Source organism: Cololabis saira, chromosome 4 (genome assembly GCF_033807715.1).
Source record: "Cololabis saira isolate AMF1-May2022 chromosome 4, fColSai1.1, whole genome shotgun sequence".
Lineage (NCBI taxonomy): Eukaryota > Metazoa > Chordata > Actinopteri > Beloniformes > Belonidae > Cololabis > Cololabis saira.
Genome location: NC_084590.1, coordinates 29,300,473 through 29,372,561, shown reverse-complemented (window position 1 = coordinate 29,372,561; position 72,089 = coordinate 29,300,473). Strand labels below are relative to the sequence as shown.

The 72,089-nt window shown below is 40.4% G+C and overlaps 2 protein-coding genes and 1 pseudogene across 2 annotated transcripts in view; 2 read left to right on the top strand and 1 right to left on the bottom strand.

Moving 5' to 3' along the window:
- Positions 1-3,809, top strand: part of ttc12 (tetratricopeptide repeat domain 12) — a 22,353-nt gene extending 18,544 nt beyond the window's left edge. Inside the window, exons 19-20 of the mRNA XM_061720323.1 lie at positions 1,005-1,233; positions 3,132-3,809. Coding sequence (XP_061576307.1) covers positions 1,005-1,233; positions 3,132-3,201 — 299 coding nt within the window. The 3' untranslated portion in view covers positions 3,202-3,809. The remainder of the gene's footprint in view (positions 1-1,004; positions 1,234-3,131) is intronic.
- Positions 3,810-26,264: 22,455 nt separating this feature from the next.
- Positions 26,265-44,136, top strand: ankk1 (ankyrin repeat and kinase domain containing 1). The gene is made up of 9 exons (XM_061720322.1): positions 26,265-26,552; positions 26,727-27,009; positions 27,096-27,247; positions 27,565-27,614; positions 35,592-35,747; positions 36,078-36,202; positions 41,910-41,943; positions 42,405-42,645; positions 42,979-44,136. The coding sequence occupies exons 1-9, from the start codon at positions 26,368-26,370 to the stop codon at positions 44,018-44,020; spliced, it is 2,268 nt and encodes a 755-aa protein (XP_061576306.1). The 5' UTR covers positions 26,265-26,367; the 3' UTR covers positions 44,021-44,136.
- Positions 44,137-64,878: 20,742 nt separating this feature from the next.
- Positions 64,879-71,811, bottom strand: LOC133442522 (uncharacterized; annotated as a pseudogene).
- Positions 71,812-72,089: the final 278 nt, after the last annotated feature.

Here is a 72,089-nt window from a genome sequence, read left to right as displayed (position 1 = left end):
ACTTGGTGTATATAAACAGTGTACGGTGTATATAAGTAGTGTATATGGTGTATATAATGTGTACAAATGTTATTTTATTTTTTTTAACAATAAAGTTGCCATTTGTGAACATTCAGTGTTGTGATTTCTTTACAGTTAACATGATTCATTTGTCTTGTAACATAAGAAATTAAATGATGAGGAATCGGAGTAAATGACTGTGGTGTACCTGTTTAGAATTCAATTAAAGTTTCCTGTGTGAATTAGTGTGAAGACAAGGTGACCCGTTCCCCTCTTCAGGGAACTAAAGGCTGATTTATGGTTCCACGTTTACACCAACGCAGAGCCTACGGCGTAGGGTACGCATCGATTTACCGCAGAACCGTAATTCAGGCTTTAAGATCCGTTTACACCGTGTCATAACTGCATGCAAGCGTCCGACTATCGCGTCGAGCTGCGTGACATCGGACGCTCTCTGTCCACACTGAAACCATTAAACTCACGGCCAGTTAGGACAGTCCAATAGAAAATAAAGCAATGGAATTGATTTTGTCGCTGACGCTCGCTCGCATCACATGGGACACGCTTTAATAGTGTTCGGAGCCGGCTCTTCTGCCCGGAGCAAGGCTTTGTGTCCTCCCCTGCTACACGTCATTCAGGCAGCAAATCAGCACAGAGCCTCATTATCATAGCCTCCCCGCCCACTCAGAATCCCTCATAGAGAAGGAGGTTGGAAACGGTAAAGATAAAGACATGGCCCAGAGGCTGAATTTCTAATTTATGTCTTGAAAACAATCAAATTTGTTTTTAAGACATTCCAGGCCTGTTTAAAATAGACCTGAAATGCCATAATAGGTCCCCTTTAACAGTGAAAGAAATGTTCCTTTCTTTTTCACGAATGTATGTTTGCACACACAGCATTGATTACATTATATATATAATAATTTAGATATTTTTACAGTTTTTTTCTGTTTACAAAATACGTTTAATGTGTTCTCATCCACTTTCATCTATTTTTTTCGCAGAACTGTCCACTTTACGTCATTTGCTGAGTTCCAGCTGTGACGAGATGATTTCAGGAAATGCAGCTCTGTGCCTGGCCCATTGTTTTGAGTTGGAGGGAGTTGCCACCCGCCTGCTGGGTACTGATATTGTGCTGCTGCTGCTGCGACATGCTGCAGGGGACACTGAGAGGACAGCTGTGCAGAAAAATTCAGCAATTGCTCTTGGGAAACTGTGTCGTTCTGATCCCAGGTACTCTTTCCCTCTACTCGAATCAACCAAGTTTTAAATTATTATTTTAGAAACAAGCCCTGAGCATTATTAAACCTGACAGAATATCAGTTATCAGTATGAGTGGTTAAAGTGGCTGAATAAAACATTGGACAAAGGTTTTATCTGCCTCTCATCTACATACAGCTCTTTCAACTAATTAAGTTTCATTTTTATAACTGATACGAGTAAAAAGTTTGGACACATTTATCTCAAATAAATGTGCTCCAGCCGTGATGAGATTCTAAATGAATGGGTCAGTGTGTCCTGCATCACAATTATTGTGCATATCATTAATTTATTAATAATTGAATTTAACTCTTTACAGGGCAAGTAACTATATTTGGTAACTTCAGTAGAACCATATACTAAGATTATTACAAAATAAAGTTACAAAGTTATTAAAAGGTTCTTTAATATCCTCCAATAATCCTCTACAGTTGAAATGTTACAATTTCAAATATTTTATTGATTGGCCAATATGGGGTTAAGCACAATTTATAACATATAAACTATGTCGGAGGTCCAAGTTGATGGCATTTTTTCATTTCAAGGATGACAAAGCTGTGATTCTGGATGCGGGAGATGTTGGAAGATGTGGGAGATGTTGGGAGATATACCACACGGAGTCTTTCAGACTCCGTGTGGTATATCTGTTTCATGACACAGCACAAAATGATTTATTCTTATTTACCTTTTACAACATTTCACAGGAGCATCATCATAACATTTCTCCTGCAATTCAATGCAAGAGAAGCGCATAATGTAAGGCACCCTGTTATTTTTACAGGAGTTTAATGTTAACAGTGCAATTTTAGTACTCCATCAGGACAAATAAAGTCCTAATGTAATGATTGATGGAGAGTATTTTGTGTTTGCTCTATATTTTTAGTCAACTTCTGTCACTCAATAACTGTTTAGTGCTTCTGGTTCGCATCATGATTCAAATTACATTAAGGAAATTTCCACATTTTGTTTCCTGTCCTTGCTTATGTCATGAATAGTATAAAGTATCATTCATTTTATACTGTATTCTGTATGTATCAGTTCACTATGACAGTTGCTATTCAGATGTTTGAATACTTTCATTAAGCATCCCGTCATACAAAAGAGAAGGTCATGCATTGCTTGTATGAATTGAGAGAAAATGCATCTTGCTTGTTGCTATACCCGAAATCCATTTTCTTTCATTCTTACACACTTTCTTTTCACAGGTAACTCATATTGTGGACTCTTTGGATGGATTCTTAGTTTTATTGGTTTTAATCTCAGGGTCAGTCTCTTTTATGTTCCCAATGGTTCCTGAGCATCAGTCAATTAGAGACAAAATGTCAGTCTGTAAAAAAGATTGAAAATAAGAAAGTTTCAATCTGACATGGGCTGTAGTGGATATAAAAGTCTCTGTCCAGTTGAACTCCAAATCAAATTGTCTTTCATCCTACAATTTCCCACTTTATAAGTGAGGCAGTAATGCTGCCTGGTCTGTGTTCACCACATTACTCCTACACTGGACTGCAATTACCTCTACCAGTCTTCTCATTCTTCTGCTGGACACATTTTTTTTCCCGTTCATAATCTGTTAATGCATTGAAATGTTGCGTCTGTGTAATGCTTGCCAAGTCAGTTCCACAGCTTCACTTTGGTATAATCACCACAGGAGAAAAATATGCATAATTTTGTAATAAATACTTAAATCTGATATTAGTGTTTTGCCTAGGAGCCTGAATATGGCTCCAGGCTGAAAACCTCTGATGTGACTTTGTTATGAACATGTTGAAGTGATTGTTCCTAAAGTCACACAGGCAATGTTTGATTGAATGCACAATGAATACAATGAAACAGACTTTTCATGATTTTTTTTTAATGATCTCCCTTTTCAGACATGTTCAAAAACTTCGAGAACTCCACGGACTGGAGATCCTGCACTCCTGTGCCAAGTTCATCTCATAGACCGGTACCTATGTGTTAAATGACATGTTTGCATGTTTGCAATCAATATCTTTGTTCTTTTCAGGCTTATTTGTTTTAGACCCCTGCTAGAAACAGATACTGCATTAAATCTACAGTATGTTTCTGTTGCTTGTTTTAATGTATTACATTACATTTTTGTAGCAATAAGGATTTGTTGTTGTTGAATAAAACCAGATCTGACATGGGAGAAATTAGTTATTTCATTTGAATTGATTCCTGCTCCTACAGTAATTGCTTAATTTACATGAAGAAAGTTAAATCCATGAGCATTGTTTTCACGTCTGCTTTACATGCACATGCAGTTATTTAAAACTAATGGTCATAAACACTTTCAGTTTTAGGTAAAAATGCTCCCATGTTACCATGTTCTGCCATCTTACTCCTACCTGTATGAAAATTGAAATATAACAAACATTTTACAAAGTCCAAACCCGAATAAATATTTGCTCTTAATATGGTTTTATGAACCAAACATAGCAGAATACATACTGTTTAGAAAGGCTCCCAATTTAAATAATTCATGCACATTATTTGAAGTGAGAAAAAAAAAAAACTGAAAGGTTTATCATCAGTCTGTTTAATTTGTGTTGAAAGGCTTCTTATGGACTGTTCTTTGAAATGTGGCAAATCCAAGTTGTGAAGTATGCAATGTGCACTGCCTAGTTGTGACAGCCATACAAAACTACATAATGACATTTGAAGGGCAATGGAGTTGTAGCAGTGTTATTTTACATTTTTTCTGAAGTGGGAACATAAAGGCAATGTTTTCAAATTGTGTTCTCTTCTTTGTCAAAAGAATAAAAGATTACAAAGAACTCGGGGGTTTGTCAGAAAGTTGAAGGCTATTATATTGATATATGTGATTTCCAATGCAATGTGTGGTATTATTTGAAATATAAATATTTTATATGCAATTTTTACTTTATATTGTTGTGTCTGTAGAGAACACAGGCCTCTGAGAAAGCTAATCTGTGATATAATGAAGTTCAGAGGACAATCTTTCTGCGAGTCATGACACCATCTGAGTACACCTGCAGACAGCGAACACCTTGTGCTCCGTGCCATGAAACACAAATAAGAGGAGAAACTCACTGGGTTTCATCTAATTGCAATCTAGACTAAGCAGAGATGAGGAGGCTTTGCTGTTTCGTGCTTGGATTTTTCCTCTTTACTGGTATGTTCAAACTTGTTCATTTGTACTATAGTTTGTAAAAAACAAAACAAACTTTGTTTGTTGAATATTTGCTGATTACGTATCTTATCCAGCAGTCCTTAACTTATCAAGTTGTGTAGTGATGTAGTAGTGATGAGATATCCAAATTACTGTAGAAAAATATTGGACACTGAAAGTCTTATTGTCATGTCAACGTTTTAATGACATCTGTATTTATTGTCCAGTCTCTTTAAGTTACAAACAGTACTCAAAGAAAATTTCAACCAGTATGGCTATTTTTCAGTTGATGCTGATGGCCAGCAGATGGTCTTTAAGTTTTATCATATAATTTCTTTGTATCTGGAAAATAAACACAGATGGTCACTGATAAATAAGACTAGGGGTACTCAAACTGCATCTTTCAGTCGTTAAAAGTTATCTGGAGTGCATATCTTAAAAATTCTAGGTGATATGATAAATATATAATCAACTTTCTTACAAATATTCTTGTGATAACTCTCATGGGTCTGATTCTTATTTCTTACCATTATGTTATATATGCCTCAGCAAAGAAAATATAATTGTATTATTGCCTGAAAATATATATTATACAATATATTTTGGTGTTATCCCTTTAAATTCATGGTTAAAGTATCAGCTATTCAAATTATTGCTTTAAATTGATTACATTGTGATAGTTAAAATATTTAAGGTTTTTAATAGTAATACTATTAAATTATTATTATTATTATTAATAGTAATACTCTGGTATTTCATATTTTCACATGCTAGAATCTAGAATCTAATCTAGATGTAGGAGAAATTGCTTTAGGGGAAGAACTGTGAGTGACGGTTTTGTTTTTTCTGCATAGTCTGGGCAGAAAAAGAAGATTTCCAAGCTAACGTCACAGAACAAATAAAAGCCACAACTGTCTTAAAAGATGGGCTTTGGAAAAAGGAAAACACAATTGGTAACGGCACAGAAGCAATACCTACAGGGAATATGCGCCAACACGCCGCAGCGGTGCTGACCGCCAGTTTCCCGAGAGCTGTCTTCCTTGACACCAGACCAACACAAGCTTATGAGAGAATACAAATAACAAAAGCATCAGCTACTGCTGTACAGAGCACAGAGCATTTGGTCTCAAGAAATGCACAAGCCCCTCTCACATCTACTGATGATAACCCGTCATCTACAATGACTGGCGCTGAATCAGAAGGGCCATTCAGAGCTAATTTTGAAAAGATCGTTTTGTTCTCGCCACAAGCATTGCACTCAGTGATGAATGACACCCCTGAGCCACAGGTCCATTTGTCTGCAGGTGCAGTGAAAGCCCATCATTTGCTTCTTGATCAGCGTGATAAAAAGGATCAGGGAAATGCTACTTCTATGTATGCTGATGAAGGGTTTGGAGCTCCAATCCTATCTGCATCTCCTGCTCAAGTTAGTGCTAACCAGCCTGCGCTAAGTAATGACACTGCTGAAAAACAATCTCAAGACGAGGATATTACAACTTTGTATCTCTCCAGTGCTAAGCAATCCATCTTCCAAAGGGGCCCAGGAGAAGATTCTGTGAGAGGAAACACTATGACAGAGTTGTGCGTCAATTGCCTGAAAGATGGACGAGCAGTATCCACTGAGAAATCTGCAGTACTGCCTTCCCTGTCAACTCATAGCTCTTCAGAATCTCTTGGCAGAAAAGGGCTCACTTTAGATCTGAATCCGTTTACCACCTCATTACACAGTAGCAACTTACATTACAAGTCAGGTGGAGAACACAAAGAAGTACCGAGCAAAGCGATAAGTAATAGAAACACTGCCAACATATCCGGTGTCACTGAGAGAGATACACTAATTTACAATCAGACATTTTTTCCTTTAACCTTCGAAAAAGCTCTCAATCATAGCATTTTGAATAGTTCCTATATCAAATATTTTTATTCAGATACAGGAACAGTTTCATTTGGCACACAGCAACCTGCAGAGATGTCATCAGTAACACAAACGAATACAAGGAAACAATCAAGATTCACCTATTCTATTGAAACTCCCGACAGAAAAACCCAGAGTTCAGAAATCACAGCCCTTTATCTCTCATCAAAATCACTTATACATTCTGTCGGGAAATCTATGAAAAATGAGAAACAAGAAGTGTTTACAAAAAAGGTGACCCATGGGGACCTCTTCTCAAAACTGTTGAATTTCACAGAGAGCAATGGAAATACTTTCCAAAGTCTCTCAACACACTTGAAAAATCAGGATATGAGCAGAAATTCAGTGAGCACTAAGCCTTTCACAGCTGAAACCCCCCACATTGGTCAGAAAAGTGCCCTCTCAGAAGGTAATGATCCCAGCACTGCATCAAATCCACCTGAAAAAATGAGCTTGACTGACACTCCTGGTGCAATAAAAGCCTTCATTATTTATGGACCAACTGCTTCTGCTGTCAACAATCCAGAGTCTCACATTCTGACAACCAGAGTTGATTTGTTCAACTCTGTATTGATGACCCAAATGAAACCCAAACTAAGCTCTAAGAACAAAGTACCAATATCAACTTTTCTCCCAAAGTCTGCGTTTGTAACAACGATGAGGCACTTGACAAGAGGGCAGAATCCTCAGACGTTAACTGTTGACCACAGCGTTGTTAAACAGCCAGTAAGTAAACCACTTGTCAGAAGACAACAAACTGCAACCTTTACCACCAGAAACACTTTGTATACGAGACAGGACTCTGGTGATGATGTATCCATGTTGACTCATGCGACACCGCTAGGCCTTCAGTTCTCCGAGAAACCGACAGGAGCCCATTCAAAAACGATTCAGGCTAGGGATGCTGACGTTAACACTGTCAGGCATTTGACAAAAACACACCAGTCATTCACTGAAGATAATAGAAAGTTAATCACAGCGTCACAAAACACCCACAATTTGAAGCTGGGAGATAAAGATGAACAAGTCTTGAGCGCATTTACAGAAAATGGAGACAAAGACACTCGTAAGATTGGGGGTGAGCAAAGTCAGAATATTCAAAGAACAGAAGCGATGCTAAAGCTCCGGGGCGAAGAGGGGAACATTGAAGATCAAACACTGGAAAACAAAACAGGGGGATTATTCAGACCAACCCAGATAGAAAGTGAAAAGCTGGAAAAAATGATTACTCCTGTGGCAGAGCTTTATCAAAATACTGCCAGAAAGGCAGAAAAAATTGACAAACTATCTACCAAGATAAGCAGAGACGAGGATGTAACTTTGAGACAAGACAAAGATCCAACAAAGGGGATGGTCAGTGATGAGAAGGATACTGAAAGAGAAGGAGTGACTGAAAAAAATAGGGAGACCTTCACCCAAAATGTCACTGAAAGGCAGAGACAGTCTTTGGAAGAGGCTGATAGCAAAGAAGCGCCTAGCAGGGAAGACATAAAACGTAACAATAATATCAAGAAGGAGGACATGACAAATGTTTCTCTCGAAACTCCAGCTAATTCAAAAGAACTTAACAGTGACAAAGGGCACACTGTTTCAAGCCTGTCTTCTTGCCACAGTTTGATTAAAGAGTTGGTGGCCACCGAGCAGAAAGGAATTCATCAAGATGAAAATGCTCAACAAACACGGGAAATCCAAAGCAAGTCATTTTCCGATAAAGTGACAAGTAATCAGCAAACACCACATTCAACTCTGAGATCTCAGCGACCAAAACAATCAGAAATGGCATCTACTCCCAGAGAGCCATACACGCAGATTAAACTCCATCTGTCTACTCACAGGGGTTTGCTTCAGAAGCACGGGGCACCAACAGAACTCAGTGCAGCAGATTCTCAGAACAAGCTGGACACATTTTATGTGTCTGCCATACCAAAGCTTGCTCACATTTCTGGAGCCAGGACTACAAAAGTTAAATTCATACCAAAGTCAACTACTTCCCCCAACAGTAGTACAACTAAATTGGCGCACCTTGTTTTGATGAGTAATAAGCTGCAATTCACCACCCCTCCACTGGCAGTCACAGCGGGGGTCCACAGAGCTCAGGCTCACTTTACAGTAAATAGTTCTCTCAATCTATCAATTATTTACAGCAGTGCAGATCACAGGCACAGATTTAACACTTCAGTTTTAAGGGCCAACTCAATTTTACATACAGTGCATGACAGAGAGCAAGCAGAATACATTACAGCATCAGTGACTCCTGCTCTGCGGCAGCAGATGTATAATGACTCATCTACAAAGCCACCCACAGTTGCGGCCTTGTCATCTGAGGCCTACATCTCCATAGGCAAGCCTCACCAAGGGCAGTCTGCCTCTCAGTTCTCCTCCTGTTCTGACATGACTTCAGGCCAGCCGTGTTCATTTAAGCTGTCAGACCAGACATCTAATGCACACTCTCTGCATGACCCTGTTGATGATAACGAGCAGAGATTTGTACAGACACTGATGCCTTTAATGAGCCCCAAAGAAAATGATCAATTTCCTCTCAGAAGCGTGTCACCAGGGCCAAATCTAAGGACATTTGGACAAGACGGTTTAACTGTAACCTATAGATTTCCAGGACTGACTGGATTAGGTTCAGAGAGAAAAACACTGCAGGTCAAAACTACCACTGAATATGCAAATAGTAGAGGCGACCATGCTGAACCGTTGTTAGTGGCCTCTGAGGAGACAAATCAAAGTGAAGAGAATGACAGTGTGCACATGACGGTGACGTCAAAAGTGCAGCATTCTGAGACAGTCACAAAGTTGATGTCAGAGAAGAAGAATGAAAAGCTAAGCTCCCCTTTAATATCAACAGTCACTGGCAGGGGGGATTTCCCTGCAAACATAACTGATGAATCCACGTCTGCATCTATAATCCAGACAAAAAATGAGAGTCACCTGAATGAACTCTTTGGTAAGGTCGGTAAACATGACCCACAGCATACATTTACGAACAGGACGGAGAAGGCTACAGATGAGGAATCTCTGCATGTTATGAATGCTGTGGGAGTGCCTTTGTCTGGCACAAATAATCAAACTAGAACCATGGCATTTGTTCAGCCAGATAATAAACCTCAATTACAGAAAAATGATGCAACCAACATCAGAATTGCTGATAGGGAACCTCATGCAGCAAAGACAAATGGCAGGCAAAACAAACCCACACCATTACAACACACTGTGAGTGACAACACTCTCCCAGTGTCGCATATCAATTTCAGCAGTGCCCCAAGGAAGTCCACACGGCAGATTTCTTATAAGATAATGAATGTTACCCTTCAGTTTCAGATAATCATGGCTAAAACTGAAGACTCTGTTTCTCTAGAACCAACTGCTAACATAACTAATGCTTCCAAAGAAGATTATAGATCACTGCTGACCACCACTGAGAGTGTGCCAGTCACTGAAAATACATCTAAGGCTTCTGTTGAGCATAGAGTACAGTCCATCAGTCCTACTCAGCCTTTGTCACAGAGACAGCTTCCCATAACTCCCACTTCTGAAAGACTCTCCCCTGCTGTGAGAAGAAAAAACAGAACAGACACAGAGATTTTTGTGAAGACTGCTGAACTAAGTAAGGATGCCCTGCTCGATATTACTGCAAAATCACATACTAAAAATGAAACAGAGGTGGGCATCATAGCAGGTTTTTTCAAGACCATCCTCAGCGGTGGAGAGGCACATGGTCAAACATCTGCAGAGGCTGTAACAGTGAACCACTCGTCAATGCAAGATATCAAATCGACTCCAGAAATAAAGACCACTGTAAAAGCAAACCATCCTCTACCTCAGAACATTTCTGGAGCACAGGCAGAGGACAGACAAGAGCAAAACACATTACCTTTGAAAATCTCAATGGATCACAAAATCTTCACAATCTCACCTACGGAGTTTATCAATGAATCCATCAATAACACAGTTGGCTCGGCAAAGTCAAGTGAGATCATTAAAACGACAGGAGCAAATGTGACTGATCAAACAAAAAACATGTATAAAACCCCCTCTGGAATAACAGGGAGAGATCCTTTCAAAAACACTCCTGACCTGAAATTACAGAGTGATGACTGTAGCTCAGAATGTGCGGTAGCTGGAAACGTTACACCACTAGCTACACGAGGCGAAGTGGAACTTTCACCAGTCACTAGTGGATCTGTGCATGACCTAACCAGCGTTGTTGACACAATGTCAGATACAACTGCTCATTTGGCAAGACAAAGGACACCTCAATGGGCTCTGTTTGAGAAGAAAACAACACAAAGGCACTTTCAGAGAGAAACGTCTACAGTTCACAAGTCTGTCATAACAGCTGCCACACTACCTACAATCGAAGCATCCACTGTTCAGATCCCAATAAATTCCACTGAAGAGACAATAGTCACTGAAGAAAACCCCCCTGCACAACCGAGCCGAGTCAAAAGAGCATCCAAAACCAAGATATCAAAAGAAGTACAAAATATCAGCAGGTCACGACGTACCCAGAGTCAAGAGGAGCCAGCAGGTCCAGAGTCTGGGAGCAGACTGTTACTGTCAGAGCCAGACTCTGAATCATTTCTGCCCAGAATCAACCAAAGAGGACAGCCGTCACGTCATCTCTATCTCTCTGGGTAATTTCATTATTTACTCTATCATATTTACTGGTAGTCTTCTATTGAAGAAATGTTTAGGTTATTTTGTGTGGATTATGATATTATATATTGAATAGGTTTTCAATCCCAGTCAACTGCTCTTTTTCTTTTCTTTTTCTAAATGTTTATATTCACATGATCATACTGTACATCTGCAAGAAGGCACAGTAATGCAAATGCTTCCTGTTGGTGACTATTAAGCTGTTCCCTAATATGATATCTGAGAATCTGCTGCCAATACAAAACACTGCAGTCCTCTGTTAAGTAAGTTCCCGTGTGATTTCCACCCAGCCCTGTGTTGCAAATTCTAGTGAGCCAGAAGATTTTTCATTCCTCTTGCAACCCCAGAGATGTGTGCGTAACTATGCCTTCCCTGTTTTTGGCAGACTCACTAGACAGTCCTTCGTATGGGTCGAAAAAGGTCAGATTTTGCAACTGATTTTAGAGGGACATCAGTGTGGACGAGGAAGCTGGAAAACAAAATTGGCTATGGGCTAACCAATTACTATACAGAGATCCTGAAGTCTTGGCTGGCGGTAGATATATAGATTTTTATCGTATACACACAAGATCATTTTTTCGTCTGGGCAACATAATAACTTCAGCGTGCCATTTATTATGTTGTTGCACTCAGTTTCCTTGGCTCACAGCATTAAAACCAGTGTGCACAAGATGATTTTCCTGTCTTGTGTGCACAAGATAAACAGCATCACCAAATGAGACTTTGAAGGTTCAGTATCCCTTAGTTGGTTTAAAGGTTAAGCTCATTAAAGTCTTTCTGATGCATGTAAAAAGCAAAATTAATAAACTGATATTGAATTGCTGTGTAACATGCTTAATGCAAGCATAGTGTTCCCTAGAGCGGTTAAAAAAAAAAAAGTTGGCAAGCTGGTTACACTCCTTGCATTTCAGCTTCCTAATTTTTCTCTCAAAGCCCTATATAGAAAGTTTCTATTCACCGGTAGATCTGAATATTTAATTGATTATCAGAAATCAAACAGTAGTCATGTGGAGACATGCTCTCAAGCCTAAATTAGATAAGGTCAGTCAGCTACAGGTGTGGGGGAAATGGTTGGGTTTCAGCCACATTAGAGCTGTGATATTGGTTTCTTTGACAGGTTATCATGGTCTATCCATTTGGCCAATATTTGTCCCGTTTATGACATAACACCTGCACAAGAAATGCCAGGCTCCTAAACTTCAAATGTGCACTGTGACTTGAGTGGAAATGGTCAATTTTATGAACTGTCCAAAAGATTCCTTGGCTCTCCCTTGAGATGCATTCTCTCTCCTCTATTGTATATGTTGTACTGCTGCAGCCGGAAAGAGATTCATCACATCCTTAAGTTTTCTGATGTAACAAAATCAGTGAGCTTGGTAAACCCCAGGTATTACCCAGTGGTCTTGTTGTAGACTATTTATTTAAAATGGCATGGATCATGTTTTGAACTGAATGTGTCAAAGGCAAAAGATATGTGCATTTATTTTAGATATTCTTGCCATGTCCCTGACCACACAGTGGTTAATAGCCAGAATACTGAAACATGGGAGTTTGGAAGTCATTACAGGCAATACATTTTGTACATGTGTCAGTTTCACAGAGCAAAACAGACATGTACACAAGAAAAGCTGGCAGCATATATTTTTCTCAAGTAATGCTCTAAACTGTAGTTGACAAGAACCTGATCACAATGCTTTATCAATCTTTTATTGAGCCTGTGTATATGCTTTCTTTCATCTGCTGGCATCTATCTCTATCTCCAAGGGCAAACACAAACATGTGTTCAGTGGTGCAAAGATCTCTTCTGGCTAAAACTATTGAATTTAAATATGACTTTATACTCTAACATTTATCACCTACAACATGCAGGTAAATATTTGTTATTTGTATGTCTACAAAATTGTTTCAATCTGTTTCTCAACCCAGTCTTATAACAAAAATTATAATAGTTACACTGGCCCATGGTGGATATTACTGTATACAGATGGGTGTTTTGTCATCACAGAGGTGCATGCGAACAGGTTTAGTTGATTATAGATGTGTTTGGCATAGCCAAGGTCCTGAGCAGATGTAAGAGGAGGACTCTGCTTTCCTAACCACCAAATGGAAGGATGGGAATTGTTTAAATAATCCGAGGAGAACAATGGAAAAATACTGTTGATCCAGGCCAGTAAATGGGACACATGGAGTCCAGCGACTATCAATGGCAGCAAAGTCTCTGCAGTACTCACTTTAAAATGATATCATGTCATAAGAATTTTTCTCTTGCACTGACACAAAGATCAAAATTATCAGACAATAACGATTTATTTGCACTCTCTCTATCTTTGTTAAGATACTATACTAATGGGCGTACAGAGCCCACGCAGTTACTCACTTGAAAATATCTAATTATTATTGGAGAATAGATAAGTACAGTACGTCAAGGAGAAATGACCCTGCCTGATTTTTATTAATAATCTTATGTATTGAATACTCATAGTTTGGAGTATTAAAACTGAAAAAAAAAGAAAAAAATATTTTATGATAGTTATCACTGAAAGCATTTACAAAAGATACAAACATTTCTCATTTCTGCAACCTGAATGCATGTGCATCTGGTAAAAGTTAAGCAAGAAAGCCATTGTTTAAATGGCTAAAGAACATTCCCACTTTACCATTTTTCCAGCATTTTAAATAAACGTATTTTTGTTTTGAGCTGTTGCAGAGCGTCACTTTCATACATTTTGATTTGAAACAGAGATGCACCTGTATGAAAACAATTGCCCTCGATCAGGATAAAAAAAGGCACTTAGAGTGCGAAGGCCCTATTGTATCTGTAGGAATTTTTTTTTTCTTGTTTTCTTTTTCCTCGTTTTTCTTCTGATGAAATGAGGGCCTTTTTGCCCCCCTAAACGTGCCCCAAAAGTCACCAAATTTTGCATGCAAGCCAGGCCTGGCGAAAAATTTGATATTTAATGGTTTGCATTAATGGGCGTGGCAAAATGGCTCAACAGCGCCCCCTAGAAAACTTTGTGCCTCAAGCCCCACAATACGCTTTGACATACATGCACGAAAATCGGTACACATCTGTATCATGTCGCAACTTAAAGAATAGTCTCTTGGCGCCATGGCCAAAACTGAACAGGAAGTCGGCCATTTTGAATTAATCGTGTAATTTTGGCGAAATTTATGCCATTCCTTCGGCTGTTAATACGGCCCGAACCGTAACGTGCACCCAGGTGTGTTATACATCAAAATGTGCTTCTCCATCCTGCGACGATTACTTTTACCCAGTCAAAAGCGTTACCGTGGCGAAGATAGACGCCAAAAAGCGCACTCCCCCTTCATCTGATTGGTCCGTATTTGATAGTTCCTACTTTCTGCCATAACTTTTGAAAGGGGTTATGATAAAGACATGTGGGTGGTGTCATCGGACTCGGTATTGAGTACTTGACCTTCATTGGCCTGAATTAGCCCCGCCCCTTCTTCTGATTGGTCAATATTTGATAGTCCCTATTTTCTGGCATAACTTTTGAATGGTTTGACATAAAGAGTCGTGGGTGGTGTCATCCGCTAAATGTCCAGGCCTGAAGAATCTACATGCAAGTCATTGCGCTTCCATTGCAGCACGCCTGAACGTCCACAAGGGTGCGAGGGCCTGTTCATCGCTGCTTGCAGCTTTATTTATTTTTGAATCCTAATTATTTGACTTAAACCCCACAGCTTTAATATACTAGTCGTTAAAGTAAATGCCTTGTTGCTCACTGTGATACTACTACAAGCCAGTATCGCAGCGCACAAGTCCATGCCCATCGGATTGTTTACTCCAGAGAACAGCTGATTGATAAGTGCAAAGGTGGGTGGCTCGCCATTCCAGTGAACAACCATTGGTGCAAACCCGCTCACATCACCATCAAGGAGTGTATCTGTGACCTCAACGTCGAACTTTGTGCTGTTTTCCGTGTGCATACTTTATTAATCCCCGAAGGGAAATTGATTGATTGATTTAATTGATGTATGTGAGCTGCCCCAACCAGAGAGCAGAGAACCATTGACTTGCTGTATGCTAATGCCAAGGAAGCATACAACTCCTAATCAAATCATATCAAATCATATCAAATCATATCAAATCATATCAAATCAATCTTTATTTGTTTAGGGTTTTTCATACAAATAAAAAATGCAACGCAAAGCGCTTTACATAAAATTTAATAATGCCCCCCCCCCCCCCCCCCCCCCGCACACACAGACAAGCGCAAGCACACTGCGGTTCCTCTCCTCTCCCCCCACTTGGCAGGTCAGATTTCAACCTGCCTCTACCCTTGCTATGTACCTGTGGTGAAGAGCCAGCCTGTAACCACAAAGACCTTAAGGAGATGGTCTGAAGTGACCTATGAGACACTGCAGGGATGCTTGGAGGTGACAGACTGGCAGACGCTCTGTGAACCATAGGTGGAGAAGACACTGATAGGCTCTATATCCACTTTGTGTTGACACCATTGTCCCACCAGAGACTGTCCTTTGTTACCAAAATACAAGCCGTGGGTGACAAAGGAAATCAAAGTCATTCTCAACAATAAAGAGAAGGCTTTCACAGCTGGCAACAGGGAAGAGGTGTAAACAATCCAGAGGGAGGTGAAGGTGAAGATCAAGGAGGCCAAACAAAAAGTACAGGAGGAAGCTGGAGTGGAAATTCCAGCAGTACAACACGAGGAAGCTCTGGAGTGGAATGAGGACCATTACTGGCTTCAGACCAGCCAGCAACAGAGGAGTTGCAGGCAGCGTGGACTGGGCAAATGAGATAAATCTGTTTTTTAACAGATTTGACATGGTGACCCCGGTTCGCCCCCTCCCATGGACTATTCTACTGCATGCCCGCAGTTAGCGCCGGCTCCACTCTCTCTCCCTCCCCCTTCCTACAGCCACTCATCCTCCAGTAATGCCCCCCTCGCACACATCCTCCCCTGGCTCCCAGGCTGATGACACTCTCCAACACAACACCTCCATTCCTACCCCACCGGTCATCTCCACACTCCACACATCACTGCTGATCAGGTCAGGGGGCAGCTAACACAAAATACTCTGCAGCCCCTGATGGTGTGAGCCCCAAGGTTCTCAAAGTCTGTGCCACCCAGCTATGTGGAGTGTTACACCACATATTCAACGTCAGTCTGAGTCTTCAAAGGGTCCCTGTGCTGTGGAAGATGTCATGCATCGTTCCGGTGCTGAAGATGCCGCGCCTCAGCGGATCCAAGGACTACAGAGCTGTGGCACTGTCGTCACACATTATGGAGACCCTGGAGAGACTCATCCTGGAGAGGCTCATCCTGGAGAGGCTCATCCTGGAGAGACTCATCCTGGAGAGACTCATCCTGCATGTGCTCCGACCCTTGGTTCAACCACTACGAGACCCCCTCTAGTTTGCCTCCCAGCCCCGTCTAGGAGTTGAAGATACTATCATCTACCTGCTCAATCGTGTCTATGTCATGGGTCTGGGTCATTTTTCCATTTTAGTTTGTGACTTTTGTTATTTTTTACGTTTAATCTTTGTAATGTGTGCACTGGAGCGCTGTGACAAAAGAATTTCCCGGAAGGGATAAATAAAGTATATCCAATTCAATTCAATTTGCACACAACATTGACATTTTTTTTTACCACTGTCCCTACCTGATGTCTTATGGAGCTGCATGCAGGAAGTTGTGTCTTTTTCAATTGCTAGAAAATAATCTTTGATAGCTAGAATGCAACTCTTTGGTTATAATGCTGAATGGAAAAACAAAAGAAAAGAAAAAGAAAAGAAACCCTTACTTGAAAGTGACTTTTTTAAAACAGTAGCTTACATGAAGATATTGGAACTTTGGGGACATTTTAGCTCTGCAGGTTTGTGGGTGTGGAGATGAAGTCGATTTTATGACACTGTTTAAGGTTTATTCTTGTTTGGTCTCTCGGGGTTGCTCAGTAATTCCCTTGTTTTTTCTTCCTTCATTATGTTCTTACGTGTCTTTGTTGCCTCTGCTATGATGTCCACTCTAGCTCAATGAGCTTTGTTTGTGACATAGTACAATTAAGTGATACATGGTCGTCGCAGGAGACCAAAGTACATTTGGCTGTTTTTTGAAGATAGCAGGGTATGCAGACTATGACAGCTAGACGATGCTTCCTAAAACTAATCTAATATTCCTTCAAATTAAATTGAGGTAATATTTTTTTGCTGCTTAAAATAAGAGCTGGTTGGGATTTCATTTGGATGGCTTACATACAGTAGTGCAGTGTGGATAGCCAAGATGTACATTTTGTAAATGGTCAATGATTTACATATAACAAAGACATTGATCTGTTGCCAGGGTAACTGAGGTTTCAGATGTCCTATGTGGAAGCGGAAACTACACAGCAGAAATGAGTCTGAGCCTGGAAAAGGGTGTTGAGCCTGGTGATGCTGTTCCAGCCCTGGGAAGCCTCAAAGTGGTTATCAACCTGAAGACAAACAACAGTCAGATAAACCTCGGTGTGACTTCTTGTTGCCTGTCTCCAACCATTCAGCTTGATCTCACCAACTCTACCTGCTGCCTTTTCTCCAGGTATGCAGGGCAGTCTGAAATGAGGCAGAATATGTATACCTTAGAGTTGTGGGGTGTACTGTATTTTCATCTTAAGGTGCAAGGCTTTGAGAAAACAAACCTAAAAGTTTTCTGTCAATGTAGTCTTAAAAAAAAAAAAAAAAAACGTCTTAAGAAGTCTGCAATGAACAAAAAAAACATTGGTGGGAATAAGGTTGTCATAAGAAGGTAGAAATTCTATCCTCTAACCTCTGTTGTAAATCAGACAATACTTTAAGTATTTTATGGCTTAGAAGCATATTTACAAAAGAAACACTTTTGAGTGCTGACTATTTTCAGTTATCATGGGATTGCTTTACGTTTTTGTGTGCCAGTACCACCAAGATAGATGGAAATTCAATGCACTCCTGCCAACTTAGACAGGTAACTGTTTAAATACCCATTATCAAAAAATGTCTCACAGTGTTGGAATAATGGCTGTTTAATTTCAATCTATACCAGAAGACAAATTTTCTGCAGTCAAATCAACATTTCCTTTTAGATGCTCTGTAAACTGATGAAGCAACTGTTATAGTATCATAAGACTTAGGGCCCGATTTACTAAGATCCTAAATAAAGAGTACTAAATTGCGTGTGCACTGAAAAAGTTTGCGCGTGCTGTTGTTGCGTGTTTTGCGGGTGATCAACTAAGATTGCGTGCGCAATTGATAACAGGTGCAAACCTCAGTATTTAAATGAGGTGTTGCGCGTCTTACGGTTTGCGGCTCAAACTTTGCGCCATGGAGAGTGGATGGAAAGCAGGATATAGTTGCAAGCGCAAAATGAAATTTGACGAGTTGGAGTTATAGAGATATTAGTGGAAGAGGCAAATTGTTGTGCCGTATTCAGCACCCCTGCCGTGAAAAGCACCCCCTCGTATATTCAATGATAAGTAGACCAAGAAAAAAAACAACACACTGACACTTCAATATATTTATATATACACACTCACACAAACACATACTTAGGAGTTTATATTATATATATTTACAAATATTATGGAAGACAACACAGTAAGCAGGCTATTAATTAATGACATCAATAACCATTCACCCGATTTTTTTTTTTTTACCCGAATCCATGAGCGCATTTAAACATGAATCATTAACACAAAACTGGACGCTAAACAAAACATGGACAACAGAACATGAACAGAACACGGAATGAGAATATCCTTTTTGTCAGACGAGGGGGTGCTTTTCACGGCAGGGGTGCTGAATACGGCACAACACCGGGGTATGACTGCAGAACAAGTATAGGCGCACAATGAGAAACACTTTTTTCTCCATGAAAACACGTGATTTATTTATTATCACAAATAAAAAAATGAATGTGCCTCCTGTGGCAACCTTTTGCTGAATAATACTCGATTTAACATTCAAATAAAATATTTCTCCTTTTGCATGTGGAGATTAGCACCTTCCTTTCGAACGTATTAAATACAGACGCAATCACAATCCACGCAAAAACTTTCAGGCTTGGTAAATCTCATTGCGCGTGGTAAATGGACCAATTTGCATCTTTCCCTCCCAGTATTTAGCGATTTCTGGTGGGTACGCCCCATATTGATTATTCATCAGGGCAAAAGTACTAAATGGATTGCGTGTGCTATTTTGCGCATTTGAGAGGCGCAGTCCTCTTTGCACGCTGTTAGTAGATCAGCTGGCACTTTGGTTTGCGGGTGATGTCAAGTTTGCACACGTTTTTACACACGCAAACCTTTAGTAAATCGGGCCCTTAGAGTATCATCAGATGAAAGCTGGCTTTTGTCTGTCTATTATTTGCCTGCTCTTAAGGTTTTACCTCATAATTATATTAAATATTGACTGTTTTTAAATAAATTGTTGTCTGCATGTTTAGGATGGATATAGGATTGGTTTAAATATATATATATATATTTACATATATATATATATATTTTTTAGCATGTTTGAAATAAAATTTTCATTCATTCATTCATTCATTCATTCATTCATTCATTCAGGATCAATCTAGAGTTGTTTATTTCTGAACTCAACTGTCTACAGCAGGAAATCCTCTTTTTAACCATTCTGCCTCAAGACAAAAGTCTTAATGGAGGCTCTACATTTGTGCTTGTGTCTTAGGTTAGCAGCTGAGCCAACGGGTATCACACTGCTCCCCAGTGCACTGTCAACCAGCGCCAGTTTCACCATCAGTCTCTTCCGGATGATTAATTACTCAGTAGCGTACTTACACTGTGATCTCAGTGTCTGCCTGAGGAACCACTCTGAGTGTGAAAAGGTACGATTGCACAGGGTTTGCAGTTCAGTGTAGTGTAATAAAGCCTGAGAATGAAAGCAGCTGAGCAGTTGAGGGTGATTTAAGTGCAGTGGCTCAGGTGTGACACCGTGAAAACATGGAGACAGACGAGGGGTGAAAAGACTCTTTTGAAATAAATGAAGGAGGGAGATTAAGGTGGGGGATGTATTGAAGAGGAGAATAGATAAATTACTGGCATAAATCAGGTTTTGGAATTAAAAAAAAGAACATGTTGAAAATACCCTGCCATAAAAGTGAAATGTAGCCTTTATGATGACAGGCTGTGTCTGGCAGACAAAAAATATACCTGTCATTGCATAAAGAAAACAGAGGGTCAAATTTTATATTTGCAAAGCAACTGAGAAAAAAAACAAACATTTATGAGGAGCAAAGGAAGCAGATGCTGTGTTACAAATCTCTGAATCCTAATGGATTTTGATTTAAAGGAAGAAAGTAAATCACTTGGCAACTGAGTGTAAGAAAGGGAATGTGGACAGAGGATGACAGACTCTGGAGCTTCATTCACAGGTCTATCCTTGAAGCGCAGAGTTCTTGAAGCTCCAGTGTCTCTGACTGCAATGCTCTTAAAAAGATTTATTTATTCATCACTATAGCCATCCACTGTAGCCATGTTCTCTTGCCCAGCTTGTCAAATGCTTGGTCCAGACCTATTAGTGCCATTGTTTTAATGTACTGTACAGGGTAATTCTGCTTCATATGTTTTCAACTAGCAAGACTGATCAATAGATTTTAATAAAAGCCCATCACCTTCTAGATTAGATGACATGAAACCATAAACTTGTTTTGTTCAATATAAGAGTCATAGGACTTCTCACTGATATTCCAAAAAATAAGTAAAGTTTGATGTTGGCAATGTTAAAGCATATATATCAACCCAAACATTGATTTCTTTCTGAAACTGAAGACCTAAAATGGAGATTGTGAAAAAAATAAATGAAAAAAGAAATAATAATAATAATAGCATCTCCATGCAAGGAATGTGTTTAAGTCCTCCTCCTGCTGATTCAGCCAACAAATAAAAACATTATTTTTGGTTAAAGATCACAAGAACAATATACTGATACATACTTTATGGCCACAATACATGCTAAAAAAATCCCAACCTCTTTATATCCAATGGCATCAAATATTGTCAGAAAAGGCAAATAAATTAATAAACACTTTTCGTGCTAAGTTTATATGTTTATATATATATATATATATATATATATATATATATATATATATATATATATATATATATATATTGTCGTTTTATAGCAGTGCCTTCAGCAGAGGAGTGCATTTCCCTTGGATGGCCCAGTCACTGTTGACACCAATCTCAAAAATCGCATATCCTTTGGGCCTATGCTGAAACAAATGATGAATACTACTTTACCAGAAGAATTAGGTAAGTATTAATTGGACTGAAAAACAAAAAATACTTGAGATAACAGAGAATAAGAGGAAGATGCTCCCAAACAGGAAATGAGAGAGGACTGTACCTTTATTAATACAGTGTGGGGAAAAGAGCCAATTGGTGTTGTTTTTCTCTTTGATTTTCAGATACCTCGGAATTAGTTCTGGTCATTGTCAGCCTGGTGGTCGGCTGCTCTTTTGTTACTGTGATGCTGCTGCTGGTTTGGCTGGCCTACCGTCACCGGGGAATCTGGCTGCTCCACTCGGCAGCTCCACCTCAAGCTTTCTGTGGCTGTGTACGCCCGGGAGGTGACTTGATCTTACCGTGACCGGGAAGGAACCGCTGCCAATTACGCTGATCAAGTCCCTACCAGAATAGCTGCAGACAATTACATTAGTCAACAGACAATGGAGCAGTCAATCATATTAGCCACAGAGCAGGAGCGGCCAGTTTTATGAGCAGGTATAGGACAGAATAGTCAATGAGGAGAAATCCAATTGACATCTCCTCTCATAGGTGACACAGCTGTTGCAGTCAAATTTCACACTTATATAGTTATAAAAAAATATTTCAATGAACTATTATTCATTGAAAACACAGACTACAAATAGAAAAAGCTGTTCTGATGCTTTAAGTTCTGCAAAAAAGTAGACTTTGTGTATCACTTTGTACTATTAACAAATACGTTGTTAATGATGGTTCGATACAATGTGTGTATTGGTGGCTCTGTGATAAATCTTTTAAGGAAAATGTTATGGCAAGCTTATTCACTGTTGTAGGAGAACATGCATATGGCTTGCAGTGTTTGTTATGCCACCAATATGTAGTAATATGTAATAAAGCAAGACATATACATGCTCGTCAATGATGCATCACCTAATGATAAAGCAAATTAACAGTACATACTTTCATAACAGTTTATCTTAATATATATTGCTTAACTAATTATGACCTGTGTGTCAAGAGTACTTCTTGATCAACAGTGTATGTTCTGGGTCATTTAGCTGATTTCTTACTAAGGACAAGTAAAATATGAGAAAAGGCTGTACTTTTTTTCTTTCATTTTTTGTCACATCATATTAATTCCATTTTTGAGATTGTCAGTCAAAAAACATTACTTTCTTGCATAGAAAATGTGATTGTCTCTAAACACAGTTCCAGTGAATGTTGAAAAAAAGAACTTCATCTTCATCGTTTTTTAATTACAGTTGTGAAACTGACAACAACTAGATTCATCCATCCATACTCGCTTCTCCCTTTTTTGAGCCACAGGGGTCTGCTAGAACCTATTCTAGCTGTCTTTGGGGAAAAGGTGGTCTACGCTGTGGACAGGTGGCCAGATTCTGTGAAAGTGATTTGTATTTTACATACCCTCATGGAAATGGAAACACATGGAAACACATCTAGTATATATCAAAGTGCAAGCTGCAAGCAAATTTAACCCATGGAGACAAAACAAAACAGATTCTGGTGTATATTAAATTAGATTTGTATTTTCATGTTATCTAAATTACATAGCAGACACATTTGAATCAGTGCACAGAACGGGATATATTTTTAGATTATAACATTTTCATATCGGTGGGAATCACAGTGTGTCTCCAGTGGCTCTAACTCACCATGGTACTGGTCTTTTTTCACATACCTCTTGAGTTTATCTCAAATGGAGAAGTGCAATACATCATAAGGATTTTATTAAAAGGAAAAAAGAAATGCTCTTGAGAAATACAGAACAGACAATTAATTTTCTTGTTTAAATCACATTTTGTAGCTCCAGAGATGTAGAACTATCCATTGCCTCTTGCTTTTGAGCTTTACTTGCTTAGGTTTGCCACTGTATGGTCAGAGAATATGGATCAGACAGAGTGGAGTTATGTAAGCTATTAGAGGACATGCAGGGCAATGGAAAAAGCCTTTAGCTCTAACCAGTCAGTTGACTCAGTGTGGTAGAGCCTGCTAATACGATTGGTTGACCTGTGAGATGTAGCTTCCGTGGACTAAGACAGACTTCTCCCCTCAGGTTGCCTATCAGAAATCGGATCACGACTGCCCAGTTTTCATTGAACCATTAATCCATGAGTCTTGTCCTAAATTATAGTGTGAGTTAGTGAAGCATGGAACCATTGCTGTCAGTGAATGTTAAATTCATCTTTTGCCCCCCCTGCATATATATAGCAAGTTTGAAAGCTTGGGTGTTTGGGACATCATTATGTTGCGGGGAGCTCACTCTCAAACTGCTAGGATTAACCAATACAAAACTAAGCAGCCACTCGGCGGGGCTTTTGTGGTGTTTGTTGTACTTGAAGGTAACAAGCCAGTATAGCTGTGTGCTCGTGAGAAGAAAAGCATTTTGAAAAATCAAACATATCTGTGTAAATTGAATAATGTTCCTCGTTTGTTTCTCACATTGGATACTCTGCTCTCATCTCCCTTAATAACAGCCTGCAGCTCATGGCAGTACACCATAATAATCCTCACTGTGCTGGGAAAAATTAACTAATCAACAATCATAAAAAGCCTCACAATAATGTATTTATAACTTTTTGGATTTTTGGTTTCTGGAGGCTGATAAGAGAATCCTATTGAAGCAGACTTATTTGTCCAAATTATCAGCTGTATTTTAGAAATACAAATAAAAACAAAAAGCAATCAAACATCATAGAAGAAAATAAATACATTGAGCATCCTGAACTGTAGCCGCTCCTTTATGAGACATAATGAAGTAAAACCCGAATGGATCACATTTACATATCCAGTGTATGAAAAGCTGGACAAAGACAAAAAGATATGAAGCCTTACCCATTGCGGGTTTCTCACAATTGCTGGCCAGTGTGGAGATTTGTATCATACTCTGCAGGAGCGATATCAAATCCAAGTGTGCTATTACCCAGGAATGAGACAACCTGGGGGAGAAGTCTACCCCCAGCATGAATTTGTGTGTTTCTGTGTTTGCAATCTAAATATTGCAACATAGCTTCATTTCACCTGATTAATTCAGCTGTACATGGGACTGAATGTTGGTGAAGAATCAGGCTTTACAGCAGGTGTGAAGACAGAGAGAGTATAGGACATCCTTGTTTTCTCATTTTCTTGAAAGGGCTTCCCACTAACATAATCCCTTCACATAAACCAGCCAGTTCAAAGCCTCTCTCTCAAAAATGAGCTTTCTGTAACAATGCAGAAAGATGAAGTTTGCACCAATATTAAATTATCATTTTGTCATAATTTATCATTCATGAGTAATTCCTCATTGCTTAGGTTTGCTTGGGTTTGCTTGCTATTAAATTAATTGGATGAATAGTAATATCATAGAATGAACTAATATCCCATTTAAATGAAAAACAGCCAAAATCAACAAGGAAAGCGCAAACTACACTTCAAATTAATTAGTGTTCTTCTTCTTATAATAAGCGTTTATACTCAAGTTCAAACATGTTTAATCTCATTTAGTTTTCTCTTTGTCTCACTGCTAAAACTAGCTGTTTGTAAGTGCATTATAAGAAAGGAAGCGTTTTTAGATCTATGGGTTCTTTACGACACAAACATGAATTTGTTTATTTATTGAGATCCCCATTAGCTGCAGCAGAAACTGCAGCTATTCTTCCTGGGGTCTTAACAAAATAATGCAATACAAAAGAAAACAAAATAGAAAAAAGAACTTAAAAAATAAAAATACAGAATAAGAGCAAGAAGAAAAAAAATATATATATACAAAATCAAGATATTTTAAGAATCAAGACAAGAACAGAAACCAAGTCAACTATATCCTCCCCACATATACCTAATATATACCTAATATATACATATATATACACATATATATACATATACATACATACCTATGCCTACATACACACATACATATACCCATCATATAATACTCTATCATATCTAACATTCCAAGTCAATTCTATATTATATTCACACAGACATATATATATATATGAATACCTGAACGTATCTTTTAGAGGCACAACAAAGTCTTTTGAATATAATTATTATAACCTACTTTCATACATTTATTATCATGCTGAAACAATTACTACCAAAACCACAGTTACTTGGTGTCCATTACCTGACACAGTGTGATAAAAACTTTGTAATTTTTCCAAATGGCTAATTGCCACTCTAATGTGGATCAACCATCTGGCATTAGGGTTTGTCGTATAATTTCAAGGGCAAAAATGGGAAAACAGGCTCATCATTCAGGCTGGAAGAGCCTGACAAGAACGATGCCAGTCATATGTCTCTATAAAAACTTTGATTTAAGATAAGATAAGCAGAAAAAATTCTATATTAAATGGAAAACTGGAAGACTTTGGAATAGAAGTTTACCTTTTGAGAATGGGATCAACCAATACAACTGCAGTAGATGCAGAGCTGTTGAAAAGATTGCATTGTTTTAAGCTGTAGTAGAAATGTCTTGCCACACACACACACACACACACACACACACACACACACACACACACACACACACACACACACACACACACACACACACACACACACACACACACACACACACACACACACACACACACACACACACACACACACACACACACACACACACACACACACAGAGAGTTGCCCCTGGCATCAGTTAAATGGCCATGTCCTCAATTTCAAACTGCTGACCACTGAGCCGTTCTGCTGGAGCTGCTGGGGGTTAAGTGCCTTGTTACACAGCAGTTTGATAGAAGTGAATGGTTCATTCGGTTGTTCATCTACAGTCACACTCAAAATGAAAGTGGTTCTGTTTTTCATGTGAACTATGATAACTGACGGCATGTTCGTGATGTTTATTCTTTCATAAGAGTCATTCAAGTACAGAAGACTCAGAGTTATGTCAACAGTCTCGGCAGCTGAGAACCGGTTGTGTGACATTGCAGCGCTAATAAGTTCTGCATCTCAGCTCCTCCCACAGTTCAGGACAGATTCCTAGTTTGTATGCAACGCAACAACAAGCTGCCACTTCTTTTGCTGCAAACCTAGATACTGATTTTTTTTCTTTCTCTCTGAAACTGGTCTAGTGGACAGGTCCCCTGTTCATGTGTTGGGTTAGAGAATCAGGGTGTCGTGAGAGTTTGTTTCAGTGAGGATCCTTGCCCTGATGGATTGCTGTGGTGGATCCCCTGGGCAGTTTGGGGACTTCAAGAAGGATGACTTTGAGGCTGACTGGATTAAGTTGTCAGAAACCAGATCTGGTCAGGTGTACCAAGTTAAGCTTAAACTCTGGCGGGAAAAATATGCCTTAAAAAGCTTTGACGCAATCTTGTGTACCGACAACTTTTACAGGTAAGAGTTCAATTATGAACAGCATAGCAAATCTATCAGGCACTTTTAAATTATTGTGATGGTGTTCTTATATTGAATCAAGACAAATCTTTGTCTCCATCAGACTCAGGAAATAGTTTTTCCATTGTTCAAAATTTGTAAACTTTGTATGATTATAATTCTTTTCCATCACAGGAAAATCATAGACGAGGTGCCCAAAATTGCCAAACTGAGATTCAAGTATATTATATCCATCTACGGACTGTGCAGTGAAGCAAGGGCTGTTGTAATGGAGTACATGAGCAATGGATCCCTTAACAATCTCTTTGCAAATCATACTTTGATGTGGCCAAAGAAGTTTCAGATGATTTATGAGGCCTCCATGGGCATGAATTTCCTTCACAGCATGACACCGCCACTTCTCCATCTCAACCTCAAGACATCAAATATCCTAGTAGATGATCATCTTCATGTGAAGGTCATTAAAGTTCTGGAAACACAGTGTTCTTTGATACTGTCTGAACTCCTCACAGAACTGCATGTTGATATTCTTTTTCTACTTAGATTTCAGATTTCGGTTTAATCTGCTGGAAGGAGGGCATGAGCAAGACAGCATTCATGGAGCATCTGACAGCAAGAGGGAACATAAGTTACATTCCCCCAGAGACCTTCACTCAGTGCCCTGATCCCCCAGGAACCTCCTTTGATGTCTACAGGTGATTTATTGAGAGTATTTTTGAAAGTATATCATGAGAATAACAGCATTTCTGTTTTTGATGCCGTACACACCCCATACCTCACTAAGTTTAACCTTGTTTTTGTCTTTGTATATTTATGATCTTCCAAAAGTCACAAAACATTTTGTTTGTCTTTTTATATTCTCAGTGCTTTATTTCTTGTCAAAAATAAACATAAAGTAACTTTCTCAATGTCTTTTATGTAAGAGGTGGGAAGCCACAAAAATCACTGAACGCAACATATGCAACAATTGGGTTATCAGCCCTCAAGTGACTGTTTATGCTTTGATATGCAGCTTTGGAATTGTGATGTGGGAGATTTTGACACAGAAGAAACCTTACACAGGTAAGAATGAAAATGCATCACATCACATCTTCATATCAAACAGGTTTATAGGTATGACTTCCTATGGAGCCAAATCAAGGCCAAAAGTTTTGCTAATTTGAAAATAAAATTTGAACCTGAAAATTCTTTTTTACAGTTTTTTTTTTTACAGTAGCTCAGATTATGGAACACCACAACATTTCCTACCATACTTGTGCCGATGACACACAGCTCTATATTTCAGTGTCACCACATGACTACAGTCCCCTGATCTCATTGAGTAACTGTATTCACCAAATCAATGAGTGGATGTGCCAGAATTTTCTACAGCTAAATGCAGAAAAGACAGAGGTGATCATTTTTGGCCCTAAAAATGAAAGGGAAAAGATCAGCGCTCACCTTGGCTCCATGTCATTGACAGCTACGAATCAAGCCAGAAATCTTGGTGTAATTATTGACTCAGACCTGAACTTCAAGAGCCATCTAAAGTTTATCAATAAATCTGCCTATTACCACCTGAAAAACATTGCTAGAATTAAGGGGATTCTGTCTAAACAAGACATGGAAAAACTTATTCATGCATTCATTTTCAGTAGGCTGGATTATTGCAATGGCATCTTTACAGGCCTTAACAAGAAATCTATCAGGCAGCTGCAGCTGATCCAGAACGCTGCCGCCAGAGTCCTTACAAACACAAGGAAACTGGACCATATTACACGGGTCATGAAATCACTCCACTGGCTTCCAGTGAGTCAAAGGATAGAGTTTAAAATATTACTGCTGGTCTACAAAGCACTGAATGGTCTTGGACCAAAATACATGCTTGATCTGTTAGTTCCTATGAAGCTCCCAGACCCCTTAGGTCTTCTGGATCTGGTTTGTTGTGTGTCCCAAGAAGCAGAACCAAGCAAGGTGAGGCAGCATTCAGTTATTCTGCTCCTCACCGGTGGAACAAACTTCCTGTAGACCTGAGGTCTGCGACAACTGTCAGCTCCTTTAAATAAGGCCTAAAAACCTTACTGTTTACTCAAGCGTACCCTTAAATTAAACGTACTTGCTGTATTCTACTACCCTTATTTTTAACAGCTTGTGCTTTTTATTATTTTACTTCTTTTCTTATCATCTTATTCAATCTTATTTGTTATTTACTGTCTAATTATGTCTAACTATTTACTGTCTAATTATGTCTTGCCGCTTTTAATGTCAATGTAAAGGACTTTGAATTACCTTGTGTTGAATTGTGCTATATAAATAAATTTGCCTTGCCTTGCCTTGCCTTTCAAATTTTTTTTTTTTCGGTATCAGATCTTTTTTTCAGTTTCAGAACTTTTTATTTCAGTTTCAAATTTTTTTTTTCAGTTTCACTTCTTTTTTTTCAGTTTCCAATCTTTTTTTTCAGTTTCCAATTTTTTTTTCAGTTTCAGACTTTTGGCCCCGATGTGGCGTGGGGGGCGTGGCATCAACTGAGAGGGGCGTGGCATCATGAGTGACAGCAGAACAGAGAAGGCGGGGGACGTTCCTCAGTCATGTTGCCTTGAGGAAACGTAGGTTGCAGAAGTTATCAGTAGAAGTATGATTCAACACTGTATATACAATATATTCACGTGATTGGCAGTGGAGAAAACGGATACTAGTTACACATTTCTGTTTAAAAAGCTGTTTTAGACCGTACTTGGCACCAATCGCAGTATAAAAGCAATAAACTATGCCAGACTGTACAGTTCAACAGCTACACTTTAAAGTTTGACATTTCCCACTTCCACATACTACCAAGTACGGTCTAAAACAGCTTTTTAAACAGAAATGTTTTACTAGTATCCATTTTTTCCACTGCCAATCACGTGAATATAGTGTATATACAGTGTTGATTCATACTTCTACTGATAACTTCTGCAACCTACGTTAACCGAAGGCAACATGACTGAGTAACGTCCCCCGCCTTCTCTGTTCTGCTGTCACTCATGATGCCACGCCCCTCTCAGTTGATGCCACCCCCCCCACGCCACATCAGGGCCGAAAGTCTGAAACTGAAAAAAAAAAAAGATTTGAAACTGAAAAAAAAGAAGTGAAACTGAAAAAAAAGATGTGAAACTGAAAAAAAGATTTGAAACTGAAATAAAAAGTTCTGAAACTGAAAAAACGATCTGATACCAAAAAAAAAAAAAATTGAAACTGTAAAAAAGAATTTTCAGGTTCAAATTTTATTTTCAAATTAGCAAAACTTTTGGCCTTGATTTGGCTCCATAGACTTCAACAAGGAGTCATGCCACAAGATCACATATGGCCCTTTTCTACTAGTACCTACTCAGCGCGCCCCGGCTCGGGACGGCTCGTCACGCCTCTTACCGCCTCTACCCGCTTTGTCCTCGTTTGTTTTTCCACAGCCAGGTGAGAAGTGGGCGGGTTGGGGTGAAGCTGCTGTGACGTACTCGATTGCGCAACCCCTTTGTTTGTGTCGGCGCTGAGTAAAACAGAGCTCCTGTGGATCTGATCGTTCCTTATCGCCCGTCTACATCCCTTTTTTAATTATCTCGTCAGCCACCAGGTTTATGAACATCTGCACCTCAGAGTTCGATCACCAAACAGATGTTTGTGCTGTATAATAAAATCGCCGCGAGTCGCTTTCGCGCTGACTCCCTCTTCCTGATTCAAACGTCTGACGGCCCCGCCCCCGACTAATCAGTGGCGTGGAGGGTGATGACGTCAGATCCAGGGCCGACTCAGCACGCTTAGAACCTCAGCAGCCTCGGTACCGAAAAAGTATCTGCTTGGCACGGCTCCACCTGCCTCGGCCCGTAGTGGAAAAGCGCAAGACGGGGGCGTGGCGAGTAGAAGCGCGCTGACTAGGTACTAGTGGAAAAGGGCCATTAGACCACAAAAGCTTGACGGTGTTTCCTTGTGTTTCTTCAACTAAAATCCAGTGTTGTTTTTGAAGATATTTTACCACGTAAATCTACATTTACTCTTGATCTTTGCACTATTAGAAAGTGAAAAAGTACACAAGAAGCTTCTGTCCTTTGACATTGTTTTGAATCGGAGTGCAGAATATCCAGCAGTAAAAGAGGAAAATGACATAATCTCTGTTATAATGGTTATAGAGTACCTAAATGAAGCAGCAGTCTGAAAAGGACATCTCTGAATGCAGAGATATCAGCTGATTTCTTGCTTAAATTAACTGCTATAAGAGAATCAATTAAAGGTTTCCAGATATTCTCGGCTGTAACTCCTCCTAAACTGTTCCATCAGCAATGATATATAACAAATGCTGAATTCCTGTATAATTTTGGACCAACATGGGCTTTCAGATAGGACAAATTTGTTGGGACCCTTACGGCTTGTTGAAACAATGCTTGAATTCTCCTGCACATTGCCTAAATCCAAAGTAAGTCTTATTTACACTTGTATGACTTTAGTATTACGTAAACCAGTGAAAGTATTAAAAGAAAGTTATTATTTTTTACTTTAATAACATTTTCTAACAAAGAACAGATTTGTTGACCATTAATCATTGCATTATAGTCATGTCTTACTTAATTGTTTTAATTTAATTAGTATCAAAAGATTAACCCCAAGAAAATGTGTGACTTTGTTGTTTGAGTAAGAAAAGGAGAGAGTTGTCTGAGGAGTTTAGAAAGAAAATTATATATAAGCATGTTGATGGTAAAGCCTTCGCGATCAGATCCAAGAGGCGACATGTTCCTGCGGCAATAGTTGCACGTTGATGAAAAGTGTAAGGTGCCCAATCTCTCAGGCTGCAAGAAGAAATGCAACCCTACGTTGATCAGAAGGAACGATGTTAGATCAAGCTGAAACCCAAGGTCAGGCACATCACCGTCTGTTCACACCATCCACCACCTTTACAACAGCAATGGGCTCCATGTAAGAAAAAGGAGACACAAGAAGCTCTCCTTTTACTATATAAAGAAAAACTCCGGTGTCAGGAGGGTCAGCTTCAACTGCAGGTCACGGATCCATTAATCTAACAATGACCTAAAATACAAACTAAAAGCACCCAGGAAAAAAAACAAAGAATTATTCTTCGATATTCTCATATTAATTCTCTTCTATATCAATGGAAGGTCTGAGAATTGCATTGTGGAGAAAGCACACTTCAAATTTGAGACAGATGGACATTTTTGCCAAGGAAGAGTGGGCTTAAACACTTGATGGGAGATGTGGAAGTCTCAATTAGAGCCTCAAAAATGATTTAATGGCAGTTACAGCTAAAGGCCTCGCAATAAAAATATCAAACTACAGGTACCATAATCTTTTTCCATGCCATTTCCCTTTGCTTCACCAGACCGTTGTTCACTTTTTCACATTTAATTAATTTATTTTCTAACTGCAAAATGTCTCTGCAACATAGACAATGCAGAACGGTTGGCTTGACCCACAGTTAATGGTGTCACAATGTTGAGTAGAAACCTAGACGTTCTTTTTAAGCCAGTGTCCTCATTACCGTGAAATGGGACCATTTATGTGTCATTTAGTTCTTCAGAACAAATTACCTGACACTTTTTAATTTAGTCAAGAGGAACATATAGTTTGGTTGGTGATGTCTGAGTAATAGAAAAAAAAATGATGGCGGCAACAACAAAAGTTGTTGCTGCCATTTAAAAAAGTGGAATGCTCGGCTCATCCTTCAAATAAGTATACTAATGTTTGTTGGGAACAAACACATTCAAATGTCTATGTTTAATATGACATATTTGCAGTAGAGTGCTTAACCTTTAAACTTGATTCATTTAAACATGGGCAGCTCTGACATTGTTCCTTAATTATTAAGTCAAATCAAAGTGAGTCAAATATCAGGGAGGATCAATCTGGAGGTTTATTTGGGCTTGCTTGTACATTGGGAGCAAACATAAAAAGAAACATTCCTGCTTGTAGGAATGCATAAAGGTTACCATGGCAATTAAACCAATGACAATGAGTTTACTCTACTGTAATTGCACGGTTTGATTCTGTGGTATTACTGTTTGGTTACATATTTGCGTGAAGAGAGACCTTTTAGATCAATATTAACTTACTGTCACTTATGACCTTACGAGGGACAGATGACCTGTCCAGGGTGAATCTCACCTTTGACCCACGACAGCTGCAAGAGGTTCCAGCTGGATCATGAACAGGACTGAAGCAGGGAGCAAATAGATGGATATTAGTCAGGGAAAAACATCTGACATGCATTCAACATGCATTCATGCATGGGCGGAGCAGGGGTCCCAGCCCAGGGGGGAAAAGCATTCTTGATGGGCCCTTGTGGCCTAAACATCCCTGTTAAAACATATGCAACGACATGTATTTAACACAATGACGGCGGTCAAACAGCAACAAACAATATAGGAAAGGCCATATATTCAGCATTATGACAATGTTATCAGAAATAATTAATATTATGACAGCTTACCAATGATGGTTTCATCCAGCGGTGGGCTGAGAACCACAACAAAAAATACTTCCATCCAAAGGGGGTGGAAGTAGCACATTGAACGATCCAAAATGCAAAAACTTTCATTTTAAAACTTTTTCAAATCCGAATTATTTCCGGACCATCAGCCGGTTCTTCATCGCCACAAACCTTTCAATCACTTTGCTCTTATCAATGGCGAAGGGCGAAGGCCCTCTCGATTGAGAGTAAGGTGAGGCTTGATAGTCTGGCCTCATCCATGCAGCCCGGAGATAGTTTTTAATCAACTTCAGCTGCTGAAACTCAGCATGAGTTTCCTGCTTTAAAGGAGACCTATTATGGCATTTAATTTATATTTTGAACAGGCCTTGAATGTCTTAAAAACAATCAAAAGCTTGTTTTTTCTACATAAATCAGAAATTCAGCCTGTGGGCCATGTCTCTAGTTTTACCGCTTCTAACCTCCTTCTCTATGAGGGATTATGAGGGGCGGGGAGGCTATGATAATGAGGCTCTGTGCTGATTGGCTGCCTGAATGACGTGTAGCAGGGGAGGGAACAAAGCCTCTCCGGGCAGAAGGGCAGCGGCTCCGTACACAAAGCGTGTCCCATGCGATGCGATCGAACTTCAGTGACAAAATCAATTCCATTGCTTTATTTTCTATTGGACTGTCCTAACTGGCCGCGAGTTTAACGGTGTCAGTGTGGACAGAGAGCGTCCGATGTCACGCAGCGCTACGCAATAGTCGGGCGCTCGCATGCAGTTACACGGTGTAAACGGATCTTAAAGCCTGAATTACGGTTCTGCGTTAAATCGAGGTGTACCCTACGCCGTAGGCTCTGCGTTGGTGTAACGCGGAACCATAAATCAGCCTTTAGTTACCTGAAGGGGGACCGGGTCACCTCGTCTTCACACTAATTCACACAGGAAACTTTAATTGAATTCTAAACAGGTACACCAGTTATTTTCCCCCGATTCCTCATCATTTCATTTCTTATGTTACAAGACAAATGAATCATGTTAACTGTAAATAAATCACAACACTGAATTTTCACAAATGGCAACATTATTGTTAAAAAAATAAAATAACATAAGTTGTATATAAATAACATTTATGCACTATTGCTGGCTCAAGGAAGGACCGTGTATGTCTTCTGAAGGTGTCGTTGAACAGCTTCAGGTGCATTTAATTTTGTCCCTCGTTGTTGAAACAGCCACCGCTTCGGAACAATGGCGGAAGCTCCGGCCGGCGGAGTTAGTTGTGGGCGTGGTTTCAGCAGCGGAGGCCGACCTATGGAAATCTGCTCCCGTCGTGACTCACAACGGGAGCAGATTCTGAACGGCTCGTAAAAGTCACATGACACTGGAAGGATTCTCCGGGCGGGGTGAACAGACCCTGCAGAATTTGGCTGCTTTCCTCCTTCTCTGTGTTGGCAGGGTGAGGGGAGACCACTTTATATACGTACCACGTACCTGTGCATGACAGGCAGACACACAAGGGGAGAAGGGACTATTTCATTTTTATTTTTTAAACAACTTTATCCTTATGAACGCAAGTGTTATATAGTCCAACTTTCCTTTATTATTCAGGACACTTTTTTCTTTTTCCCCCTTCAGCGTGGGCCCCCACGCAGCAGTGGGCCCCCTCTGCCCCCCGCCTGCTCCGCTAGTGCTGACAACTAATGGGGATCCAATAAACAATAAACAGTGACCATAGTTGCAACAGTCTCACACGCTCCCCCCAAAATAAAACAAATAAAAACCTCACTGAATTTAGAATCTTTCAGATGGACAAAGTTTTAACAAAGGCAAAGTACTTCACTTAACCACAGTACATTTCCTAAAAGATTTTCCCTTTCAGAAACTACAATTCATTTCACCTTGTATTTTCTGCTTATTAACTGTTTTTGTCGTTACACAATTCAGCAGCATGAGTTTGACAAAGCTCCCACAAACAAGCGTGTGCTCTTATTGTAGAGTTAGAGAAGCTGTGCCTTCTTGCACCATACACCCTCTGCCATAAACAAACAAAACAACCACAAAAAGCTTCCCAAAAAAGGAAACAGCCAATCAAGCAGGACAGACATTTGTGACCAGTTTGAAAGGTTGAAAAAAGGCTACACCTTACAGTTTCAGTTTTGTTTTGGTCTCAGTGGCTGCAACTTCCCCTCGTTCCCAGGGGTTGTATATAAGCCCTAACAATCCCAGACTTTACCAAGTGACAGTGAAGCGATGACTCACTGCTGAGACATACAGTATCTTTACTCGCTATGTCTCATAGCTTTACTTCAGGGAGTTGAAATTATGAAATCTCTGTTTCTTCACTAAGAACTCAATGACTGGGTCAACTTACCTCAGCAAAACGGAGATTTTTTTTCCTGGATTTCTGAAGTAAAGCTAAAATTAACAAATTATATTTTGAGTCTTTAACTGGTAAAAAAAATTAAAATAAAATAAAATAAAAGGTTTAACTGCATAAACAATATCACCTTGTCGCAAACATTGTTTTACATGTGGACTGAAACAAGAAAAAAACTCTTTGGCGACATGGTTTGTATTATTCAAATAATTATATTTGTTCTTTTGATGCAGGGTGCAATATGACAACAGTGCTCTTACAAGTATCTGAAGGTAGGAGACCCTGCCTGGAGCTGATGTCCGACCTGAGGCCCAGTGAGTGTGATCAGATGATCAGCATAATGAAACAAAGCTGGGACCAGGATCACTGGAAGAGGCCACCCTTCTCAGGTACAATAGCCAAAGTCAAATAAAATAAAATAAAAGAACTATAAAAGCTGAAATCATGAAATCTATTTCGTACCAGATTTTTTTTAACAGGATTGTTTAAAAATACAAGATTTTTTTTCTTGTTTGATCCACATTCTCTTCAATGTGTTTTACATTTACAAGCAGCACTTTGGCTTGAGGATTAATTTGATTAAATATTAACCAGTGTAATGTTTTTTGAGATAAAAAAGAGAAAGCAAAAAGCTGCACTTCCTGCATGACCTTTTTGCATTGGTTTAATAAGAACATCTGTACACTTTTGACAGTCTTTGTTGGTTGTTTTGTCTGCAGACACTGTGAAGAAAACAGAGGCTCTGAATGAAATCATGAAGATCCCAGGACCACTTCACTGCCACAACAATGGGAATGTGGAGCAGAAATCAAACTATCCATGGCTGGCCTCTCCAGGACATAAAGTTAGTTCAGCGTATGAGCTGTTGCATATATTTCAGGAGTGCTGATATGATGAATATCTTTGGTTTATTGGCAGCTGGCCTTATTAGTATTCTAATTCGTAAGCAAGAGTAATTAGGGCCCGAGCACCTTCAGTGCGAAGGCCCTATTGTATTTGCAGGAATTTTTATTATTATTATTATTAGGGCCCGAGCACCTTCAGTGCGAAGGCCCTATTGTATCTGTAGGAATTTTTATTATTATTATTATTATTATTATTTTCCTGACAAAGTGAAGGCCTTTTTGCCCCCCTTAACATGCCCAAAAAGTCACCAAATTTTGCACCCTAGTCAGGCCTGGCGAAAAATTTGATATTTAAAGGTTTGCATTAATGGGCGTGGCAAAATGGCTCAACAGCGCCCCCTTGAAAACTTTGTGCCTCAAGCCCCACGATACGGTTTGACGTACATGCACGAAAATCAGTACACACCTGTATCATGGGACAACTTAAAGAAAAGTCTCTTGGGGTCATGCCCGAAACCGAACAGGATGTCGGCCATTTTGAATTAGTCATGTCATTTTGGCGAAATTTATGCCATTCCTTCGAAAGTTAATTCAGCCCGAACCGTAACGTGCACCCAGGTGTGTTATACATAAAAATGTGCGTCTCCATCCTCCGACACCACGCATTACTTTTCTCTTTCAAAAGCGTTACCGTGGCGACGCTAGACGCCAAAAAGCGCGCCCACCCTTCATCTGATTCTTTCAGACAGAAAAAACTTTGCGCCTCAAGCCCCATAATACGGTTTGACGTACATGAACGAAAATCGGTACACACCTGTATCATGTCGCAACTTAAAGAAAAGTCTCTTGGCGCCATGGCCGAAACCGAACAGGAAGTCGGCCATTTTGAACATTCTGAATTAATTGCGTAATTTTGGAGCAATATATGCCATTCCTTCGAGAGTTAATTCAGCCCGAACCGTTTCGTAAACCCAGATGTGTTATACATCAAAATGTGCGTCTCCATCCTGCGACTACACGCATTACTTTTCTCTTTCAAAAGTGTTACCGTGGCGACGCTAGACGCCAACAAGCGCACCCCCCCTTCATCTGATTGGTCCATATTTGATAGTTCCCCAAAAGGCACCAAATTTGGCATGCAAGCCAGGCCTGGCGATAAATTTGATATTTCATGGTTTGCATTAATGGGCGTGGCAAAATGGCTCGACAGCGCCCCCCGGAAAACTTTGTGCCTCAAGCCCCACAATACGGTTTGACGTACATGCACGAAAATCGGTACACACCTGTATCATGGCAGAACTTAAAGAAAAGTCTCTTGGAGCCATGGCCGAAACCGAACAGGATGTCGGCCATTTTGAATAAATTGTGTCATTTTGGCGAAATTTATGCCATTCCTTCGGCAGTTAATTCAGCCCGAACCGTAATGTGCACCCAGGTGTGTTATACATCAAAATGTGCGTCTACATCCTGCGACACCACGCATTACTTTTCTCTTTCAAAAGTGTTACCGTGGCGACGCTAGACGCCAAAAGGCGCGCCCACCCTTCATGTGATTGGTCCATATTTGATAGTTCTCCAAAAGGCACCAAATTTTGCATGCAAGCCAGGCCTGGCGATAAATTTGATATTACATGGTTTGCATTAATGGGCGTGGCAAAATGGCTCAACAGCGCCCCCTAGAATACTTTTCTCTGCCATAACTTTTGAATGGTCTGACATAGGAAGTTGTGGGTGGTGTCATGGGACTCTGTAATGAGTCCTTAAGCTTCGTTGGCCTTAATTAGCCCCGCCCCTTCTTCTGATTGGTTGTCCCGATTTTGTGCTATAACTTTGGAATGGTTTGACATAGAGAGTCGTGGGTGGGGTCATCAGATTCTTTATGGAGTCCTTGACCTTCATTGGCCTGAAGTAGCCCCGCCCCTTCTTCTGATTGGTTGTCCCTTTTTTCTGCTATATCTTTTGAATGGTTTGACATAGGAAGTCGTGGGTGGTGTCTTTTCTGATATGCTTATGGGGGGCGGTGGCCGTGAGTGCGAGGGCCCGTTCATCGCTGCTTGCAGCTTTAATTATTATTATTATTTTTCTTCTGACAAAGTGATGGCCTTTTTGCCCCCCTTAACATGCCCAAAAAGTCACCAAATTTTGCACCCAAGTCAGGCCTGGCGAAAAATTTGATATTTAATGGTTTGCATTAATGGGCGTGGCAAAATGGCTCAACAGCGCCCCCTTGAAAACTTTGTGCCTCAAGCCCCACGATACGGTTTGACGTACATGCACGAAAATCGGTACACACCTGTATCATGGGACAACTTAAAGAAAAGTCTCTTGCCGTCATGCCCGAAACCGAACAGGAAGTCGGCCATTTTGAATTAATCGTGTCACTTTGGCGCAATTTATGCCATTCCTTCGGCAGTTAATTCAGCCCGAACCGTAACGTGCACCCAGGTGTATTATACATAAAAATGTGCGTCTCCCTCCTGCGACCACACGCATTACTTTTCTCTTTCAAAAGCGTTACCGTGGCGACGCTAGACGCCAAAAAGCGCGCCCACCCTTCATCTGGTTGGTTCAGACAGAAAAAACTTTGCGCCTCAAGCCCCATAATACGGTTTGACGTACATGAACGAAAATTGGTACACTCCTGTATCATGTCGCAACTAAAAGAAAAGTCTCTTGGCGCCATGGCCGAAACCGAACAGGAAGTCGGCCATTTTGAACATTCTGAATTAATTGCGTAATTTTGGAGCAATATATGCCATTCTTCGAGAGTTAATTCAGCCCGAACCGTATCGTGAACCCAGATGTGTTATACATCAAAATGTGCGTCTCCATCCTGCGACTACACGCATTACTTTTCTCTTTCGAAAGTGTTACCGTGGCGACGCTAGACGCCAACAAGCGCACCCCCCCTTCATCTGATTGGTCCATATTTGATAGTTCCCCAAAAGGCACCAAATTTGGCATGCAAGCCAGGCCTGGTGATAAATTTGATATTTCATGGTTTGCATTAATGGGCGTGGCAAAATGGCTCAACAGCGCCCCCCGGAAAACTTTGTGCCTCAAGCCCCACAATACGGTTTGACGTACATGCACGAAAATCGCTACACACCTGTATCATGGCACAACTTAAAGAAAAGTCTCTTGGAGCCATGGCCAAAACCGAACAGGATGTCGGCCATTTTGAATAAATTGTGTCATTTTGGCGAAATTTATGCCATTCCTTCGAGAGTTAATTCAGCCCGAACCGTATCGTGCACCCAGGTGTGTTATACATCAAAATGTGCGTCTACATCCTGCGACACCACGCATTACTTTTCTCTTTCAAAAGTGTTACCGTGGCGATGCTAGACGCCAAAAGGCGCGCCCCCCCTTCATGTGATTGGTCCATATTTGATAGTTCTCCAAAAGTCACCAAATTTTGCATGCAAGCCAGGCCTGGTGATAAATTTTATATTTCATGGTTTGCATTAATGGGCGTGGCCTAACGGCTCAACAGCGCCACCTTGAATACTTTTCTCTGCCATAACTTTTGAATGGTTTGACATAGAGAGTCGTGGGTGGTGTCATCAGATTCTGTATGGAGTCCTTGACCTTCATTGGCCTGAATTAGCCCCGCCCCTTCTTCTGATTGGTTGTCCCTTTTTTCTGCTATAAACGTTGAATGGTTTGACATAGGAAGTCGTAGGTGGTGTCAAGGGACTCTGCAATGAGTCCTTGAGCTTCTTTGGCCTGAATTAGCCCCGCCCCTTCTTCTGATTGGTTGTCCCTTTTTTATAATAAAATCGCCACGAGCCGCCAGTCGCTCTCGCGCTGACTCCCGCTTCCTGATTCAAACGTCTGCCGGCCCCGCCCCCCGACCAATCGGTGGCGAGTAGGGTGATGACGGCCCCGCCTCCCGACCAATCAGTGGCGCGGAGGGTGATGACGGCCCCGCCCCCCGACCAATCGGTGGCGAGTAGGGTGATGACGGCCCCGCCCCCCGACCAATCAGTGGCGAGTAGGGTGATGACGGCCCCGCCCCCCGACCAATCAGCTCCCTGTAATGTGGTGACGTCAGAAATATTCCCAGCTCAGCCCGGTTACAACCTTGGCAGAATGGTTACAGAAAAAGTAATAATTAAAATAGTAGGGTTTTACTAATATTTATAACTTACAAATATTTAAAAAAAAATAGAAAAAACAGCTCCAGACTTACATTACTAAATATCGATATGTTGGTCTCTCCTAAGTCAGTAGGTCAAATAGAAATGAGAAGCTGAGTCTTAGCTCAGCCAGAGCGTTCCCGTCTTTGGAGTCAGAGATCAGAGTTCGATTCTCGCAGTATCCAGACTTTTTTGTCAGCAATTTTTTTTTTTTCTACATCAATATGTGCGTCCCTGTCCTGCAACGACGCACATTACTTTTCTCATTTAAAAGCGTTACCGCGGCAACGCTAGACACCAAAAAGTGCGCCCACCCTTCATCTGATTGGTTCAGAGGGAAAAAACTTTGAGCCTCAAGCCCCATAATACGGTTTGACGTACATGAACGAAAATCGGTACACACCTGTATCATGTCGCAACTTAAAGAAAAGTCTCTTGGCGCCATGGCCGAAATTGAACAGGAAGTCGGCCATTTTGAATTAATTGTGTAATTTTGGCGCAATTAATGCCATTCCTTCGGCAATTAATACGGCCCGAACCGTAACGTGCATCCAGGTGACTTATACATCAAAATGTGCGTCTCCATCTTGCGCCTACGCGCATTACTTTTCTCTTTCAAAAGTGTTACCGTGGCGATGCTAGACGCCAAAAAGCGTGCCCCCTTAATCTGATTGGTCCATATTTGATAGTTCTCCAAAAGTCACCAAATTTTGCATGCAAGCCAGGCCTGGTGATAAATTTGATATTTCATGGTTTGCATTATTGGGCGTGGCCTAACGGCTCAACAGCGCCCCCCGGAAAACTTTTCTCTGCCATAACTTTTGAATGGTTTGACATAAAGAGTCATGGGTGGTGTCATGGGACTCGGTATTGATTCCTTGACCATAATTGGTGAAAATTAGCCCCGCCCCTTCTTTTGATTGGTTGTCCCTATTTCCTGCTATAACTTTTGAATGGTTTGACATGGAGAGTCGTGGGTGGTGTCATCAGACTCTGTATGGAGTCCTTGACCTTCATTGGCCTGAATTAGCCCCGCCCCTTCTTGTGATTGGTTGTCCCTTTTTTCTGCTATAACTTTTGAATGGTTTGACATAGAGAGTCGTGGGTGGTGTCATTTCTGATATGCTTATGGGGTCGGTGGACGTGAGTGCGAGGGCCCGTTCATCGCTGCTTGCAGCTTTAATTCTGCTTATATTTTCCAACATTTGCTTGTAAGCACTGAGTGGATATTCATTTTAAGGCTCATAGAAATGTAAATAACTTCACACAAAATTATTATGTAGCCACAAAGGGTGTGTGTTTCCTTACCTGTTTCCCTATAATTTTCTTTACTGTATATTACACTTAAAAAAAACTCAAATTCATGGAGGTATATCTGTTTGGGGTTTGTTTGTCTATACATATATTCACAAGATTTTTAGCAGATATATTTGACTAAAAGGAAAAAACAAAACATACACAATTATAAAGTGCTATTAAGGTATGAATGACACCACAATCTAAACACCTTTGCTCACAAACCGATTTCTGTTGATAAAAATGTGTTTAATCATCTCTTTTTTAGATTACTTTGCCTGAGATGCCCAACTTTCCTTCAGGTAAATACAAGAACAAGATGTGACATTGTGTTTTCTTGCATACAATCACAAAACATAATCTATGGTTTATTTCTATTAGGGGGCACAGCTTTATTTTTTAAATCTTTTTTAATGCACATCAAATCAAAACATTTAACCATATAAAAGAACAGACTAATAATGTAGTGCCAAAACCTCAGGAAAGGAGTATTTACTACTTTTCAACTGGCCAAACCTTTTTACTGGTTAGTCCTTTGTGTATAAGGTGTGAAATACAGTCCATTAAAATACAGTCATGTGAAAAAGAAAGCACACCCTAACATCTGGTCTTGAGAGGCTTTCATTAAGGTTGGCACCTTAATATACTGTAGGCAAAGGTTTTGGCACCATGCTGGTATAAGGCATTGAGATGTACACAGCCATGCAGCTTCCTACAATGAGGAGACTCAACAGTATGTTTGCCTTCTGTTTTGAATTCACAGAAAGCCAAAACGACAAGGATGGCATTCTGTCATTCATTTACAAAAAGGACTTCAGTAGTTTCAGGCGGTCTGTGAAGAAAGAGCATGTGTGTGCACAGTATTCAGACCAAAAGAGCCTCCTTCACTACACAGTAGCCAGCGGTGATGCACAAAGTGTCGAGCATGTCCTTAGTCTGGGTGCGGAGGTCAACTGCACGACTGCCAGGGGTTACACGCCTCTCATTGTGGCCATTCTGCAAAGGTCTGTATGAAAATATGGTTCATTATTTTACTGGAGACACAGGCAACACAATTACTTTGATATTTTGTGAGGTAAAAAAGTTAACTCCTCATAATTTGCTTTCATTCTAATACCGAGATGAGTATAGTGACATATCACTCACATTTGTTCACTGAACAATCACTTGAAGAAAAGAAAAAGAAGCAGTCTTTTCACTGAATGTAGTTTTAGTTTTTAACTTACATGAGAGGGATATTATGTTCTTGCCAACAATAAAACAGCAAACAACTGTGTTAAGAGTGTTGCATGTGCTTTAAAGTCCTATCATACAGAAATTACCCTTCTTGTTAACAGGCTTCATGACATCATCTCTTTGTTGCTGGTACATGGAGCAGCTGCATCTCAAGGAGATGAAGACCAGTGGACGCCACTCCATTTTGCTGCTCAGAACGGCGATGACAGGTCTGTCCGTCTTTTGCTGGACAAAGGTGCTTTGGCGGAGGTCAGGGAAAAGTCGGGTTGGATGCCGCTTCACCTGGCCTGCCAGAACGGCCATGAAACCGTGGTGCGCCTGCTCCTGTCACGGCTGTCAAAGGAAGCTATCATAGAGCAGGAGGAGGTGCAAGGCAGGACTCCGCTCCACCTGGCCTCATGCTTTGGGCATCTGAATATTGTCAAGCTCCTTCTCACTCATGGTGCAGATCCCAATGGCACAGACTCCTCTCTATGCACCGCTCTTCACTTATCAGCTGAGCAAGGCCATAACCGCGTAGCCAGACAGCTGGTGAAAAGTGGGGCAAATACTGACAGTGCAGACAGCAGAGGATACACACCACTTCACCTGGCTGCTCTGCAGGGTCATACGGGCATTTGCAGGCAGCTCTTGTCAAATGGTGCCAAAGCAGACTGCAGGACCCTTCAAGACTGGACCCCAGTGCACCTGGCTGCTCTGAGGGGACATGACGCTGTAGTGGTCCAGCTAGAGACTCAGGGCGCTTGTGTAAACTCAAAAGGCCAGAATGGATGGACTCCACTACACCTGGCTTGCCACCAGAACAAGCCGGACGTAGTGGCAAAACTCCTGGCAGCCGAAGCCGACCCAAATATCAGAGAAGACAGCGAGGGGTGGACCCCACTGCATGTAGCCTGTTCCAGTGTCAGCTTCCCCTGTGTCCTCCACCTGATATCACATCATGCAGATGTCAATGCGGTAAACTTAAGAAAGCTGAAACCTTTACACCTGGCCTCCCAGCATGGCTGTGTGCCCATTGTAAAGGCCTTGCTGCTGAATGGAGCAAACGGGACACCAGTAGATTCTTCTGGCTCCTCTGCTCTCAGTGTAGCCAAGCGGTGCAAAAAATGGGAAATAGTTGAGCTACTGGAGAAAGAATGTTGACTGTAACTCAACTTATGGTGAAAATGTTAAGATAAAATGAAGCATTAATGCTGGCAGCCTTTCCCCTTTCAGTGTTTGTTGAAGCTTAAAGGGGACCTATTATGAAAAACAAGTTTTCTCTTGTTTTAACATATATAAAGTGGTCTCCCCTCAGCCTGCCGACTCAGAGAAGGAGGAAAGCAACCAAATTCTGCAGTGTCTGTACAGCCGCCCGGATGAGCCATCCAGTCTGATGTGGCTTCTACGAGCCGTTCAGATTCGGCGCATTTTCGTTACGTCACCAAAATGCAAACCACGCCCACAACTATAAAACCGTGTAACTGCATGCGAGCGTCCGACTATCGCATCGCACTGCGTGATATCGGGCGCTCTCTGTCCATCTCCCTCCAGCCAGCTGCCACTTTATTGAGGTTTTTGTAGTGAAATGAGGAGGTATCATAGAGATAACTTCTCATTTCAACTACCTGGATCAGCCATTCCTCATCCGTGACTGTTTCCTACATCGCTTTCAACCAAGTTTCAACGCGAGCGGCAGGAAACGTCCAGCTCAAAACGGCGCGTTGCGTCGTGCTGCGCAGCGCTGCATCAGTGCGGTCAGTTAGTGACAGTCCAATAGAAAAATAAAGCAATAGAATTGATTTTGTCGCTGACGCTCGCTCACATCGCATGCACTTATGACATGGTGTAACTCCGCCGGCCGGAGCTTCCACCATTTTTTCGTAGCGGTGTATCGCGTCATTCGCGTCAGGCACAGTGCCTCATTATCATAGCCGCCCCGCCCACTCAGAATCCCTCATAGAGAAGGAGGTTAGAAACGGTGAAGATAAAGACATGGCCCACAGGCTGAATTTCTAATTTATTTAACAATCAAAAGATTGTTTTTAAGACATTCAAGGCCTGTTTAAAATAGGGATTAGGTGCCATAATAGGTCCCCTTTAAGCAGATAGAAACTCAGGTTCATGTTTCTCCATTATATCCTGTCCAGAATAGATATATGAGAAAAAACATTGTTTATTATATATCCTTGTGTTTGAAGTTTTGTCTAGTTTTTCTTATAATTCCAAATACAACTCTAGGAAAACGCAGGTAAGACATTTATACCAATTCAAATTAAAATAGTTACTTTAAAACCTGTTAAATCTGACAGGTGAGCTAACATATGGGGTCAGACTCAGGTGAAGTGGATTGTAATGACAGAACATATTGATTTCCTTCACTCTCACCTCGCTTTTGCTGCTCCTGGTTGTGCCACTGTGGAGGATGGAGGTTTGAAATGAGACCATAAAAAACGCAGCTGTTGTAATTATGTCTATACCTGCTCAGTTGATTTAGAAGGATTTTCCTTCTAATGATATTAATAAACTATATGTGACAGGCTTGACATCTGCATTTTTTAAGGGAAATATTCCAACTATATTTAATGCATTGGGTGTTTAATAACAAGCCGGGGTAATTATCAGCCATTCCACACCGACTGACAGAAGTGCTGCTGAGCTTGTGCGACACTCATTTACAACACTGACATCTTATTAAACTGAAATGAAATGCACAGATTCAGGAGCAGTATTGACCTTCGCTTTCACAGGTTTCCTCTGAAACCCCCGGAGACTGACTCAGATGGAGAGGTGGGAGTCGAACCCAATCAAATTACTCTAAAGGAACATAGCAGAGTAAAATTGGGCTCAGGCTGAGCTTCTATTGTTCTCGGTTGCTAAGTGAATGTCTGCTGCTTATTATGAAAGTACGTCTTTGATTCCAAGTTTATGCCCATAAATTGTGTGTCGCTCCTATCAGAAGTTGAGAAAATGTAATGTTTTCAGGCATTGACATTATTATTATCACCTCTCCATCTACAAGCTGCTTATGTCTTAAGTACCATGTAAAAAACAAACAAAACACTGTCTTCATACACAGGCTTGGCTTTATAAACTTAAAAAAAACAGTGGGTGCAGCCTGCCTCATATCATACCAAACATTGCTCCAACCAGTTACCAACAGTCTGATTGTTGCTCAAGCACATTAAGTGGGAGATGAGGGAGAAAGGCCTGGTAGAGATCATGACAGGGCATTTCTTCTCAGGTAATGCTGGAGAGAGTGTAAGGGAGGAGCTGGCTCTTCTTGTTTTGTTGATGTTGATTTAGATGTGATATTTGAGATGCTTTTTCAATCATTTTTCACTTATAAAAAGTCATATTAAAGACTTTATGGAGTGACTGACTGCTCTCTCACTTTCACTTATCCATTCAAATTTGAAAAACTGGTTTCACACCAGCTACAAGTACCAGTAAGGAAAAGAAAAGAAGCTGTTCTTCCTGTTTAGAGTCACATAAGATGAGTTAAATTTGAGTATTTCCTCCTCACGTATGACACTACTGAAAACTGGAAACAAGCCAGTTTCTGTGGATTTTTTGTGATGACAAATACCTGAGGACTAGATGTCTGTGTCATCGTTTACACCTGTCCAACAACATTTTTGTTCTAGCATCTGAATAAAAAGGGGCCTTTGTTTTTGCCTCTACCAATGTTCGAACACCAGTTTCTAGAAAAATAAATCTCACTTATCCGCCACCATCTAATCAGGCCTGCTGAAATCAATGGTTCTGCCTCAACCTTTTTACACATACGGTGACAGATCGGACACCTTCTATCACAGCCGGTAATTGGGTTTGCTGCCAGCTAAACCAATTTTATTTTCTAACAGGAAGCAGGAAGAAGATAATTTCATGTAAGTTTCTGCTACCGCAAACAACAACTGCAAAAGAAAGACAGGCGAACTCTATGGCACTGCGCTTTAATTTGCATGACTGCTTTGCATTATTCCTTTCTTTAATTAAATTCCTTAGTAACAGTACTTTTCATATCAAATAGAATTCTATCACGTTTATATTCTACTCCCACTTCTACTCTTTATTACGTCTTGCAAAATTTAGCCAAGCTGAAATTTTAAAATAAGTCAAATTGAATTAATCAACCTGATCTGATTCAAAATCACTACAGACTGTGATGCACTCAAACTTGCACATATTGCTGCATTCAAAGACTCAAAGTGGCTGAGTGCAGCATTCTTCTGCATAGTTGGGTTTAGCATTTTTAAGGCCTTACATTATATTTATATTGGTTTATATCTCCTCTTTTTGTTTAAATTATATTTTCCATATGTCACTGATATCGATATGCTAATGTATGAGAGTACAGATGCAGAGAAGTTGATGATGACATTGATGGCTCTCATGTTTCTGATTAAGGATGTAATCAGACTATTTAGTGTCTCATACGAGGGTCATTACATGCTCTGCAAAGCCCCTCTTGACTGGCGGGGTAAAGCTGACTATTCATCTGTATCCTGCAGTGTTAGGGGGCTGCAATAATGGCTGGTGCAGCTGTGGCTTTTGGTCCAGGTGCGCAGCCTCAGAAATACCGAGCACAAATTTCAGTTCTGGTCACTGTCGTGGTAATTTACAGAGTGATGTATCATGTCTCCTAGGGGATGACTTGATGATATGAAAAACAATTTGGCAACCTATCACTCTGCAATTTGATGGAAGAAAAACTCCCCAGGTCAGTCTATCAACATTCGTGGGGCTGCCATTTATTGCCTTACCTTCTCCGCAGAATTCTTATTATCCTTCTAGCTCCTTTTCCTTGGCGTTGTCATGAACCTGTGAAGTGATGAATGGCGACTCTGATTTATATCTAACATAGAGAAAGCCACGGGCATTCATTAACTTTACGATCCAAATATGACTACTTGACTCTATATTCCATCTCTGCTAAGGCTTGTAAGAGACCTCAAGTGGAGGTGAAATTAAATCTAGCTCTTGTTGATGTATTTTTCCCTTTCAATGTCTCTGAACACAATATGGTTTGACCTTGAGGTGAACTTGCTATGTTGTCCACTCCTGAAATGGACACCTGTCTTGAAGGTTTTCCTCTTGTGGATAACCTTTCTTACCATGGAGAGATAAAGTCTAAATTCCTTGAAAATAACCTAATAATCCCTCCCAGATTGATGGGCAGCCATGACTGCTTTTCTAAATTTATTGCGCATGTCATTTGCCTCGTGGGATTGTATTGTTTACACAGGGGAATGCTCACAAACCAACAACCACCAAAATGCCTACTTTTATGGACGTGCTCACACATGCTTAAGGTTCCTGCCTTACACTGTTTTTCCTCACACTGCCTCTTCATTTTGACTTTTTATTGTCCTAATACAGTTAAAAATCTATCTGTCTATCTCTGGTGATTAGCATTTAAAATGCATATCAAACAAAAGCATTTGTCTAAGGAGGCTATACTGTTTATATTCAAATTATATTGAAAGAATCCAGGCAGCTGGATTCCAGGCAGCTGGATTCTTTCAAAGTTTATGAGATAAAAATCATGACTAATACATCTTGCCAAAATTGCAGCTGTGTGTCACTGTCCAAACAGCATCCTTTACTGGCAGTTACAAGACCATTTTAATAGTGACCATCTGGAACATCAAGGTCACACTGAAGGTGACTTACGTATTAAGCTGTTTATAGCTTAATATATTTCGCATCGATAAGGGTGCATTGAAGTTTTGAGGGAAAGAGTGATTAAAATGTGCTTATTCACAATAAACAATCAGCTGACACAATGTGCCATCAGTTGACATTTATTACTAACCAGACTGCATATGTACACTGTAAAAGTCTCTGCATTTCAAAGAACAATGGTTCCACCTGCAGTTTGCAAGAGATCATGTGGACAGTGATTTAGAGACAAATAAGCCCATAATAGTTTATATATGTATAGGAGTCATTTTGGTTAAATGAAGAGTTCTAAGTGATTACTATTATTTACTTCTAGGTTATTATGCTGGAATGCAGTGATTTTCTTCTCTTTATGAAAGCAGATCACTGCATTCACTGCAAGCTGCAAGGACACTCTCTCAGATTAATAGATGACAACAAGAAAAAAGAATATAGTCTCACAGTCTTATGATGGGCAAAGTGAATAAAATACAAGGTCGACAATAAACTATTAACAGGATACTCTCTGGAATGAACTTTAAAAAAAAGGCTATTACACTGAAATTCTGCTGCGTGTGTATACGTTCAATTATAGTATTTTAGACAGAAGGAAAACAGACAACATATACTGATCACACATCCATCAACCATTAACCTTTGTACCCTGCTGGAAAGATTTGTTCAAAATGAAATGGCTAACTACTGTAACAACTGCCACCTTTCTTGAAAAATTGCCTGTTGCTGTTGGTAGGATGCAGTACTATAACACTTCTCCTGAGACGGCAAGAGAAAACACTGGAAAAGGTGAATGAGCACATTAAGTGAATACTGAGAGAAAGCGAGAAGATTCACTGAGAATGTGATTATGACTTTCCACTGCACCAAGAAAGCTCTTCAATCTTTTATTTTCACTCCCAGAACTATCATAGAGAAACTCTACTGTACATACACCAATCCCAAGCTTCTGCCTTGATGGATTGTGTTAAAATTTAGATTGATACTCTTCCTAGGGAGATACATTATTACAAATATCATAGGTGTCTCTTCACAGAAATCCCCCAAAGTAGAAAAGAGCTGGTTTTGTCGGATGGCTAAAAGAGAGGAAAAAGAAAGGGATTTCTCTCAGTAGTTGGCTTTCAAAATCATACTGTCGCATTTTAAGTTAAGACAGCATCAGAGCAGAGATGACATGACATTGATTCATTTAGTTATCTAATATAACATTTTTTGGTTCTTCACTTTTCTTCCATCATGCAGATGGATGTTGAATGACCTCTAGGTATTCAAAGCCACACTATGAATCTGTTTCAGTTTGACTGTTTCAGTTGATTCAGTGGGACCAAATTTGATTTTCAGGTACAACTTCTTCTTCCCCAAAAGATGTTTTGGGAATGCAGGAACTTTTCTATACTCCTTATATTAATTAGAGGAAATTCCTTTTCATAATAGTCTAGAAGCAACAACTATTTGTAGGTCATAAAACTGTTTGTATAGTTTGAGTCTTCTCAGCCCTTCTCCAGATTTGGAAATGTCTTAGGACTTGGAGAACCATCTGTGATGCTATTCTACAGTGAGTGATCAAAACTAGTTGAACACAAGAAAAAGCATTTAAGCATTATGACAAGTTATTCAGAGCATCACACAATTGTTGGTGCCAACAGCAATGCAATAGTAAAGCCAAGGATTTATTGAAGAATTACAACCTGATTCTCATTCGCCCCATCAGAAGGGTTTTAGAACATTTTAGTGGTCGTATATTTATCCACATGGCAAATCATGGGTGCAATCTCTTAGTTTATGCTGACAGATAGTTTATATCCACTTGATCAGGCCATAATTTTGTTTCTCCCATAATTAGTCATCTGTTATCTCTATCTCATTTTCCTTTACATAAAGATTGCATTGCATAAGAAACTGTATTGTGGAATTTGTGAAATCTATTGAAAATACATATGTGAAGTGGGGTCAAGTCTACATGACGTATTATGTGCATGTGCATGAATTGGTGATTGTGGAATAATGACAGTTTCATTGGTCAGTATGATTAGAAGCAGTACGCAGCTTCGACAGGTAGATGCATATGCCAGCAAATTCAACCACAAATCAGTCACGCAGCAGCCAAACCCACACCACAAAATCCGCCATCACAACAGACGAGAGGAGTTGTGCTCTCTGCCTGTAGCTACATTCTGCTGGAGCTTGACCTTTTGAAAGTAGCTTTAAAAACATTATTCCAAAGAGCCACATCATCTCTCCTTTTGTAGTGTCAGGGCATTTTCCAAAACTCACGTCAACAGAGTGAATCAACAGAGCACACTTTATTTGGATCATGTGAAAAGAAAAAAAAAGGAAAGTTTTGTTGGGGAATAGAAAATGTAATTCATAGCAATGCAAACTGAAATCCGGGTAGCACAGAGAGCTCTAGCTGTGGAAGTCAAAAGCAGAAGAAAAAAATACATCATGTGTTACAGTAAGCCCTGCATATACGTTATACCTTCAGACTGGTTACGCCATGTTAACTTGGTCACTGTTTATTGTAAAAATGTCCTGACATTTAACTTTCTGCCTTTGAGCATCTTGTTTTCAGTCTTCAGCATCGGTTTTTTGGGGTTGTTTTTTTTTGTATCGCTTGCTTTTGCTTCTCGTCTATTTACTTTTTAATGTCTTTTTTTATATTCCAACTTTGCACTTTTTTAAGTCTCATAATTTTCATAAAAGCCCCAACCTCTACTATTATCTATTTTCTATGGCCAGTTGCCTTCTTCCAGTTCAGGTCCTCTGCCAGAGGCCTGGGGGTTTAAGGGTTGTATGCAGTATTTTTTGTTCTTCCTCTGACTGGTTACTTCTGGAAGAAGGTGTTCCTGGGATCTGATGGAGCCATTCTCCCAGGTCGGAGGCCAAAGGTCTGTGTGCTCCAATTACCACTGAGCACCATTGCCATCACCTATATATCTCCACTATTTCTACTTTCAAGTCTTCGTATTTTCTTCCTTATTGATCATGCTGTTGAATTGCTAGGTTTACCACTGCTGTTTTCTTTCTTTCTTTCTGACTTTGTTAAACACAACAATGTACATGGTTCTTTAACCCTCATCAGTTTATTAATGTGCATAAATAAAAAACCCACAGAATCTTTGTTCTGCCTGTCAGAGTTTGACCCTTCCTTCTTTATTTTGAAGCCTGTGTCCTTGGCTGCGTCCGAAATCGCATACTTCCACCCTAATTTTTTAGTGCGTCCGAAACATTAGAACGTACTCAATATGCACAATCCATACTCATTCCAGAGAAATATTTTAGTGTGGATTGATGGACACTAGCCGAGCAGAAACTTCCCACAATGCAATGCACCGGCGTTTGGTTGCTAAGTGATACGTATATGTCATCAGTGTTGTGCAACACGTTGATTTCTGTGAGAATGTTGAACTGAACGCAATGTATTTGCAAATAAAGAACTAGAACGTGAACTTGTTCATTCTGCAAATCACGAACTGGAATTTTAACTGTTCAAATTATGTGAGTTTCAGCTTCAGTGTTTAGGTCCAATTATTACGGAAGAATCCCTCTCATTTCACCAGCGGGCGGAGCGCACATTTAAAATACTCGACGAGCCCGTTGAAGTCTTAACGAATGATAACGAACGCAGATCCCAAAAAGGATTTTCTCTACACTATATGACATATTTCTTTACTTTTACCACGAAATACCAACACATTATTATCATCATCAGTCCTTATTTGTGCTGTGTGTGATCTTGATTATGATGTTAGGTAGGAGCTAGCTGACTTTTTCTTGTTAGGAAATGTTACAGGTGGTCAGTCAACCACTTCTTCTGTTTGTAGCTAAGATTAGCTGATGAGCCAACTGACTGAACTGATGCCACTGGTGTGTTTGTGTGTAGAAAGACAGACAGACAGGAAGTCTTATGATGGACATAGGGATGTTTTTTTTTTTAGAAAAGTAGAGCCAGGTTCAGGTAAAAGTGTATAATCACATGGTGTGACTTCATTGCTCATTGAAACCAAATATTTGATTTAAATTATGTAATTTGGATCAATTTATATAATCTATTAGAAACTGCACTAGAAACTAGAAACAAAACTACAGAGCAAGCATGCAGGTGAACAAGCCAGTGTGTGTGTGTGTATGTGTGTGTGTGTGTGTATGTATATGATCATGCATGTGTGTGTATGTGTGTGTGTGAGCGTGTATATGTATGTGTGGCTAAATGTGTCTGTGTGTGTGTGTGTGCATGAATGTATGATTATGTATATATGTGTATGTGTGCGTGAGTGTGTATATGTCTATGTGTATGTATGTGTTTGGGTATGAGTGCGTGTGTGTGTGTGTGTGTGTGTGTGTGTGTGTGTGTGTGTGTGTAATAATCCTATCAAAGCTCCACCTGAAGTATATCTATAGTGAGGGAGGGGGGGGGAGGCAACCCCGCCACCCGCGAGACCAGAGGCCGACAAGGAAGAACCCGGAACCCAGGCCACCCGCAACCCCACAGAGGGCGAGAAGAGGGCGGGAGGCAACCCACCGCCAGCGCACACCCCGCCCCCGGCGGCGTTCGAGGGGGGGCCCCACGAAAGTGGCCCTCCAGGACCAGAGGGGCGCCCCGCCGCGGAGGCAGCGGGGGGGACCGGAGATGGGCCGTTCCCGGAGAGGGAACCCCCCAACAGGGCGACACCCGCGCGGGCCCGACAACGGAGTATTTATGTGTATTAAGTGTGACAAAAACTGATCCGAGTGACCATCTCTACGTTTAAACACCACTCTTTGTCCTACACTGATGCAGTGTGGTGTGTGCAGATGCGAGAAGAAAAAAGAAGAAACTTGGCTGATGAATGAAAGAGACACCGTCAAAAAAACCTTAAATAGAGTTGAACACAAGTAGTTGAAAAACTGTGGCTTCAAATGAAGACGACGTTGAACTGTGTCGAATTGTGAACAATCGATTTCCTGGTGAGTAATGATCGATGAATTATTAGCATGTAACTCGCTAACCAAAAGGCTACACGATGCTAAATAAATAACCCTAAGCTTTGTACTCAGTAAAACCAGTCGGGAAGAACTTACAACAAGTTGAGTTGAGTATTAGGGCCAAACTAAGACAAAAAAAAGGGAAATTACGAGAATAAAGTCATAATATTATAAGAATAAAGTCGTAATATTATGAGAATAAAGTCGTTATTTATGAGAACTCTAACAGGAAGAGCAGTCTTCTCCCTGTGTTAAAATGAAGAATATTGAGCATCTTGTGAAGTTATATTTTGGTATCGGTTTCACAAATAAGGAAACACTTAATCGTTTGGCACATCAGCATCAAATTATTATCAGTATAAGGACTTTAAAACACTTTTTATTTCGAAGAAGGAACTACACAGACTTGGAAAAAATTGTGTCTTTTGTGGAAGAGGAGCTGTCTAGTATTGGTCGACTGCAAGGCTATCGGTGGTTACATCTGCGTGCCATTCAAAGAGGTTTTGTTGTTTCTCAGGAAAAAACAATGAGGATGATCATAAAGATTTTGGATCCAGAGGGAGTGGAGCTTCGGCGAGCACGGTATCTCCGACGTCGGCAGTACAACAGCAAGAGGCCCAACGCACTGTGGCATATGGATTCTTACGATAAACTAAAGCCATATGGCATTGCAATTAATGGCTGCATTGATGGCATATTACACAAACAGTGACCCAAAAGTAATCGCGGACTACTTTATAAACACAGTGACACACATTGGAGGCTCCACAGAGGGTGCAAGCGGACCCAGGTAAAAATGGGCATGTAGGAGAAATGCAGCTGTTCCTGCGGAGGAATCACCAGGACCATTATGTGGGAGAAGGAAGCTTTATTTACGGTGCAGCAGGGCCAATCAGCAGATAGAGTCATGGTGGGGGATCTTGCGTAAACAGAGTGTGAAATTTTGGATGGACATTTTTCAAGCCCTCAGAGATGACGGATATTTCACAGGTGACTTATTGGACAAAAACTTGATGCGGTTCTGGTTCCTCAACCTTATCCAGGTAATTGCTAATTAAAAGACATGATTATTTACGGTATACTGTTTATGAATCAAAATAACAAACATTCATAGAATCAGAGAATCTGCATGATGCTGAAAATCTTGAAACTGTTCAAAAATAGACACGAAATAGGCCTCATAACAATACATAACAAACCTCCTGTGTCTACTGAGCATTAATAACATCTCATAATCGAAGGAGAACTAATTAAAACGGATGTCCTTAACATGAACCTATTATATTATTGAATTATCAAGGACACTTTCGTGTTTTTGTGTTTAGAAATGTTAAAATAGTTATATATAAATTAAAGCTGCAAGCAGTGATGAACGGGACCTTGCGCGTGCAATTTGACTTGACTGATGATGATGATGATGATGATGGTGATGGTGATGATGATGGTGGTGATGATGATGGTGATGATGATGAAGGCGATGAAGGCGATGAAGGTGATGATAAAGATGATGATAAGGATGATGATGATGATGATGATGATGATCACATATCGGCCAATCAGCTACTAGTATCACTTCCGCCGTAGGCTCTGCGTTGGTGTAACGCGGAACCATAAATCAGCCTGGAAGTTACACGTGTCATTTGTTGATGTTTTTTCCAGGATTCTGATTGGCTGGCATGATGCTCTCAGCGTGAAACAAGTCTTTTTTTTCTCACAATCGAAGGGAAAAACATGAAAATTGATGTGCAGGAAATTAACCCACTAATGTTGTGTAATTAACAATGATACAGTGTTGTTTCTACCTTAAGAAATGTTGCAGATATCATTGTGAAAATCGCCGTTAATGTCAAAACGGACAGTTCAACAGTGTGCGTGTGTGTGTGTGTGTTTTTTTTCTCTCGCACCGGAGCCACTCATCGTCTGCGCTCCGGGACCTCCCACTTTAGAAATTAAGCACTGGGCCTGGCATATATTTTAATAACGGGGCCATGCAAGAGAATTGGTGGTTTTATTACTCAAAGGAAGTAAAACAAGCACATGGTTCATACATTTCCGTCAATAAGATCCATTAAATGAGGGTAAAATAACCAAAATATATTTCTTGCTATGAATATGATAAAATCTGCTTTTCATGGCGAAACTATCTTAAAATATTGCAATTTAGACCGAGAATCAAAGAAATGGCAGCAATTTTATTTTTCCTCCACAGCCGAAAACTTGAAAGTCACGTGACAGAAACGAAACCTAACGAAACCTATTAAAATGAATGAGCCACGGAACGCGTTCACATCTCACGTTTTAGGAGGGCAAATCGTAACATTGGCCACGTTTTGCAATGTGGACCAACGTAGCCTGTACCACGTTTTCCTGTGAGACTGGGTTGAATATTGTAAACCCTCTACGTTTTTGCACTTTGGACCACCGTAGCCAGGGTATTCTGACGAAATCTGAAAAAACCTTGCAACCAGAGCAAGCAAGAGATTATGTACATTTATTGAGTGAATATTATGAAAGTGAAATATGTATTGCTAGAAATATAATCAAAACGCATTTCTATGCAGAAACTAACTCACAATATTGATTTTATTCCCAGCGTGTCCAGCAACCAAAAATGTAACCATTTCACGTTATTAAAACGTTCCAGTTTTACATTATTCTGACGATTTCTGAAAAAACCTTGCAACCACGAGAAAGCAAGAGATTATATACATTTACTGAGTGAATATTATGAAAGTGAAATATGTATTGCTAGAAATGTAATCAAAACGCATTTCTATGCAGAAACTAACTCAAAATATTGATTTTTTTCACAGCGTGTCCAGCAACCAAAAATGTAACCATTTAACGTTATTAAAACGTTCCAGTTTTACATTATTCTGACGAGATCTGAAAAAAAACGTTGCAACCACGAGCAAGCAAGAGATTATCTACATTTATATATTGCTAGAAATTTAATCAAAACGCATTTCTATGCAGAAACTAACTCAAAATATAGATTTTTTTCACTCAAAAATGAAAAATGTCCACCGTGTTTGTCAACTCAAAATATAGATTTTTTTCACTCAAAAATGAAAAATGTCCACCGTGTTTGTTGGTATCACGGCCAGAATCTTAAAAGTCACGTGACTTGGACGCAAAACGAATAGGCAGAAAAATGTAACAGTTATACATTTCAAGCGCTAGAAAAATGTAACAGTTATACATTTCAAGGGCTAATATTGTAACCCCTCTACGATTTTGCACTTTGGACCAACGTAGCCAGGGTACGTTTTTATATGAGACTGGGTTGCTCAGATCATATGCTTCCAGTGTTTCATCTGCACGTTTAAAGGCAAAGGCAGAGAAAGCGGCTTTAGAAGAGAAAGCTGCTGCTCTGCAAAGGAAACATGATTTGGAGGAACAAGAGGAAAAACTCACACAAGAAACATTCAAATTAAAGAAAAGGAAGGAGCAACTGGAGCTTGATGCACAAATAGCCATTGCTGATGCAAGACTTTCTGCGCTGGAAGGCAGTGATGTTGGCAGATGTTCGGATGGCATGAATTCTTTTTTTTTTTTTTTAAGATTTTTTTGGGCTCTAGTGGCCCTTTATTGAGATGCAGACTGGAAAGGGGTAGAGAGAGAGAACGGGGAAGACACGCAGCAAAGGTGCGCGGGCTGGATTCGAACCCGGGACCGCTGCAGGAGGAGGACTGTAGCCTCAGTATATGATCCGCCGCTTAACCCACTGCGCCACCGAGCAGCCCAGGATGGCATGAATTCTTAAGTGAGCAAAGCACTTAACGTACCAAGCCATGAATTCAACCCACAGGCCAGTGAGTTTGTGCCGAAAGGAAACACCACAGCTTTGCATCTAAGCTCGACTCTGCCACCCATTACTCCAATAGGTGCGACCTAAAGTTTACATTAAAACACGCCAAAAAAAAAGGGATATCACTCTCAGGCCACAGTTGCAACCAAACACAGGAATGTCTCATGCCCTACATCATCAGTCTGCACATAGCAGATCATCAGTGTGAAATACAGTGGACCAGGATGCTATTTGTGGAATTATGCAGTGGCAGAATGAAATCACCAACATGCTCGTACAACAACAACTGTCAGCTACTTTACCACAAAGAGACATAATCGTATTTGATGGTGACCCATTGCAGTTTGTCTCCTTTATGAGAACGTTTGAGCATTGCATTGAAGAGAGAACTAGCAGTTACCAAGACTGTTTGTATTTCCTGGAACAGTACACCAGGGGGCAGCCCCGGGAGCTGGTGAGAAGCTGCCTTCACATGACACCGCAACAAGGGTATCAAACAGCAAAATGTCTTTTAAAGGAACATTTCGGCAATGAGCACAGAATAGCGACAGCATACATGAACAAAGCATTTGGATGGCCTGTAATTAAAACAGAGGACATTCAGGCACTGCAGGAGTTTGCGCTGTTCCTAAGAGGTTGCTGCAACGCTATGACAGAGTTACAATATATGGAGGAGTTGAACGTTCCATCTCACATGAGGCATGTCTTAATGAAGTGGCCATACAAGCTGCGGGAAAAGTGGAGGTCCACAGCTTGTGACATACAGGAGCGACGAGGCTACAGAGCTACATTTCTTGATATGGTGTGCTTTCTAAAGAAGCAAGTCAAAGTCTTGTCTCATCCACTGTTTGGTGATATTTCAGATGTTCGACCAAACACCTTGAAGTTTGTAAATACAAGCAAACTGCTACCCAGGAGCAAGGACGGATTATAATGACCACGGGCCCTGGACACAAACTCGCTATGGGCCCCTACCTACAATAATATCCTATGTGCACGGTGCATGCCCTCCCCAATCACTCAGTTTGGTCACACAATAGCGCAGAGAATCCACAATCACACCGTGTGATTGTGGATGGCGGAGTGGCGGAGCGTGGGTCTCAGTACAGAGGGGGCGGAGCATTCTCCATGGGCCCTTATGATAGTCATTTTAACGTTCAACAACACCTCATCCTACCCATCAAACAACATTTAGTCTCACTTTTATTGAGCCAAGCCTATAGGCCTATGCTGCAGAAAGCAGAGTAAAGTCACAAACTTGTTCAGAAGAACACACACACACACACACACACACACACACACACACACACACACACACACACACACACACACACACACACACACACACACACACACACAAGCCTGACAGCTGTCAATCACACGGCGCTGAAAACTCAGTCACGGACTGACTCAGTTCCATCTTTGATACAGCTTAAATACAAAAAAAAAACATTACACAATCTATTTAGATAGATATAGACACAGCGGTCTATAACATCATTTCTGAGCTCTAAAACAGAGAATAGACTCGGCGGTCTCGTTGAAAACAACACACAGCTCATTCAAATAGGCAGGTGGTCAAGGCTACCACAACATTCTGATAAAGAAATTATTTATGAAGGTTACACTGACTCACCAATGGTAGTTGACTCTTCCATAAAACTCTGTACATGCTTAGTCCTCTTTTAAAGTTTAGCGCTCACCTACTTCATGGCCGCAAATTTGCCGAGTCGGCAAATTGGCTCCAACTGTTAAGGTTGATTTATGGTTCCGCGTTAAATCAACGCAGCGACTACGGCGTAGGGTATGCGGCGATGCGCGGAGGCTCTGCGTCGATTTAACGCGGAACCATAAATCAGGCTTTCCAGCCAATCAGCGTTGGCTCACGGCCCTGATGCGTTCAGGACAGTTGTAAATTAAGAATTAGCCTACACTGGCCGCACAATACACATTTTATCGTAATTATAGCCTACAATTTACGATTATATATGAACGTATCACACAAAACGGGGCCCTATCATTGGGCCCTATGAGCTTGTAAATTTATTTTAATTTACACATTAAAAAAAAAAAAAAAATGTTTGAAAGCCGAGGGCCCCCATTGGCTCCAGGGCCCTGGGCACACGCCCACTTTGCCCATGCGGTAATCCGTCTATGCCCAGGAGCAACATCAAAGGAAGCAGTTTTGCAACCACCATTTCAGCAACTGACCGTGCTGTAACCAAACCCCCAGTGCAGAAGATTCCCAGACAGTCAATAGGATCAAAGCAGTCATCCTCAGAATCTTGTCTCTACTGTCAGGAGTCACACCCATTGCTCAATTGTTCAAGGCTGAACAAGCTTTCTCAAAGGGAGAAGATTGAGTTCCTGAGAGGAAAAGGAATATGTTTTGGATGCTTGAAGGCTGGCCACATGAGTAAGGAGTGCAGGAGCCGTCTGACTTGCAGTGAGTGCAGTCTAAAACACCCTACTATATTGCACATCCACAGCAAAGACAAGAACAAGGAATCAGAAACACCTGTCAGCAGTACCCTTGTCTCCCTAAAGGCATGTGGTTGTACTGGGGCCGGAGATGACAACTGTACTCTTTCCATCGTGCCAGTACAGTTAAAATCTAAAAAGGGAGATAAGGTGCTGCGGACATATGCTTTCTTGGATCCTGGAAGTACAGCTACCTTTTGTACTAACACTTTCGTGAAGAAGCTGAACCTACAAGGCAAAACAACCAACATCCTACTGCGCACTATGGCCAAGAAAAAGTTGTGGAAAGTCAAGTGATCTCAGGACTGGAAGTATCCCAGTTGGATGGAAATCAATTTGTGGAGCTCCCAGAGACCTACACGCAGGAAACAATTCCTGTGTCAAGGAGCAACATTCCCACTCAGCAAGACATTAAAAAATGGAAATATCTGCGAGATATCAGGATCCCAGACTTGGATGCTGAGGTGGAAGTCTTAATTGGGACTAATGCGTCAAAGCTTATGGAGCCCTGGGAGATCATAAAAAGCGAAGGTGATGGACCATATGCCGTGAGGACCCTATTAGGGTGGGTCATCAACGGTCCTGCAAGGAGCAATAATGATTGTTGTCAGAGAAGCTGCTCAACCATTTGTGCCAACAGGATATCCGTCGCCAGGCTCGAGGAGCTGTTGATCTCTCTGTTGATTTCTCAATACAACCAGGACTATAGATACACTTCAGGTAGAGCTTTGTTTGGTTTATTACACACACACACACACACACACACACACACACACACACACACACACACACACACACACACACACACACACACACACACACACACACACACACACACACATACACACACACACACACACACACACACACACACACACACACACACACACACACACACACACACACACACACACACACATATAGCCACTTAGTCACATACATATACACAAACATACACAGCCACACAAACATATACACACACACACACACACACACACACACACACACACACACACACACACGCATGATCATATACATACATACACACACACACATAGACATACACACTGGCTTGTTCACCTGCATGCTGGCTCTCTAGTTTTTGGGGTTAGGTAGCGGTAGCTTAGCTCAGACTGCGATCAGATCTCAAGATTTAGGTCGATTGCTGTTGTTGTTTTGGTTGGCTCCGTGCCGGTTTCGTGTTTTGTTTGTGGTTTTTTGTTGCAGATTTCCAGTGCTTGACGTGTGTTTCCGTGTGTTCCTGCGTCCTGGATTGGCAGTGGATGTCGTCACCCCCCCCCCCCAAAAAAAAATGCACATATATATACTTTTGGTTTCTACCGTCATGGTATCAATCATTAATATGTGTGCAGACAAGAAAAAAAAAAAAAAAAAATACAACCAGGACTTCAATGAGAAGACGTTGGAGAAGCATGAGATGTCAAGGGAAGATCTGAGGTTTATGGAGACCTTAGAAAAGTCCACTTGCATGCAGGATGGTCATTACTGTATGGACTTACCCTTTAAGGTGGATGACATCACCATGCCCAACAACAGGTGCATAGTTGAACAGCGCATTCAAAGTCTCAAGAGGAAGTTTGAACGGAATAAGACCTACCAGGAGGAGTACACAGCATTTCTTACTGGCACGATTGACAATGAATATGCGGAAGTGGTGCCTCAGGACCAGTTGGATGGTAAAGATGGCAGTGTGTGGTATCTCCCTCATCACGGGGTGTACCACCCAAAAAAGAAAACCCTGAGGGTTGTTTTTGACTGTGGGGCAAGATTCAAAGGAACTTCATTAAACTGTCAGCTGTTGCAAGGTCCCGACCTCGCTAACTCTCTCTTTGGTGTCTTAACAAGATTCAGAGAAGAACATGTTGCTCTGATGACGGATATCCAAGCTATGTTCCATCAAGTAAGAGTGTCAGAAAAGCATGTGGATTTTCTTCGTTTTCTGTGGTGGCCAAACGGAGACACCTCACTGCGTCCAGTAGAACATAGAATGAGAGTGCACATCTTTGGGGCAGTTTCCTCCCCGAGTTGTGCCAACTATGCTTTGAGGAGGACTGCAGTGGACAATAAGGCTCACTTCCCAGAGAAGGTGACAGATACCATCTGCAATAATTTCTACGTGGATGATTGTCTGAAGTCTTTGCCCACAGAGGAAGAAGCAACACAGCTTGTTGAGGATCTCACTAGCTTGTGCTCAAGAGGGGGATTTCAGCTGTTAAAGTGGACAAGCAACAGTCGGGCTGTATTGTCATCCATTTCTGAGTCAAAGCGCTCAAAACCAACCAGGCAGCTACATCTGGAACAAGACACTCTGCCTGTGGAGATGGCACTCGGATTGAGTTGGTGTGCGGAAAGTGATAGTTTCACATTCAAACCTGCAGTTGAAATACGGCCACACACCAGACGTGGAATCCTTTCAATCATTAGTTCCATCTACGACCCATTAGGATTTCTATCACCTTTTACCTTGTTACCAAAGCTATTGTTGCAAGAAATGTGCCGAAAAGACATGTCCTGGGATGACCCTATACCCCAGATATTCTTGCAACGATGGACAGGATGGCTGCTGGACCTGGGAAGAGTGGCAGAGTTTAAGATGGATCGTTTCATCAAGCCGATGGATTTTAGAGGACCCCTACATGCACAGTTGCATCATTTTGCAGATGCCAGTGACCATGGTTATGGTACAGTGTCCTACCTTAGGTTGGGGAGCCAGGAGAAAGTGCATCTTGCATTTATGTTGGGCAAGGCTAGAGTTGCACCATTAAAACAGACGACAATTCCTCGCCTTGAACTTACCGCTGCTGTGCTGGCTGTCAAAGTAGACAGGATGCTGAGGAAAGAGCTATCACTGCAGTTGGAGGACTCATGTTTCTGGACTGACAGTCAGACGGTGCTGAAATACATAAGTAACGAAACCAAACGATTTCATACTTTTGTAGCAAACAGAGTGGCTTCTATAAGAGAAGCTACAAAGGTTGTTCAGTGGCAGCATATAAGCTCTAGGGATAATCCTGCTGACGAAGCCTCCAGAGGTCTGACTGCAAATAGCTTTCTAGCATGCACAAGGTGGATTGAGGGCCCTGATTTTCTGCGACACCCTGAAGTTGATTGGCCAAGACCCTTTGATCCACAGCCCATTTCCTCACAAGATCCAGAGGTCAAAAGGAATGTTATTGTAAATGTTATCAATACACACTCTGAGGATGCAACTGCTAAGCTCACGAGTTTCTGTTCAGAGTGGACAAAGCTCAAGACCACTGTTGCTTGGTTCGTTCGGCTCAAAATGATCCTCCTGGAGCTAAGGAGAAAGAGGAAAGAAGTGGTTGCTTCTTTTACTGCAACAGGCTCACTTGTGCAACCTGAACCAGGTTCAGTACCTGTCGGACCTGTTCTGGAAGAGGTGGACAAGAGAGTACTTGCCGCTACTGCAAGAACGGCAAAGGTGGACAAAGCCTCGAAGAAGTTTTGTGATAGGTGATGTTGTCATTGTCATGGATCATACTGCACCTCGTGGATCATGGATTATGGGAAGAGTAACAAAGACATATCCGGACAAGGGAGGACTTGTACATTCCGTACAGCTGAAGACAAAGACAGGGCATTTGGAGCGGCCCATATCCAAGCTTTTTCTGCTACAGGAGGCAGTATAAAGTTTTTGCATGGTTATGACCCAACGTTGAGTCTAGTGTCTGTAACACCAGACTCAGAAGATGGAAGAAAGAGGAAGATTGGACTATTTATGGCTCCCTTTTTTCTTGAATTTAATTGTTCAAGCAGTCACAATTAAGGGGCCGGTGTGTAGGAGCCATTATTTGTCTGCTTATTTCAGTCTTTTTGTTTATTTACAAGTTGTCACTTGGTGGCAGGTTAGATGGTGGTTGGATGGTGGTCTTAAGATCCTTTGTAACCAAGATAATTTAAAAACTTGAATCAATTGTAATTGGATCAATTGTAATGTAGACTTTGTGTTTGAGATGGAATTAATTGATTTGACTTGATGTAAACCACTCCCACAACAATCTTTCTAGGTCTGTTTTCATTGCTGAGCTCTGCCAGGGGAAACTGAAGCCTGCTCGTATGGTTGTACTCAGACTGTTTGAGTTTGAAGCCACAACCACAGGTATCCTTGCAAAAATACACGATGCCCTGCAGAGTGATGACCCTCTCATCCTGACTGATGCCCAGGGAAATGAGATTGTGGACTCTGAAGGGACAAGAGGTACTAATTGAAAAAATGAATGATTACATAATAAATAAAAATACTTTGTTTGATCAACTATATGCCCCATCTACTACAATACTGTGCCTTCTTTGTTTCTTAACTTTTTGACCCACAAAGTATTCTGTTTTGCTGCAAATGTGTTTACATTATATCTGTTAAATGATTTGTCTTCCTCTCTTGCTAGGCTCCAAATATTGGAAGCAAAATGCAAAAAAGTTTCTTGCTGTCCCAGAGCAGAACTTCCATGAGTTCCAGCAAGGAACAAAGGGAAAGAAACTGAGGTAAACATTATAGTTACTGCCTATTAATATTTGTCTTTCATTTTGTTTTTAATAACATCTCTCTTAGAAAAAGGGTTATCTGAAGAGAACTGGTGAATATTGTACGATTTATTTTTTGTCCCTCCTTGTAGTCATAAAGATATGGACTCCACCAGTCTTCAGGAGGTCCAGGATAAAATAGAAGAAGTGATCTTGGCTGCTCAAGGACTGAGTGAAGTCACCACAGTCATGAAGGACCTGTCAACACATGCCAGCAACACCAGGGGCACCATGCTGGTTCTGACCCACAACATGATAACACACATGAAGGATGCCTTTGGTTGTATTGTGTGCAAAGGTCTGTAACATAATTTTCTGTTTGATCTATATTAAAGTCTACCTTTAGACAGGATCAAATTGAATGTCGAAGTGAATCAAGCATTAATTCACTTTTGCATGTTAAAGTGAAACTGTCCCTTGCCATACTTTTAAACATATGTAATATATAGGTAAAGAGAAGATAATATATTGAACTCTAATCTTGCATGTGTATTGTCCTTTTTATTTTCTTCATCAAACAGGGCTAATGGAAGAACCTGTGATGGCCGTGTGCTGCAAAAGCTTTGTTGGCTGCAAAAACTGCGTTGACCAGTGGATGCTGACATCCGACCAGTGCCTCAAATGCAGGCCAAATGAGTTCTCTGTCAATGCACACAGGCTGATCGGTCTGGACAATGTTCTCTCCATACTGGGTGGTGTAATTAAGATGTGATTGTATCACGTTCTGTGATTTAAGCTTGATTACCTCTGTTACAGTACATCTGGCTAATTGCCTTGTTCAAAGCCAGTTGGAATTTTGCACTTGTTCAATGGCTGTAGAGGATACAGAATATTTTTATTATATATTTTTTGTATTTCATGTTGCACTTTAGAAAAATATGTTCACTGGGTGGGGAACATAGTGTAATGTTTAACATTGCTATTGTAGCAAGTGTTTAATGTTGTTGCAATTAACCTCTTAAGCCTTAGAGGTTAAAGGAAAATAATAAAATATACATTATATCCACAACCAACTTGTCCTTATTTGACATGTTCATGCATATTGTTGCGTAATGTTTATCAGATACAGCAATGCATCCTGAAAAGGTCTGGACTGGATTGTTTGATACATGTTTTTTTATGTAACTCACCTGGGATTCTGTGTGCATTCCATGCAAGTACAGCTCTTGTTATGCCAATCTTGCACAGCTCAGCAGTAAGGTTAGATGTACAGTATCTGGTGACGTTGCCGTCCATGTTGAGGACTTCCTGATCCTGCAGCTGCACGAGGGCCTCCTTCAATGGGTAATTTACCCGGTTGTTGATCTCTACCCACATTCGCTCTACTGTATGATTCTGTAGACAAGAAAAGGGTAGTTTTTTTTTTTACTTTAAAAGGTGGATAATATAAAACCAACACTCAAAAAAAAATCCCCACTCAATTTAGTCTGCAAAATCAATATGGTGAGAGGAAACAGGATTATATCAGATGTAAAAAAGTTAACAGACAATATAAAGAGGGTTGATTGGGAGTCCAAGGAGCAGGACCATTGATGTGTAGGGGTACCTACAAGCACATTTTGTACATTAAGGACCTCACCTTTGTTGACTGAGTTTGCAGATATGGTTGCCTTTGCAAGTTGTGTCTGTGGTTAGACAGCATCTCCTGCATGTAGAGGGACAAGTAAAATTCCTTGCCATGGTCCACTCTGACCTGGTCCCACATCCCATATTCAAGAACTGCTGATCTATAAAATAGTGAAACATGACTCAATCATATGTTGACTCCTCAAATGTTAAGTCTGCAATGTAGGATAGACCAAGAATATTGCAATGTACTAGGGCATTGTGTGCACAATTACAGGTGAAACTCAATAAATTAGAATAAATATATGCTAATTTATTGAGATAACATACCTAAATAAATTGTGCAACAGAAGCCTGCAGATGACTATAAATGTGATTTATTGTTCTCAAATTTGTAGTGGAAGTGTGTGAGGCTTCAGGCTATATCCCTATTGTATTTCCCAGCTAATAAATCACATCTATAGTCAAAGTTGCATAAAAAAGATTCAGAAATCAGAGAAAGGGGGCATTGAAGCCAAAAAAAAGGTTGAGAAGCACTGTACTAACCTGTAAACGTCTTCATAGATTGTGAGGTTATTTTGACAGGCATGGTTGCATGGGCAACAACCTTACTGCTGTACCCATCTATTGCGAGAACATGTGTCACTCCAAACATGACCAATTTCTCGTTCTGGTCGATGTGTACTTTGTGTCCCATGTATGCAGCACTGTAGGGGACGGGGTTAAGGTTACGTGCGCCCTTTGGGAGAAAAAGTAAGTAAAAGTCAGCTAGTAAAATACATTATACCATATACTACAACATTAAAGGCTTGCAAAAGATACTTACACGTTTGCGCATTTCGTGATAGGGACAATGAGTTGTTCTCAAAATCTTCCCCACTCGGCGTTCACCAGCAACCACTCCCATCGCAGACAGATACCCGGTCATCATCTTTCGGCCATACTGTATGTTGACCCTGTCTGATGAATCAACATAAGGCGTGACATGTAGGCCTAGTCTACATGAAATATAAAATATAAAACAGAGGTGGGTAGAGTAGCCAAAAATTGTACTCAAGTAAGATTATTGTTACTTCAGAATAATATGACTCAATTAGAAGTAAAAAGTAGTCATCCAAATAATACTTGAGTAAGAGTAAAAAAGTACTTGGTTAAAAAACTACTCATGTACTGAGTAACTGTTGAGTAATGTCTGATTTATTTGTGAAGACATTTAATCAGACAATCATCAGACTCTGTTAGCCGCGCTTCTTTCCCCCTCCAGCACAAACGTCTCTTCCAGCCACCGGCGCCGTCCAAAAGCAATATCTTATAATAAACACACATCAACTGTCTGTATTGTTAAATTTTATTTATTGTTAAATACAATTATAAAACGATTTAATAACAATTAATATATATTAAAAACATGAACTAGGTTTGGGTTTGGGATTTCTTTTCTGAACCCAAGCGCACGACCCCAGACAGGGTTAAACTTTGGGACAATTTATTTTTATATCTACATACCTGAGATCTCAGATGGGTTATTATATATATTTAAATCTCTTTTGGTAAAAGAAAAGAAAAAAAATAGAGCTGTATATTGTGATCTAACTTAAACAGCATAGATACTGTAGTATTTTGACCCAGTACTCACTTTCTCTTACATTTAATATTTGTTTTTATATGTGTTCATTTATTCATGTACTCTTTTGAAATACTGCACTGTAAATAATCTTGTGGGTTCAATATATACATATTTCTAAACTCAAGTGTGGTATCTGGGGTGGATGTTGTCTGATCTCACAGCGGTCTCACAGCAAGAAGGTCCTGGGTTCGATTCCCGCCGGGGGACGCTGTGGGTGCTGAAGTGCGTGTTAGTTCCCCCATGACTTCAGTGCCCACACCATGGGTGGGGTTGGCGAAAGGATCTTTCTGTGTGGAGTTTGTATGTTCTCCCCGTGTTCCCCTGGGTAGCTAGTGTGAGCTACCCTCACAAAAACATGCACACAGTCCTGGGCTATACATGCCCCCTCTGGCCAACCGGGGCGCCAGATGGGGTGGGGAGGATCCGGCCGGAATAACGTGATCCTTCCACGCGCTACGTTCGGCCGGAGAAACCCCACCCTGTCTGGTGAAAAGATGCGGCCTGCTCACTCCTCAGGTTAAGGAGGAGTGCAGGGCCCTCCTGGGGTTGGTAGAGGATGGCAATGCCCAGGACTGTCAGTAGGTAGGAGCACGGGGTGGTAAAAAATGGGAAAAAAAACCGGGATAAAAATATAAAAAAAAAAAAAAAAGAAACGGCCTCTTAATTCATTAATTATCACGAAGTGACAGGAGCAGAGAGGGGTTACACAATATTTGTATTTACTAGGGGTGTAACTAGAATGTAACTATTCGCGATACAAAAACGCCACGAAACATGTCGTGGAGGTGACAAACTGTATCGCGATATTGGATTATTAATAATAATCTATTGTGTTGACTAGAAACGCGCATTCGACCCACGGACCAAAAATCTTTTTGCGGTCCCGATCACGGGACTCTAGCGGGGTTTTGAGCTCTGAACTTTTAAGTCTGGTGTAGAGTTAGGCCTTACCTTATTATATTAAACCTTTTTCGGGTCGTGAGTAGGATAAACACGGGAAAACTTCTTCCGAGTTGGAGTGTACTTTAATGTCCGCTCAACAGTGTAGGATTTTAGAACATCAACACAGCACCTAGTGCTGTATCACTCCCAATTGGGCGTGCTGTATCACGCCCAATGTAAAACAGACTAATCACTACAGATAAACTGACTAGTGTAATTATAGTCCCTGATTTACATCAGAATATAAAGAATACATTTATAAAATAATGAACCCTGAATTACCAAAATAACCTTCTTAACAAAAATAAATCTCTTCTTACACTTATAAGGTGCGCATGAATCAATCTTTTTTATGATGTAAAATTGTATGTAATTATTTACTTTTATTTATTTATTTCATTTTAGTTGTTACATTTCTGGAAAAGAAAAAAGTCAAATCATATATGAGAGAAACTATTCAGTTTGTGGCAACATATTTTTATTGTAACTGAACTGTAACTGAAGATGCATAATGCAAACCTGACATTTACTTTTAGTTCAGTTTGTGGAAAATGGTTGGCCTGGCTTTCTCTTTAAAACTTAAACAGTTATAAAGCATTACAAACTGTAACAATAGGGCAAATGCACAGCATTGTTTTGTATTTTGTGTCTTTCAAATAAAATACAATTTTTTCCACTCATATGTTCCTCATGCAAGGTTGTTAAAAAAATACTGCTATAATATCGTATCGCTATCGTGACCTCAATATCGTGTATCGTACCGTATCGTGAGATTAGTGTATCGTTACACCTCTAGTATTTACAGATATTTTTACCTTAAAGGTATAAGGTAAACATACTTTAGTACTTTTGTAGTAAAACAAATATTGGACAGTACCTGTCATAATAATTTCCTGGTGCAGCTCTGTGTAAAAATAAAGGCAGCGAATAACTGCTTCTTTTAAACGCCTGGGGTACAAGTTGATTTCAGTAATTAAACGTATATTTCTTTTAGGCCTATGGTTACAATCCATTCCGCTTTTGCTACCCAAAATGTGTTATGCTTTTCTTTCACAAATGTCGGAATGATGATCCAAAATTGTAAATTGTAAAATGTACAAAATAGTGAAATTTATCTTGCCTCACCGGCCAGCACAGAGTGCTCAGCACCCCTAAAGCTCTGATCATAGAATCGTCCCTGGTCTGATATATTCCTGTCTTCAATAAAGCCGGTCTGATCAGAATAGATTAAAGTTGGAACGACTGATTCTATTCCACTTGCAAGTGCTTTGAGGATGATTTTCAAGTCTGTGTTAATGAGGGAGAGTGGCCTATAACTGGATGGGTACCTCGGGTTTTTAAAAGAAGTGTCATCACTGCTGTATTCATTTGTTGAGGTACTAAAGAGGAAGTTTATATTTCTTTTACAACACTGTAAAAAAAATGGTTATAATATTTGCATTACCTTTTTATAATATTCTTCTGGCAATCCATCGGGGACTGGTGATTTATTGTTGGCTATTTTGCCTAAAGGTGCTTCTAGTTTGCTAGTTCATCTATTAATTTTGGAAGTTTTAAATGTTCTGAAAGTGTTTCTGTTTCAGATTTATTTATGTGTTCTGAGAAGTATAAATTGCTCTCGAAAGATTTGAATACATGATTAATTTCTTGTGGCTTCAGTATTGACTGTGACTAAACCGTTTCTTCTGATGGGTTTATGATCGGTGGGAGGGTGGATTTCTGCTTTTAACATTGTAAAAAGCAAGATTTTCAAGATATTTACCTATTATATTGCTGTACTGGAAGTTTTTATATTTGAGTTTTTTGAGTATTTTGTTTTTATAATTTTGTCTAAAATGTTTTCAAGTTGGGTTTGACATTCATAAGTTTTGAATTTGTCCTGTGGGATTTGTGGTATAGAAGTCAGTTCATTGTTTTACGCCTTTTATCTAGACCCTGTTCCATTTCTTGCTGTTTCTTTTCTCTAAATGATGAGTATGAAATGATTTTGCCTCTAGTGACTGCTTTACCTGTTTCCCATAAAAGTGAAGGTGAGATATTTGGAGAGTTGTTCACCTCCAGAAAGGATGTCGTCTTTTCTGATAAAACTATCAAATTTGGTATCCTGAAGAAGCAATGTATTAAAGTTCCATCATCTGTAAGGCTTAGTGGGGTGAAAGGCTGTTTAACACAAGGAAAATATAGGGGCATGGTCACTTATTATGATTGGATGGATTTTGGTTTTGGTTTACATGATGGGAGAGTGAATTACTGATAAGAAAAAATCAATTCGGGAGAAGGATTGATGGATGGAATAGAGGTGAGTATATCCTCTGGGTGAGTGGTTATTATTTCTCCAAAATGGTTCATATATTTTTTATATAATTTCTGTGGAATACCAATTTCTTGTGTTATTTTGAGAATGTGAATGGTCTATCTTGGGGTTAATGACACCATTAAAGTCTCCTGCAATAATTATCTGTTGAGTCGGTGAAGTGTGGAAAAAAAATGAAAAAAAGATGGTTTGTCATTGTTTGGGCTATAAATAGTTGCAAATGTGAAGTATGGTTGACGGATACTTTAATAATAATGAGCCTTACTTCAGGGTTTGTGATAGTTGTGGATTAGTGGAATGTTTTTATTTATTCATCTTTTTTTGCTGTTGTATGTTGATGAGAAAATATTGGCAAAATGTTTACATTTTACATCTTCTAATCACATGTGTGTAATGTATTTCTTGTCGGAAGCAAATATCTGCTTTCAGTTTCACCAAGTGTTAGATTACTTTAATTCTTTTCGACTGGGTTCTGAAGCCACACTCCATGATATCAGTTTAAGAAGTTGCATCGTCAGCATGATATAAATAAAAGGTCTTTCTAATATTGTTACTTTGGGAAAGTATGGAATAGATAGAAAAGTAGATAGAAGGTGTTGTCGTTACAAAAACGATTATTCACTGCAGATCTATAGACTGTACAGTGATGGTGATTGAAAAACTCACACTTCACACAGAAGGTGAAGGAAAAGGGAAGACGGACATAATAAAGGTTCTCAGTGGAGAGAAAGGTTCCATGCTATTGTTGAGATCAGCCTAGCTGCTTCTCACCGAGTTGTTTGATCACATAGAGCCAGGACAAGATATACGTTTTAGTAGTTTTATTTAAGCAAAATCATCCGGCGTTGTAGTTATACAGAATGCATTCTGGAGATCAAGCCTGGAGCACTCTGTCTGCCTCCGAAGTGATCTGATCTGCGTGGCGACCGCAGACTGTATTTAAACCTGCACCTTATCAGTTCAGACCCCGGCTGTTCCTTCTCCAAGGCCATCTTGTAGCCTGGCATTATTGCATAGTTTTTATAAGAGAGTTTAATAAGTCATATGTGGACACGTGATTTATGAAATAGACATCCAACACTATATTCCCTCAACTTAATTCTCTGAGCTGACTGTCAAGGTTACCTGCTTTGTACTGACAATATATTTGAAATTCCTCCTAGCAGAACCAGTTTGATGGTGGGCAACATCATAAATCACACGAGAGTATCACTACTTTGTCATGTGTCAGTTCAGATCCAATATTAGGAAACATAAAAGATAAACGGGAATCAGTGCAATATAT

What these genes read in the sequence shown, in the direction of transcription:
- ankk1 (XM_061720322.1), top strand. Translation starts at nt 26,368, where the DNA reads ATGGATTGCTGTGGTGGATCCCCTGGGCAGTTTGGGGACTTCAAGAAG. An exon ending in ACAGAAGAAACCTTACACAG is followed by an intron (nt 27,615 to 35,591) that starts GTAAGAATGAAA and finishes CTTTTGATGCAG; the next exon opens with GGTGCAATATGACAACAGTG. An exon ending in GAAGAGGCCACCCTTCTCAG is followed by an intron (nt 35,748 to 36,077) that starts GTACAATAGCCA and finishes TTTTGTCTGCAG; the next exon opens with ACACTGTGAAGAAAACAGAG.